Source organism: Mustela lutreola, chromosome X, assembly GCF_030435805.1.
Source record: "Mustela lutreola isolate mMusLut2 chromosome X, mMusLut2.pri, whole genome shotgun sequence".
In the NCBI taxonomy this organism is placed as follows: Eukaryota; Metazoa; Chordata; class Mammalia; order Carnivora; family Mustelidae; genus Mustela; species Mustela lutreola.
Window position 1 is genome coordinate 38,671,573 of NC_081308.1, and position 72,089 is coordinate 38,743,661.

The 72,089-nt window shown below is 43.2% G+C and overlaps 1 protein-coding gene across 2 annotated transcripts; it reads right to left on the reverse strand.

Moving 5' to 3' along the window:
* Positions 1 to 16,981: 16,981 nt before the first annotated feature.
* On the reverse strand, positions 16,982 to 42,680 carry NDP (norrin cystine knot growth factor NDP). 2 transcript variants are annotated; one of them, XM_059158317.1, is made up of 3 exons: positions 42,407 to 42,680; positions 27,503 to 27,887; positions 16,982 to 18,268 (listed from the first exon to the last, which is right to left on the reverse strand). In XM_059158317.1, the coding sequence occupies exons 2-3, from the start codon at positions 27,674 to 27,676 to the stop codon at positions 18,041 to 18,043; spliced, it is 402 nt and encodes a 133-aa protein (XP_059014300.1). In that variant the 5' UTR covers positions 27,677 to 27,887; positions 42,407 to 42,680; the 3' UTR covers positions 16,982 to 18,040. The 2 variants fall into 2 exon arrangements, with proteins under 2 accessions (XP_059014300.1, XP_059014301.1); XM_059158318.1 differs by lacking the exon at positions 42,407 to 42,680 and adding an exon at positions 28,526 to 28,587.
* Between the last annotated feature and the right edge of the window lie 29,409 nt (positions 42,681 to 72,089).

A 72,089-nucleotide genomic window follows, 5' to 3' on the forward strand; every position in this document is an offset into this window, starting at 1 on the left:
TTGGTTTAAGAAATCAGTCAACTGGCCAAAAATATTTGGTTATTTTAGGCCTTCTAGGCACAGGGGTACTCTATGTTTATTTGAACTTTTTCAAAGCAGGCACAAAAAATGACTAAGAATAAGTAATTTGCCCGCAGACATGATGAACTGATTTTCTCTCCTGGAACATAGGGCCAGGGAAGTCCTACTTGCTAAAATAAAAATAATGCATCTGCTCTTTGAGAGTTAAAAATCTTCATTTTTCTTACAACAGAGACAATCTTTCCTTGACACACAAAAAAACTACCCAACAGCCTTTATTTAGTTTTGGGGTAAATGCATTCTAATGACAATATCTCAATATTCATAGTTATCAAGAAAAACCAGAGTCTTACCAGTTTTAACAAAAGTTTTGTCAAAATTTAATATCCGAGGGTCTTTATTTGCAAATTCTCTGCTATCTCTTATGGCTGGGCCATCCAATTATTTAATCTGTCTACAATCGCGACCAGCACATGGCAGAGATGGATTGATAGATGTTAATAGATTGATAGGTGTGGAACTGTAGGTATAAACCTTGTGACAAATTGCTCTGTTTTTCGGTTCATATAAGTGGGCAGAGATATTATGAAAGTAAATCAATTTCCTCCTCCAAAACACCGTCAAAGCCTAAAGGTGAAAATATTGTGCTGGCTTCGTCTAACTTGTGAGCCTTCCTTCAGCTACACATAGTTCTCAAACTTTTCGAAGAAACCCTTACATGACTGTAACAGTTTTGCTATACCACAAGCTACTCCAAAATTAAGTTGCTTGAAACAATCATTATTTAGAGGCAGCTGGGTGGCTCAGTGGATTAAGTGTCTGCCTTCTGCTTGGGTCATGATCCCAGGGTCCTGGGATGGAGCCCCGCATTGGGCTTCCTGCTCAGTGGGGAGCCTGCTTCTCCCTCTGCCTCTCCGCCTGACTTAAGCTCGCTCACTCTCTCTCTCAAATAAATAAAAATCTTTATGGATTGGTATTTTGGGCCAGGATGGGGTGGGAAAGTTCTTTAGGACTAAAGAAGCCATCGAGAGTGCAGGAATGAATGAGCATGGTCACTTCCCAATAAAACCTGATTTGTAAAAATAGGCAAACTGTGGTTGCCAACCCCTGGTCTAGGGTCAGATGCTGGTTGGCTGTGGGCTGGCTAATCTAGAATGGGGTTAGCTGAAGTAGCAAGCACTTTTCAAGCTTCTTTTTGCATCCTGTTTTCTACCTTCCTATTAGGCAAAGCAAGTCACAAGTCCAACCCGAATTCAAGGTGTGCAAAAATAGACTACAGCTCTTGGTGGGAGGGGAAGAATTAGTGACATTTTAGCTCCCAGCCAACCGTAAGTCACTTACCTAAATGATCTTCCACATGTCTACTAAAGAATGGAGACACAGTAAGAGCTGCAAGAGCCAGACATCAGCGTTGGGCCCCTGGGTGCTCCCTCTACTGGAATTCACAAAATCTCTTAGAATGCTTCTTTCTAGGATAAAACGGTTGGATGGCCTTGGAGAGACTGCCACCTTATGCATCCTATGTGCAGGAAGGGGCCAATAGGGCAATCTGAGAATAAGAAAGTGCCCAATGAGCCCCAAACCATCGATTACTACCAATAACATTAGAGCCACTCCTTTGGAATTAACAATAGGGAGACACCTGTCCCCAGGAGCAACCCCATTATCAAAGTGCAGCCAGGCCAGCAGAAAGTTCAACTTACGGCTCGGATTGACCACCTGCCACCTTGCCAAGCACATTATGACTCTAAGGGTACCATAAGGTCTGCCTTCAGCTCAGGTCCTGATCCCAGAGTCCCAGGCTCAACTCTCACGTCGGGTTCCCTGTTCAGCGGGGAGTCTGCTTCTCCGTCTGACCTTCCCCATCTCAGGCTCACTCTCTCTCTCTTAAATAAACAAATAAAATCTTAAAAAGATAAGGTAGATCCTAGGAAGGTGTCACTCAGACCAGTTAGTGGCAGCATGAAAACATCTCAGATCAAATGCAGACAGTTTCATAGTTTGCTTGGAGGACAGAGACTCTCATTGACTGAGTGTCTATCATGCATAGGCCCACCTTACATTCCCTCATTTAGCCTTCCTAAAAAACCCTTTGGCAGATGTATTGTTATGCCCATGTTACAGATGGGAAAACTGAGGTTCTGAGCAATTCAGTAAATTGCCTGTGGTCACTCTGCTAGTACATGACAGAATGAGAATAGAAACGCAAAGCATGGTCTGACAATTCCAAATGCTTCCTTCAACACTGGGAAAAATCACATGGGCGTTTCTTCCATTATGTTGTCTCATCCCTTCAGAGCAAGAAGCATTCACTTTCCAAATGTTTGATACCCAAGCTTTCTTTCGCATTTGGCCTGATGAGCTTTCCCAATTACCCAGGGACTGTCAGAAACAACAGCCATTTGGGGTTTGAACCATGACCCATGGCACACTGTCTACTCTGTGCTCAGAATCTTGTCATCTCTTATTAAAATTGGGAGAGATCCTAGGAAATCAACTGTCTTGCCTGGCATTCACTTCAAGGCTGGGGAATCATGCTAACCTCTCTCAAATTGTTATTCTGATCCTTTTTCAAGGTCCCCTAAGTAGAGGGTCCCTATCTTTTCGCTGGAAGCCTCGTCAGGTGTTTTTTGCTCTTAAAAGAAGAGACTTTCCTTCTAATGGAGATCTAAAATGCCTGCAGTTTTAACTTAAATCTTTTACTGTCCTTCTGTCTTCTAAAAAAATCCTATTATATATTTCAAGATAGTAATTATCCCTTTGGCTCCTCTTGTCCTCCTCCCCTTCCTTAATGAGGCTTTTTGTTTTTGTTTTTGTTTTTGTTTTTGTTTTTGTTTTTTGCATTTTGGGGGAATGACAATCCTGATCATAATCGTATCTGTCTTCGTATGTATGTATGTATGTATTCCTCATCCTTGGACATTTCTTCTTTATAAGGACCAGACTGAAAACCATTATTCCACTTCTTAAGAGATGAGTCTTTGAAGCAATACAAAGCAAGACATTTGGAGTCAAATAGTCTAGATTTGAGCTTAGATATTATTAGCTACAAAATATTAGCTTATTTACCTCAGAGCCACTACTTTCTCTCCACTCTTGTATTTTATTTGCACTTTCTTTTTGGGAAGGAGGATGTAGGTTGAAACTTAGGAAGTTTTACGTTTTTCTTAGAGCCTAGTTATTGTGACAGGCACAATAATGTCCCCCACAAAGGTGCTCATGTCCTAATTCCTAGAACCTATGAATATACTTTGTTGTGTAGCAAAGGAGAATTAAGGTTGAATATGAAATTAGGATTGTTAATCAGCTGGCCTTAAGACTAGGAAATCATGCTGGATTATCGGTATGACCCCGATGTAATCACAAAGGTCCTTAAAAGTAGAAGAGGGAGACAGAAGAGTCAGAGTGAAAAGGATATTTGATAAAGGAAGCAAGATCAGAGTGATGTGATGCTTTAAACATGCAGGAAGGGGGCCAAGAGCCAACACCTGCTGTGTTCTCTAGCAGCTGGAAAGGCAAGAAAAATGAATTCTTCTCTAGCACCTTCTAAAGTAATGCAGACCTAAATTTACTAAGACCTAAATTTTAGCTTATTGAGACCCATTTCATACCACAGACCTTCAGAACTGTAAGATAACAAATTTATATCATTTAAGCATGGCATGTGTGATAATTTGTTATGGCAGCAATAGGAAACTCATATGGTTACCTATATACTAATGCCTCTGTAAACGTCCTTAGTTCATTCTTCTTCTATACTATTGACCATGAGCAATGTTGAAGTCAGTTTGCAAACACTTTCTGTCCCTCTTCTCTCCCCTAGGGTATAATTTTTAAGTAGCATTCTTTTGATCCCAATTTACATAAGGCAATGAGCAAATTTATTCTGCTTGGTACATACTCTGTTCTTTTTCATTTAATTTTTTTGAATATTGTATTTACATAGTCAGGCATAACCATTACAAACTACTTTCTCCCTCTTTTTTAAAGATGTATTTATTTAATTATTTGAGACAGAGCATGTATGAGCAGGGGCAGGGGCAGACGGAGAGAGAGAGAGAGAGAGAATCTCAAGCGGACTCCTCACGAAGTGTGGAACCCAATGTGGGGCTTGATGTCATGATCTCATGACCCATGAGATCATGAGCTGAGCGAGAATCAAGAGTCTGATGTCTAACTGACAAAGCCACCCAGGTACCCCTGCTTTCTCCCTTGTTACCACAATTTTAGTCTTAGATCATTTTCTTAATTGGTTTTCTGAAGCTTATTGTCTGGTAGATTTTTCAGAAAGGGCCCATGGGCATAATATTCCCTGAATCCTTGTAGATTCACAACAGTTTGCCTACAGACTCTATATTAAAAGGCCACCAAAAGACCCCCCCTTAACACCACCAAACTTCTCTGTCCTCATACAATCTTTGGTAGGGTGGGGAGGGAGGTAACGCTCCCCATCCCCTGGATCCTCTCCAATCTCCACTTCCTTTGTTCCTCAATCCTTGGTCCTGCCCCAGCATCCTAGGCTGAAACCACTCAGATATCTCCTTTGGTTTCCTCTTTTCAACCTCTTCCTTAAATATGGATGTTCCCAGGCTCTCCTTTTAAGTTTGCTCATTCTCATGGCTTCCACTCATCACTTCTGGGATGAAGACTACTATATACATGTCTGTGTCTGAGCTTCATCTTGCCCAGCCCAGTCCAGCACTTCTAAGGGCTCAGGACCCCATGCCCTGTAGAATGTGCAGGTCAACTCACAAACAGGTCACCCCGGCATGGCCCTCCACAACTAAATGTCTCTCCTCATCTGCAGGTCACATGTCCCTTCTCTCCCTACTCTTCTTCCTGTTGTGCTCATCTAACCTAAACCATAACCTTGAACATCAGATATGATCATCTCACTCCATTAGTGACAGTGAAGCCTTTGTTCAAAAGCCCCCTTCCCTGTGAAGCTCCCCTATCCACCCTATCTCAAACTTCTCTTACACCCCAGCCATCATTCCCAATGTCCCAGTCCTTGCCTTACTTTTTCTTTTTTCTGTAATGCCACCTGTGGATGCACTGCCTAATTAACTTATTTATTAGGTGTCTTGTTTGTTGTCTGTCTCCTCGTCCGAATTAAAGCTCCTCAAGGGCAGGAACTTTTGTCTGGTTTGAGTAATTGACCATATAATTGTGGGTTCATTTCTGGGTTTTTTATCTGGTCCCATTGATCTATGTGGTTGTTTCTGTGCCCGTACCATACTGTTTTGATGACTACAGCTTTGTAAAATGACTTAAAATCTATAATTGTGATGCCTCCAGCTTTGCTTTTCTTTGTCTTAAATCTTAAAAAGTTCATCCTTATAAATGACACCAGTAATGTATGTTAATGGATCCTGAATCAGTGGAAGACATAACGTTACAAAGGACATCATTGGGACATTTGCTAAAATATGAATATGGAGCATATAATTTTACTCTGTTATGCAAAACAGTGTCCTTGTTCTTTGGAATCCCATGATGAAATATTTAGGAATATATATGCATATGATAATGCCATTTACTCTCAAAAAGTTCAGGAAAATATCAACATGTGTGAGTGAAAGAGAGAGAAATGAAATGTGGCAAAATAATAACAACCGAAGAATCTAGATGAACAGCCTCTGAGCAATCTTTCTACATTTCTTGGAATACTTCTGTAAGTTAGAATCTTTTTATTTTTATTTTTCAAAACTAAAAAAAGTTGTTGCTGCAATCTAATTGAAATCTATGTTCTAACAATTTCCATCTCTTTGGTTCTAATTCTGCTCCTTATATGATCTTTCTGGATAAATTGATTCCCCCCCTCCAAGTGTAATAGGATAATGGATACCATTAGAATAATGGTATCATGACTTTCCCAAGTTTTTTTTCACAAGATGCTATGGATGGGAACTTTACCTCCCTTCTGACTTTCATATCTCCCTGATCCCCAGCCTTCTTGTAGTCAAGGTGGGCGTGCACGTACACACACACACACACACACACACACGCACTCATGCACACACATACACACACACACCAGCACCATGTGTGTAAATACTAAGTGTGACGTCCTATTTTGGAAACCCCTATCAGCTCCCACAGGTATAGAACCACTCATGTGAATGGGCAAGGAGTTATCTTCTTCTCTGCATAGAAAACTTCAACCAGGGTGCCTGGGTGGCTCAGTTAGAGTCTTCCTTCAGCTGGGATCATGATCCCAGAGTCCCAGGATCAAGTCCTGAATTTGGCTTCCTGCTCAGTGGGGACTCTGCTTCTCCCTCTGACCCTTTCCCTTCTCATGCTTCCTCACGCTCTCTCTCTCAATCTTAAAGAAAAGAAAAGAAAAGAAAAGAGAACCTCAACCATGTCTAGGACTTCTCAGTGGGACTGTGACACAGCCTGTCACTGCTGCTCTGACAAAGAAAAACTGCACAGCAAAGCACTGTCCCTTTTGGTGGCACTATGAGACAAATAGAGCCTTTGGAATTCAGTTTGTGGAAAAGAGAACTAAGACATAAAAGCCTGCTATAAAAGGTTGCTCTGGGGTGATGTGTTTTTCCTCACCCCTCTTTTCAGAGCCAGGAAAAAAAAAATAAATGATGGTAGATTTCACCAGCCCTTTCTGGTGAAATATGAATGTATGAGGGTTTCCTGAAGAACTGTGTTGCACAAAATGAATGGCTCCGTCATCCAATCTAGGGACACAATTGGACCCTAGGAACTGAGATCGCCCTAAACCCTGGTGGGTGCACAAAGGCAGAGGACAAACCTAATTCCAAGGATTTGCACTCACATTTAAAGTGCTGACTGTTGGGGTGCCTAAGTGGCTCAGTCATTAAGCATCTGCCTTTGGCTCAGGTCAAGATCCGGGGGTCCTGGGATTGAGCCCCGCATTGAACCCCCTATCGGGCTCTCTGCTCAGCAGGGAAGCCTGTTTCTCCCTCTCCAACTCCCCCTGCTTGTGTTCTCTTTCTCGATATCTCTATCTCTGTGTCAAATAAATAAATAAAGCCTTGTAAAAAAATTAGTAACGTGCTGACTGTTGGTGCTTCCTGGATGGTGTGAGACCTGCCTAGAATAGTCTGGCACGGTCAGCATTGCCAAGACCTTGCTATGGCACTGAAAATCCCAGAAATGTGTATCAAGATACCTCCCAAACTATGTAGGGGGGAGTGTTTTCAGGGCCGGGCATAAGACGGTTGAAATACAGCTAGCCTCTTGAGCGGCCTTCCATTGCCTTGATTTCTGGGCCTCCAGCTCTTGGCAGGGCTGTGTTACAGTAGAACATTAGCACCATCTAAAGGCTACATACCAAATGTCTTGCTGGTGTGAATGGTCCTCACAATGCTGTTTGCTATTAGGACCTCATTCTTTGCAGGATTCATGCTGTGGAAAATTCTGTCTAACCTAGAATAAAGCCCCTGTCGCAGGCTCTGTGGGGGGTGATGATGACATTCCTGGAGAGTGCATGCCATCTGTTATGCTGGCTTGTTGGAAAGAGGGGACCATGTTTATCAGCAGCTGTGTTCGCTGACTTGCTTATGTGGGTATCTGTCATTCTTTAGCTCAGGGAAATTCACCCTGCCCCTGGGGCCTCAGCTGAACTTGGTGTTGAACAGGAGCACTGGGTGGGTGGGGAGGGTAGGCTTAGGGGGAGTGGATGGAGCCGCCATCCAGCAGCTGTTAGCCTTGGTGGGAGCCACGGGAGCTCTAGTCCCATCTTGCTGTTTGCTAGGTTTGTGACGGAAACTTCTCTGAGCCTCTCATGCATAAAACAAGGCCCTTCAACTACATCGTCTCTAGGGGTCTCTCCTGTTCTACCATCAGTATGGCCCTGGGTTCTGGGAAGGTGATGGAAGATTGGCCTGGTCCCATACCTCTACTTTGTGTCTTTGCAAGGAGCCAAATAAAACGATCCCGGCAAGTTTCTGTTACAGAGTTCTTAAGCCTAGCTGAGTTTCACCCAAATCCTTCGTATTCAAGGCCAAGGAAATTCTGACCTCAAGTTTCCTTGGCACGTTTACAGGGCCCCAGGGGTTAGCTGGAGTCCCTAGATTCCCTAGAAGCTCCCAAGGACCTTTTAGGAATAGGGGCGGGTCTTAAAAAGACTTGAGGGGCACGAGGTTTTTAGAATAGGTTGATCTTTGATCCTGACTCTCTATGTATCAGGCCAGAGGGTCAAACGTAGGTGGGTGTGGGGACAGAGGTGGGGATGGAACAGAAAGAAAAAGGAATCTCAGGCTTCATAGGCAGACATCTGTGCTCAGTTCACCTCACCCCTTGCTGATCGTGAGACTCAGGGCAAATCATTCAACCTCTCTGAGCTTTGATTTTTCCCTGCCTGCAAAATGCAGCTAATGACAAAGTTAGCGAGAGGATTCAATTAGATACAGCGCTCATCCCATCTAGCACAATACTCGAAGAGGAATCAATATTCCATGAGTGACGTCACTGACTTATTATTTGGAAATCACTCTCTGGTTTGAGACAACACCGTGAACAGACAGGCTCAGGCTTCTTGCCTATCGGTACAGGGCCCAGGGGTAGATGGTGCATCTCTGACCTAACAAATTTGTGCCAGGTTCCTCTGACACATAACTCAGCCTCTTGCTTTTGTATTTTAGAATGTCCCTCTCGGCTCAAGGGCTTCCTGAGTATCTGCCACGGGCTCTGCCTTTCCCCTGCTCGATCCTACTTCTGCTTCTGGCACAGGTGGCTTTGCTGTCAGAGTATTTGAAGTTTGCTTTTGATAGCCCTGCAACTAAGCAACTTAATTATGAATGAGCACTCCACCTAAAAGCCTGCATTGCTCTCTTGTTTCCTCAAATACCCTTGGCATCTATCCAGGGCCTCGACGCACAAAAGCAAAAGGGTGGCTGACCCATCCGCCCACCACTGAATGACCCCCGATCTCTTCCCATCCATCTGCGGCTCGCGGCCTTTGTTCGAAAGGAAGAGAGGCAAAGCGAGCTAGGAGGAAAAGAAAAGGAGACGTGTAATGCATTTTGCATGAAATTAACCAGACTTAACAAAATTTTTCATTCTCAAAATGAATGATGCATTATCAGCAATTCACTATGTTCTGAGATATTACTCAAAGCAATACTTTAATGAGCTTGCTCCGATTTTTAATCACTTATATAAAACGTCACCATGCACAACTCTTGCAGAGAAGGCAAAATGGAGAAACTCGATGAGCAAGAATATATAAGGTGTTTTTAGTCGTGCAAATACAACAGAGACAGATTTTTTAAAAAGCTCCTTTAGACGGATGGTTGCTACGCTCGTGGTGAGCACAGTATAACTAACATACAGACCTGTCAAATCACTGTGCCGTATGCCGGAAACTAACGTAACATTGTGTGTCGACTATACTTCAATTAAAAAAAAAAATCTCCTTTACTTTGAGAATAGGTAAGTGTTAGAGCAGGGGTGTGTGTACATGTTAGGGTGTGTGTGTGTGTGTGTGTGCGCGCGCGCGCACGCAAAGACACATGCACATATAGCTAGAATATTCATGGTAGGGGAACAGATTTTCATAATCCGATCTAAAAATCTGAGGACTTGAAAGCATAAGTGATTCCCACTGGATCACACAGCTGGTTTAGTGGGAAAGCCAGGAACGCATTCAGGTTTCTTGACTCCTAGGGTACTGCTGGGCAAAGCCACATTGACAATAAAGTCTCGGAAATGTCCGAGCAACTATTCCGTGCTAGCCTCGGAGCTGGATCACTCATAATTTGCAGATTCATCCTCTCTGCTTTTGTTCTTAGACTTGCCCACCGTATCTGCCATTTATCTCAGGGGTTTCAGTCGGTTCATCCATGAAAGCTCAAAAATTATATATAGTTTGAATTGTTAGACACTGTGAGTGTAAAAGAAACACCTGACTTCAAAGACTTGGTATAACAAAAAGAATGTAAAATATCTCAGTAATAGGTTTTCCTACTGACTACATGATGAAATAATAATATTCAGGATATATTGAATTAAGTAAAATATGTTGTCAAAATTGATTTTACCTGTATATGTATGTATGTATGTGTCTGTATATATACATATATATATTTAGGTAGCTACTATGAAATTTATAATGATTTATGTGGCTCACATTATATTTCTGTTAGGCAGCACTGACTTAGGTGATACAGAATTGAAATTTTCTAATTTTATTTTATTTTAAATATCTTACTTATTTATTTGAGAGAGAGAACATGAGTGGAGAGGAATAGGGGCAGAGGAAGAAGCAGACCTCCCACTGAGAAGGGAGCCTGATGTGAGGCTTGATCCCAGGACTGGATCCCAGGGCCCTGGGATCATGACCTGAGCCAAAGGCAGCTGCTTAACTGACTGAGCCACCCAGGCGCCCCTGTAATTTTCCAATTTTAATTTGATATCCTATCCTTTGTTCAAATGCAAGACTTGCTGCACAGGTGTCTGGCTCGGGTTGAAAGACTGTTGTTTGGGACAAACAGGATTTCATGTACGAGATAAATGATTTAGATGTACTAACCGATGCTAATTAATAGTTGTGCTGTTCTGGAAAAATAGAAATGAATATAAGGAATAGATGATTTAGATGTTTGAATTTGTATGATTTACTCTAATCTTCCTTTCCTTGGGGTGGAACAGGTAGAGCCTGACTTACTTGTGTTCCCAAATTTAAATTTAATAAATAATATGTCTTCAGAAGGTTCTTTCTGCAAGCCAGCACTCAGAAAGTACTTCAGACGGGGCTTGTCAACTCAAACCTGTACGAGGAATTGTTAAGGGGGGTGGGAAGTGGAGGGGAGAAGGGAGAGAGGACAGTGTTTCTTTTTTTTTTTCTTCTTAAGATTGTGTTTATTTGACAGAGAGCGTGAGAGAGCACAAGTAGGGGAAACAGTAGAGGGAGAAGGTGAGGGAGAGGGAGAAGCAGGCTCTCCCTGAGCAGGGAGCCTGATACAGGGCTCGATCCCAGGATCGTGGGATCACGCACTCAAAATCTGAGCCACTCAGGCGCCCCGAGGACAGTGTTTCTAAGAACAATTGAATAACTGGAGAATAAGAAGACTATAAACTTATTTCAGAATACATAAATTTCCCAGAAAAGGTATTGAGAAACTTGCACATTTCATTGCTTTGGTTGTTTCCAAGCACATAAGAGGGCAAATAAAACGATCTAATAGGTATCTTCTGCCAGTAGGATGAAAGCAATCTTAAGGCAGAAAAGCCATGCTAAAAATTAAGCAATAAAATAACAACCGGCTCTGATTTATTTCTATCAATGTAGTACCATAACCTTAAAAAATAATAAAACATTTTTATCATAGAACCATATAACAAGAAAGTTTAAGAATGCATAATTTTTGCTGGGGTAAAATGGAGGTAAGAATAATGTTTAGCTTACACCAAACCTTCGTTGAAGTTCCAGCTTGCTCGCACAACGAATGCATAGTGAGAAAGGTCGCCGATCTTTTTGAGTGCTACTAGGTGTCAGGTATAGTTCTAGGTTTCTCCACACCCCACATTAACTCATTTACTCCTCGTAATGGTATCATGAAGTTTAGACATACATACAGAGGTGGAATCCAAGGCACAAAAGGGCCACCTGACTTGCCTGAAATTCACATGGCTCATAATGAGCAGATCAGGAACGTGAACTCGGGCAGTCTGGCCCCAGAGTTCATGCTCTTGCCACGTGCAACAGTACGTGTGTTGAGCACTGTGAATTAGTCACTGAAAGTGGGCACACAGTCAAACAAAATCTTGGGCTGTTAGTTTCAATGACAACAGCAAAGAAGGCTTTCACGTCATTCATGAGAAGCTGTCGTGTGAGAAGAATCAAGAACATACAGCATTGGCCAATGTCATGAGCACAGGCTGAGAAGTCAGAATACACAGAATCAAAAACCTCTGTGAAATGAGAGCTGAACCACATGCCTTCCTGCTCCTTTTCAGACGGGTGTTGATGTTAGCAGGGTGCTTTCTCATGGCCTCTTCCCACAACAGGTACCTAAAAAGTCATGAATCGCAAACAGAGCTGTGGCATCAAATAAGGGAAAGCAAACGAGATTGTCCCGATGCAAAAAAGGAAATAATTGGATGTCAGGATTATGGAAAAACACACTGCTGGTGTAGACAAAAATAGAAGAGAACGCATTGTGAAGAATTTAGTTATTTAAAACCATAAGCAGGGCGTAGAATGTCAGCTCTTACAAGGAGAGAACTTACCTCTTTCAATTTATTTCCATAGCACATATGCATGTCCAGATAGTTGATATACATTTTGTGATGACGATAGCAATATTAGTTTTGGTGATGATTTGGAAGATAACAAAGAACTCTGGGATGCCAAAAAAAAACCACAAAAAACAGTCCAACTGATTGAAAACCATAGCACTTACTCCAACTATCTGTAAAATAAGAGTAATATTAACCTCAAGGTCGGTTGAGAAGATTAAATGAGATAAAGCAGAGAAAATGCTAATCACGTCTCTGCTTCATTATCAGCTGTTTTTCAAGGTTGACGATGATGGTGATGATGATGATGGTAGCGATGACATGAGTCAAACTGCCCCTAGGGAGCCCTGTCCAACTCTCAACAATTTTAAAATAGAACATTTGAGTTACCATGTACGTCTAACACTGGGACAGTGAAGGTATTCAAAAGATTACAGCCAAATGTGATCGGATTTTAAAGTCACAAGCACAGCTCTGGCCTCATGTAATTTAATTTGGAACGTGTTTATTTTCTCCAGATGTTTATATTAGAATAGTATATTCTCTGAAGCTGTACTGGGTCAAGGTCCTGGGCACTCTGTGTACATCCTGGAATCATAAATTCCTAACAAGAACTGACATGTTCTGACACGAAGTGGCTTGGAGCTCCTTTCCTTCTGTCCACACGCTTTAGAAAAAAAGAAAAAAGAAAAAGAGGGTGTTTGCAAATGGCAAAGACAGCACAGACTTTAAGGTCAAAAGTCAACTTCCGGTTTCTTATCTGGGAGATTTCTGTAATAATTAACTTACTCCATAAGGATATTCTGAGAACCAAATGGCAGACTCTCTGTGCAAATTGCCGTATAATACTAATGTTATAGCTCCAGTCACATTTCTCCTTACTTTTAAAATGGCCACGGGTGCCCTGGTGGCTCAGTTGGTTGAGCATCTACCTTCGGTTTAAGTCATGATCCCAGGATCCTGGGATCGAGCCCCATGTTGGGTTCCCTGCTCAGTGGGAAGTCTGTTTCTCCCTCTGGCCCTCCCCCTGCTTGTGCTCTCTGTCTGTCTCTCTCTCAAATAAATAAATAAAATATTTAAAATAAATAAACAAAATAAAATGGCGACCTTAAAGCCAAGCACACAAGATCGTCCGCTTGGTGGATTATCACTTACTATAGTTACTTCTCTCTGGCCTGGGTGCATATTAAAAGCAAGGCTATGGCTTTTTTTTTTTTTTAACCTCAGTTTCTGCAGCATTCAGCATTCTAGCTGATGCATAGCGGGTGCTGGCGTATGTGTTTAAATGATGCTTTCAGAGGAAGCACGAAAATTGATTTCAAACCTACGGATAATGGGCCAGGCGTGTCATGAGACTAGATAGCTTAAATGCACTTGTCTCCTTTTATAGGCCACTGAAAGATGTAAAAATTACTGCTGTGGGCTTGGTACCCAAGAGTTTGAAGTGCAGGTACTGATTAGGGATCAGTAGCCGTGGAAACAAGGGGTGGGGAAGCAAGCCTGGGCACAAAGACATGTAGAGCCAAGCGTCCCTCTATCAACCCAGTGGCTCGTCCTGGAGCCAGGATGGCCTGCTAGTGCTATCTTCCATCAGGCCAGGATAACCAGGCTCTTAGATACCCCCCCACCCCCATCAGTTCCTGGATCTAAGCCACACCTGGAAGAACATGCCCTTGGACAAGGTCACTCTGTAGCTGAGGCGGTTCCTGAAGGGATTGACAACTGGGCCAAAACATCCCTCCTTGTTGCATGTCCATATTCACTGCAGTCACCAAATTTAAAGGTACTGTCTACCACGTGAGAAGACAGTATTAATATTTGAAGACACAAAATGACTTTACTCCACGAGAAACTGGAAATTCCATTCATAATTGAATTAAAGAAAAGGCCAATCCCCTTACAGATTTATGGTAGAACATACAAAAACGCTTTGTTAACATAGTGAAGACTTAAAAGAAGACATTGATTTCTTGGCATGTGATGTCATTCTCTTAAGAAAAACCGTCCTTTGGCAAGTAGCTGCTGGGTTATCTGTTTGTGCACCAAAACGGGCATTTCTAAGCCAACTCTCCTCCCAGTGTGTAATGATATGGCCATGTGCAGAACCTCTCTTCCCAGATCTAAGCATCTCCAATGTTCTAGTTCCTGGAAGGAGTGACCATGTCTATCCACCACGATGTGGCCACGCCCTGGGGCCACGAAGAGGGGGGCAGCATCAGCAGGATATGGTTTGCCTTTCTGATGGAAGCCTTCCCAACTGCCTGACCTCCATGCGTTTGGTATTCCAAATTGGGCAGCTGTCTTGCTCAAGTGTGTATGTTTCAGCAGGACCTGAAGAAGTGACCAAAAGCACATCTGGACCTTAATTCCTCTGATGTCACAAGGAAGAAATGAATGTCCTCAAAGAGTTCCCCAGTCATAATGTGTACACAGCCCGCTCTACCTAATACAAAATAATATGTTAGATAGATTAGCAAGCACTTGAGATTAGAAGAAAATCAACCATTATTTCCTTGGGACCAAGGAGGGCTGATTGGTCCTTCATTCTATGCTTCTGGGAAAGTTTAGAAGCTTACGTGAATAAGACTTAAGACACTGGTCTGGGAATCTCAAGTCCATAATCCCCTCTATCTTCTGGTGCAGTGTTAACTATTATTAAATGCTTATAAATGATGAGGGTTAAATCAGTTTACAAGAGATTGCCCTCAGTTTACAAGAGATTCCCTGTATGAGTGTAGATTATCATACAGATTTTAAAGATGTAAGCTACTAAGAGAACATATTTTGATCTTCCTTTACTCATGCATAGCAAACGGGGAAGATGGGTGAGCATTCCTTAGGCATTCTGGAGTAGTGTTTTTAACTGATCAATGTTTTCATTTGGTTCTCTCTCAATCCTTAAGGGTAGACATTAAAATAAGGCTAAATATGTTTAATTTCTAAAAGACATAATACAAATTCCATAGTAACTCAATATCCAATAATGTCTAAATCCTCTTGGTTCCCAGGGCTATTTTGAGGTCTTTAGGGAAAATGTAATTCTTTTTCCTCTTTCTCAGTCTCGATATGCCCCATTAAACTTTATTCTGTCTCTCTCACTCTTTTCCAGTCCATTCACCATATTCAGCATCCAAGAGCCTGAAAAGACTGAGAATCTGTTCACAGGTGGGGGAAGGGAAGTGCCCATGGCTGTGGAGCAGGAAGCCCGGGTTCTGGTTCTAAATCCAAGACTAGGTGTGTGCGTTTGGGGAAATTCCTGGATTTCTGCCGGTCTCCAATTGCTCATCTGTTTAGGGAGAGAAGAGAATAGATGCCTCCTATTGCCACTGTTCTATGATTTTCTTTTTTTTTTTTAAGATTTTATTTATTTATTTGATAGAGAGAAATCACAAGTAGATGGAGAGGTGGACAGAGAGAGAGAGGGGAAGCAGGCTCCCTGCTGAGCAGAGAGCCCGATGCGGGACTCGACCCCAGGACCCTGAGATCATGACCTGAGCCGAAGGCAGCGGCTTAACCCACTGAGCCACCCAGGTGCTCCATGTTCTATGATTTTCTAGTCTTCCAAGCATATTCTGTTCATGGGGAAAGCCTTGACAATAGGCTATGCAATAGGATTCAATGGGAGTATTTTCTATGGCTTCCAGGGAATTTGGAAAATATGAGTCACATTAAGTACCCCCTCCAGTCCCAAATGGGTAGTAAGGAAATAAAGACCGGAGTTTGGGGTATAAGACTCTCAAAGCAAATTGAGTTTTCAAAGCCAGGAAGGGCTATTTTAAGGCTAGAAATATTATTTTAACTCTTTGATTAGTGACATGAAAGAATAGCTATAAATGTGACCAGCAGTTACTACTTTCATTATCGGTTAAGGATAACCATTTAACTGTAGGTATTAAATTTAATTCTTTTTTTATGACAAAATTTCTCTTGATGTAATGATCCAAATTGCCATTTCACATTTGCCTTCAAAATGGGGAGACCTCTAATTAGTGAACCAGCTGGATCCATCACCATGAAGGTTAAGATCAAGGTCAAGATTTAATAGCATTAGTTTTATTCTGTCCCAAAGTCACAAATACAAATTTAACCCTGCTGGCTTTCTAAAGAAACGTGTGAAAGCTATATCCTAGAGAGTGTACAAAACCATCATCTCTACGGAAAAGTAATTCGCAGGTTGACTATACGAGCAGTGGGGTGCACTGTCATCTCCGGTAAACCAAGACAGCATGGTGTCAAGGTTGCCATAGAAACTGAGTCGCCAACCCAGGGTAGCATTGTGGTGCCTAATGTGGGCATAGCATTATGCCAGCTCCATGATTATCCTCATAGTGCCCAGGGATATTATTGGACCTGGAACACTAGACTGTCAATGAATGGCACAGAAACCATCGTTGGTGAATTCTTTTTCCTCCTGGTCTTTCATTATTGGATACTTACTCTTTTCTGAGAAAAGTGAAGAGGTTGAAAAAGAGATGACCTCTATTTCATCCCATAGTGCCTAAGGAAGCCAGAATACAACAGATCTTACACTCATTTGATAAGCTACTTTCTGGAGCTAAAAATCAAATTTCCTGAGCCCCCATCACCCTTGTCTATTGATTTCAAAAAATGTCCTCCCCATGCATTCTAGAAAAACCCCATCTCCCTCTTTTTCTGGACACCTCCCCCAACATGCTCTATAGGGGATGCATTATAGTAGAATATTTAGTAGGAAAATGCAATGCTCACACAGCCACAATTTTGAAGATACTGTCTTTTTATTTCACAACATGGGAATAACTCAAATTTTGAGTCTCAAAGACCAAAATAGAGTCGAGCCAAATGTTCAGAAGATGAGCCAGGCCACCATTTTGGCAGCAAGCTTCACATGGACAAGTGGATGGTAGACAATGATGCCTGCAACATGGCTAAAGCTATAGCACACCCACAAATAGATTCATACTTGGTTGTCTAATTTGCATGCATGAGTATAGTGCGTTCTCCATGCCACTAGCACATATATGCCTTTTTCAAAGTCAGTGCAGGATCCTTATCTGTGCAGGTCTTTAAAAGTCCCTTACAAAATTTTACCATAATTTAACTGCAAGAGCCTTCAGGTGGCAACTTTTGTATGCCACTTTTACTTCTTGAAAGTCATTGCTGAATAATAATGACCGCTATCAGGAGTTCCAACATCACATATGAGAATCCATTTGTTAGTTAGTTTAATGTCAGTTAGCTGGCTGTGAGTGAGCCTGGCTACACGTCTCCAACCTGCTTGGTGCCTGGATTTTGCCATCGGTCACCTTTAGCAGCGATGGCAACCTTAGATCAAAGGACAGGATCAAAACTAAACCGAACCAACCCAGATGGTATCGCAGAAAGAGTTGGACTCTCCTGCTTTCCAGAATGAATGCTTCCCTAAGATACACCAAACTGTGACAGCTTGACCCACTCGGGCATGGGGAAGGGGGCAGGGGAGAGGGGGCGCCACTTTCCCACTAAGGCAGGAATTGTTGGAAACCCAAACAACTTTCAGCGCCAAGGGGGCAAATGCCTGAATCTGAAAAGGAACCAAAAGAAATTATACCAGGGAAAGGAGACAGGGATGGAAGACCAGTTCCCAGAGCATCTCTCTCTGTCAACAAGCACTGAAAGTCTTTATTACTAGAATATGTGGAATCCCGTGGGAATCGCTGTATCTTTTTTTTCTTTCTTTCTTTCCCTTAACTCTTTTCTTGCCAGTCCTTCCCTGGCCTGTTGAACTGGCTCGGTGAGGGAGAAGTGGTCCCATCCAGAAGCCACTCAGTAGGAGGTCTCAAGAGCTGCACTCCTCACAGTGACAGGAGAGGATATACCGGTAGGTGGCCGTGAGCCGCATGCCTCCCGAACAGCGCAGGCGCAGTGCCTTCAACTTGGAGGTCTGAGGCCGGCAGCAGTGACAGGAGGAGCGGAAAGGCTGCTTGAGGACAGTGCTGAAGGACACCAAGGGCTCAGAGCGTGACGCCTGGCTGCAGTGCCCCTCGCATCTGGCCAGAAGCACCATCTGGGGAGAGAAGAGACAAGGTTACCCTGTGGGGAGACCAAAACCTCAATCAGGTCCCACGGCACCCTAACACTCTTTGCTGACTTCCGGTGGTTTAGACCAGTGGTTCTCAACCCTGGTTGCACCTTAGAATGACCTGGTAAACTTAGTTTTAAAGCGTCGACACCCCGGGGGTGCCTGGGTGGCTCAGTGGATTGAGCCACACTCTTGGTTTTGGCTCAGGTCATGTTCACAGGGTTGCAGGATTGATCCTTGCCTCAGGGTCTATGTTCAGTGGGGAGGCTGCTTGAGATTCTCTCTTCTTCTCCCTCTGCCCCACCCCCTGCTCATTGTCTCTCTCTCTCTCTCACTCTCCCTTTCTCTCAAATATATAAATTAAAAAAATAATAAAGCTTGGGCTGAAGTAAGAGAGGCTGTGTTTTCTTTATAGTGGCTTTTAATGTGGCTATAGTGAACAGACTTCTTTAAGAATCGGATGCAAATTACCAAGGTTATCCCCAGAACAATGGACATAGGCAAACACTCAGTGTTTGCCTCCAGCTTTAGGGGGGTGGAGCAGAGGCTCATTTCTGTCTCCTATAAATACATCTGGGTTTCCTGGGAGTGGCAGTTATGGGTAGGGGAGGGGGGGCAGCTTGGTTATGAATTAAAAGGAGGCCATCAAAAAACATGAAATCTTGGGGCACCTGGGTGGCTCAGTCATTAAGTGTCTGCCTTCGGCTCAGGTCATGATCCCAGAGTCCTGAGATGAAACCCCATATTGGGCTCCCTGTTCAGTAGGGAGCCTGTTTCTCCCTCTCCCACTTCTCCTGCTTGTGTTTCCTCTCTCGTTCTCTCTCTCTCTTTCTCTCAATCAAATAAATAAATAAATAAATCTTTAAAAAAGAAAATACTTTTTAAAAAATGAAATCTTGCCATTTGCAACGATGTGGATGGAACTAGAGGGTATTACTCTAAGTGAAAGAAGACAGTCAAAGAAAGACAATTATCATACAATCTCACTGGTACCAGGAATTTGAGAAACAAGACAGAGGATCATAGGGGAAGGGAGGGGAAAATGAAACAAGATGAAACCAGACAGGGAGACAAACCATAAGAGACTCTTAATCTCAGGAAACTGAGGGTTGCTGGAGGGGAGGGGTGGGAGGGATGGGGTGGCTGGGTGATGGACCCTAGGGAGGGTATGTGCTATGGTGAGCGGTATGAATTGTGTAAGACTGATGAATCCCAGACCTATACCCGTGAAACAAATAACACATGATATGTTAATTAAAATAATAAGAATTAAAAGAAGGAAGTGGTCTACTCATCTTTCTTAAAGGAAGACAAGATGACTTCTGGTCATTATAGGTTATTAACGTCATTATCAAAGATGATGTTGGGATGAATCCAAAGATAGGATATGAGATACCAGGAGGAACCATCAAGGTTTGGTGAAGTTGGAGTAAGACCTACTGATTTATGTTCTCTGAAAGATCACAGAGGTAGAGAGAAAATGTCAACTAGGAACTGTTTTGAATTTGTCAAGTCTTCAGTGCTATCCTGCCCACTCTTTTGTGGACAGGCAAAACAGACATGATCTGAAATAGATCTCTCTTTTTGGGAGATTATGCCATAGATCAGTAGTACGTGGGCCAGTCCTCTGCGCCCACTCCATCCGTCTAATGAGAAGGAGCCCGAGGTCTTCCCCAGCCCCTTCTCGCTATACCTGCCGGTTTATGAGAAAAGCTCCCTCACAGCTCACTTCAAAGTACTGTTAAATGTGCCATCTCTAATGTGGGTCATCTCTTCCACAGATTAAGCAATATTCAGAGGTCACCTCTCCAAATGAAATCTTTAGAGATCCAGCTTCAGTCCGGATGAATATAGTGAACCTGTGTCAACACACTTAATTCCAAGAGGCACAGACATGGTGGTGTATCTCACCGGAATGACACACACGCAAGTGACCCGGATGTAGACCTGGAATGACCTGGCAGTTGGCACAGCCCTTAAAGTGACTGAATCAGCGACGCTGGGCCATTTGTAGAAGGAGTGATTTCACTAAGCGTTTTCAGGGTCTCAATCTCCACCTTCAGCTCATTCACTGAAGACTCTGGGGCTACCTCCAATGGGTTCCTCTATCTCAGGAGCTGGACTTTGGGGCAAAGAGAATGCACAGACATGTATATACAATAAACACATTCAGGGCACCTAGGTGGCTCAGTTGGTTAAGCCTCTGCTTTCAGCTCAGGTCATGATCTCAGGGTCCTGGGATCAAGTCCAGCATTGGGCTCTCTGCTCGGCCTGGAGCCTGCTTCCTCCTCTCTGCCTGCCTCTCTGCCTACTTGTCATCTCTCTCTGTCAAATAAATAAATAAACTCTAAAAAAACCCCACACAAACAAACCACATTCAGTGGCTGCCTGATGCCTTTGGACTCAAGTCCCAAATCCTGAATTGGTATTAAGATCCTCCATGACTTGGATTTCCAGTCTTACTTATAATTGTTCTCATTTTTGTCACCCACTCCCTTGCAACTGTTCTAGTTCTCATTACTCCCTATTCTAATCAAGCTCAATCACTTAGAAGTTATGGAACTTCCCGGAATTTCCCTGCCTCTTACCTTTGCTCATGTCTTTCCCCCTCTCAGGAATGCCCTTTCCTCCTAGCTCTGCTTAATTCCAACTATCCTCCATTGTCAAGTTCTTCTCCTCTAAGAAGAGACTGTGAGACAATTGTAGGACCTGTGGCATTCTCAACACACATGCAAATCTCCTCTCTGGGAGATTTCCAGGCTACAGATCCCGTCTCAAACCTGGAAGTGACATATAAATCTAGCTCTGATTTGTAAATGTGTGTTGGAGGGCTACAGCGGGGAGTTTGGGAGGGAAGATCTAGAAATGAGTGCCGTTAAGGAATGGAAGGGATAAATATCTGCTTTCCAGACTCGCTCTTGATATTCCATCCTTTAGCCCCTGTTTTACTCCCTCACCTGTTTTACAGATTTAATGAACATCTTCTCACCTCTTCCAGACCAAAGATTCTCAAACTCTAACATGCATGTAAATCTGTTGGGGAACTTGTTAAAATACAGATCATGTGTGGGTAGTTCTGGGTGATGCCAGAGCTGCATTTGTCACAAGACTCTGGTTGATGTCAGTACCGCTAACGCCCGCACATTGATTAGTAAGGCCTGTTCTGTTCAAGTCTGAGAGGCTCTACTCTAGGTTGATCACTAGGTAGGGATCATTTAGCAAATAATAATGGCAGCTGATATTTATTGAGTGCTTTCAACATTTAATCTCATTTAATCCTCATAACAATCTGATGCTAAAGGTCCTCTTTTAATCTGTACTATTATTACAGAAGAGGAAGCTGAGGTTTTAGAGAGTTGAACTAACCTGCTTAAACTCAAGTATCTGGTACAAGGCAAGGCTGGAATCAAACCCAGTTCTGCCTAAAGTCAAGCCCCGGGCCTGAATCCTTAGTATATCCTGCTTCCTGGTATGAAAATGTTTTCCTGAAGCATGAGCCAACTCACACCCTTCTTCAATCTACTTTGACTTACCTCTGGGAACCCTAAACATACCATAACCATAGAAATCTGACCTTTTCCTTATGAACTCCTTGGAATACATACATCATCACTACCTTGAAGCTTCTGCAGAGCTCAGTCTTGAAAGAGCCCTCCTGAATGATAACTCCTCCACTGTCAAGACCTACCCCAGGTGCCTCCCCCAGTGATCTGGACACTCCCAGAAACTCCTTGGATGGTACCACACAGTGTCTAACTCCTTAACCAAGTCATCAAACATTAGTTCACCTGCCAAAACCCAGTCTGTGGTCAACGTACGTTCCTCACGCTTGGGTGACCTGGTGGGGCCTTACTAACATGGGAAGGCTTCTCTGCATTTGGCCTTGTACTTAACTGCTCATAATGGACTTCTCACAGCTCAGGTGGGTGACAGATACCTGTTATCTGCTTTGGGTCCAGTTTAATTTTGCTCTCTTAGGTTTCCCCAAGCAAGTGGCCCGATGCCAAGAAGTTAGGCAACTTCTCCAGAAATCCCTTGGTATTCCCCCCACCTTAGAGTCACTGGCCTCCAGTGGGCTATGAAAGTCAGTTCCTCCTAGTACAGAGCCGCGGGGTTCAGAAAGATTGCTCAGGGATGGGCTCCTTCATGTTCTAATCTTTTTCCATGTGCAGAAGCTAAGAAAAATGAGAGGACCTTGGGTGATCATAAAAGAATGGTAATGATGTTGATATAGAACACGTATTGGGACATTTACTAGGCTCCAGGCTCTGTGCCAAGCCCATCATATGCAACCTGATTCTTAACAGCTATGTCAAAAGGTAAACTTTCCCCATTCACAGATGAAGACATGAAAAGGCAGAGGATGAGTCACCAGCCTGAGGTCCCTTCACCATCCAAAGGCGGGCCAAGATTCTGACCCGAGACAGCTTGATTCCTGAGCCCTCAGTCTTAACCATGACTGTCAGCCTCGATCCTCCTAAGTTGCCCAAGCTGGTCATGAGCAAGTTCCGGCTACTGTGAAGGTTAGAGCCAGCTGTGAGTCCTGGATGTTGACCAAAGATTAAACCTGGTGACCGCAGGCCGCTGCTCCCCCTGGTGACCTACCATACTTCTTAGGCAGTTATGTCTTCTGCTGCAATACACAGCTATCTTCTGAGTGAGAGAAAACCCAAACACAGATGGTTTTCATCACTCCTTGCTGAAAGATTCTTACCACTGCCAAAGCCACTTTCTTCCTCCGTCATGGGGGACTCCTACAAATTCCTGGCACAGGCCATGAATGACTAGCTGTCTCCGTGGGTATCAGAATAAAGACCCGGAACAAAGACTTGCGCACAGAACATCCTATCCTAGAATGGGAGTTTGGCCATTTTACTTCATTTAAAAGAGCAACGGTCTTTTGCCTTTTTCTCGGCAGTGAACACTATGTACCCCTTATCCCTCTGGCAGCACCCATTCCTTCCTTCCCCAGCACTCTCAATAAATGACCATTTAGCCCATCTCCAGGGCACCCGGGTCAACCCCCAAAAGGTCTGTGCCAGGCTCAGGGCATCAGCAAAATTGCACCAGAGGAATGAAGCAGCAAGGGGACAGATGGACTCTGGTCCGTCGGTCTGGTCACAACTCAAACCGACACAAAGCTTTTGTACATAGAACATTTCCGCTCCCTTTCTCTCCCATTTACTTACAGTCATTATGAGGGCAAAGACTTGGTCTTTTCCCCCCTATTTTTGCCAGCCACAGGGCCTGCACCTAGTAGGCATTCCATATAAATTCGTTCCTTAAAGGAAAAAGTGATCTCTCCCCAGTAGTTAATTGTGTTAGAAGTTCAATGTTCCTGACTCTTCTACCATACTATGAGCTTTGTCAGCAGCCCTAGGAGAGGCTCGGGCATCTTAGCACCTGCCACTTCAAATCCTCTGGGAAGTTCTCCAGGCTTTATCCCGTAAACTGTCCTCCGCCTTGGCCCTTTGGAGTTCAGATGACCCCAAACCCTGGTTCCATGTCCCTGCGGGACCACCATCTCCCTCCCCCGTTCCTTGCCCAACTCAGACTTCACAGGCCTGCCTTATTAGCTCCCTTTCCCAGCCCCTATCCCTGAAAGTCCTCCCTGGCTTACATCCAGAACTTGTCTCCTCCCCCTCTTCCTGCTTCCTCCATTCACCTGGGAAGGGAGGTCAAGGCAGCAAGCTCTGTTTCTCTTCTGCTGTTCTCTGCCTGCTCTTAACACCCAGCAGGATGGCTTACTTTTACTTTGCCCTTCAGCACGCGCCCCCCACGGCTGCCAGATCTCTGTTTAACAAGAACCGTGATGAGGTTCATTTTCCTAATCCTTTCAGGATCTACGGGATCCCAACCGTCATTGAGGTCTCCGTGGTGACTGAAATAGAAAGTGAGTCTGAGCACCTGTCCTGTTTACAGCTTCATCATCAAGATGATAATGTCACTCATTAATGTCTATTATATGACAGACGCCATGCTGAACACCTTACAGATATCATCACCAATACCCATAACCCCACCTTTAGATACACAGCATTCACCCCATTTTACAGAGGAATAAATGGAGGCACCAAAGACTGGTTTCACTTCTCCTGAAGTCACCCTTTGGGCACATCGTTTAGCTGCAGTGTGAAACCAGGTCTCTCTCACTTCGAAGTCTGAGATGCCTCAGTTGCCTTAAAGGTTCTCCAGACAGCTTGTTTTCATGAACCACTGGACTTTTGCCTGTTTGCTATACAACCTTTACTCACTCAGAACTTCAGGGAAGATTGTCAATGAACCTGCCACTCTGGGGATCTCTTGTACCCAGTCCTGGGAGGTGTCACTGCTGAAAACCATCGGGTGCAGCCTAATCTCCAGTCACATGACCTCCTTGGTGTACCGCTGTGGCCAATCGTTTCCGCCTGACTCCATCTCATCCCTCTCCCGAATTGCTAAGCCATGGGTGAAAGGCCCCTGGAACTCAAGGCTAGGGAGAGCAGACAGTCTCATGGGAGGCTCCCACAGAACAGTCACAAAAATTCCTATTTTCTAGAAACATTGTTGAGTAAAAATCATTATTTCCAGTGGATCCAAAGTTGAGGCTGGGCTTCCTAATAGTGGCTTCTGCACTCTACTGCATTCTGCTGGCATTTCTCCAAAATGAAGATCCAAGTAGTTGAAAGAGAAATGACTTGAGGCAAAGGTTGCCACTCCTGGACTAAATGAGCAATCATACTGAATACTGTTTTAGCATTCAGTTTTCCCCACCGGTAAAATGGGGCTGCTAATGCCTTCCAAGACAGGTTTGTCGGCAATGATTAGATCCTATATTATGAGATGCCTGACACATATTAGGCGTTCCCTCCCCTGAGCCTGGGTCACACTCTCCCGGACACCTGTCTTCCCAAGGCCAGACACTGGGTAAATGTAAGTCGGGAAACGTTAACCACAGACAGACAAATGTTAGGCATGTGTCTAGCAAACAACGACCTTTGAACATCATGTGGAGGGAAACTTTTTGCAGAGAGGAAAGATCGACCCTGGTCTCCTCATTGTAAAATCCCTTGTTGGCTGTCTCCTAGGCACGGACTAAATGTTTTATCTCAAGTCTGTAAAGAACAATTTCGTTAATGAGACCCATTAGAAAGAAGACCAGCCCGAGTCTGTGAGAGTCAAGAATTATAGATTATTTAAAAATGAAAAACAGTTTTTGTTCTTGGATACATAGAGAAAATCGAATCCAGAAAAGGTCTGGGTAGTTGAAATTCTGCCAGGCATCTTAAGGCCAAGAAAGAAAGGTTTATAATTATAAGCACCATTTACATAAAACTATTGCTATATTTGAGATCACTTGGGCTGTTTAAAAACAGATTGTTCCCATGAAATTATAAACGTTTCTGCTACTATCACAATTTTGTGCCATTTACCATGGCATTCTGGAAGGAACATACATGAGCAAAGGTAGACTAAAGTCTGTTTCTAGGAGTCGCGCTCATGCACCCTGAGTTTGCTGGGCTCGAGTTAACGACGTCTCTTCTCTGACCTGCCCTTAACTGGTGCGATCACTGCTAAGATGTTCTTCCAACATTTCACCAAATCTCTCTGGATTGTGTTTAGTTTTTAGAGATGTTCCCATTTCCTTATTCCTTCCTATCATCACCCTGCCATTTTCCTTAAAATAATTTTAATAACCCCTGCTTTTGTTAAAGAATCATGATTACGGAGAACAGCTCAACAGAGGGAGAAATCATACACAGAGTAAAAACCACCAAATACTAGTGCTATCTGTAGGGGGAGGGGAGGAGAAGCTAATAATTGCTCAAGCCCACAATATCTGAGCAATCACAGTTGTAAAAACATGTCCCGTCTTTTTCCCCCCTTCCCTTTCCTTTAGTGTTTTGTTTTGTTTTTTGTATTTTTTTGTTTTGCCTAAGAAGGGATTGCAGTCTTACAAAAATTTAAGTTTATCTCTTTACTCCTTTTTTTAGTTCCACAAGTACAAATAAGAGCCAGAAAGTTTTAAAATGGAAAGTCCCTGTTTTTTCCCACAGTCCTAGATCTTATTAATATAATGGTTAAAATGATTTAACTCAAATTCGGATTCCCCCAAACTAAAAACAAGCCATTATCACTGAGTTGTAATCAAAGAAGTGATGGAAATTTTCAAGGCAGACAGAAGTCATCATGTTTGTAAATGGAGGGTAGAGACATTAACTTATATGGTCTTAATTCTAGTGGCTGATATTACAAAAACTTCTTAATTATACCGGTAATTTAAAAAATACTTGCCGTCTGAGAATGCTTAAGTGGCTTTGGTCTCAGAACTAGAGTGAAAAATTTCTGAGGTTAGGCTAAACACATTCTTATTTACCAAATGTGGGCAAATTTCATTCATGTGACTGTTTGGGGGCAGTGACAGTCGTGAGATTCTCATTTTGAGTCTATCCTTCTGATACTATGGGCCTTCCTTCTGGGTGGTCCAGGTGGCCGGCCACTCTCAGCCTTTGAAGCATGGTATTCCTTCTCACGCCTTGTCCCAACACTGAGACATCCCTCGCATAGGTTGCCTGCCCAAAAAACATACAACCTACTCCAAACAAGAGCGATTTGGATAATCCCTGTAAAAATGGGAAATGATCCACTTGCCATGTATCTTTTGAAATCATTTTAACGTAAGCATGGCAGGTGGATAAAGGCTTGGACCACAAGGTCAGCGAGCAGCTATTCCATCAGGATTCTCTTTAAAGAGCCCCCCCCCTCACCCCAACAAGTACATTTTACTACTCAGTCGTATTTCTGGCATCTGCTTCCTCTTTACTGCTGGTGGATGTAGCAGGAGTCACGAGAACCTGTAGACACCACTTTTCTATCTCGATAAAGAACACTACTGCTGCTAAATTTCACAGCCAAGGAAGAAACACACCTGCCTCATCTTGTGTAGAGCAACAGTTGCATGATGAGAACCTTCCAGCCTTTCCTATTGACTTTGAGTAGCCTGAAAAGAGAGAAGCTGTCTGGGATTATGTACGTGGTCAGTCAGGCAGCTTTACTGACAAAGGTTCAAAGCCTGCTGGGAGACCCTGAGAGCAAGATTCTCCCTCAAGCCCCACAGGGCCAGCCGGAGAGCTCAGGTCTGGACGACGGTCATAGCTCTCCATCCCTTGACAAAGGAACGTGGGCTTCTCTCCTGTCTCTGTGAAGTAGCGCTAATGTTCGCAGACATCAGGATCTTACCTTTGAGCTACACTTGTACAATGGGTGACTGATAGAATCGACATAGTGATGCCTCATGCAGCGTAGAGGGTCCGAGTCCATCATGAAGGAGCTGTCCGTTTTGCTGTCCGTATCTCCCATTAGCGCCAGCAGGGAGAGCATAGAAAAGGATGCAGCTAGTACATGATTTCTCATTGTTGTAAGGAAAAACTTCGGAGAAGGGACAGCAGAGGGAGGCAGAGGACTAGGAATGGGAAATGCCTTCGCCTCCTAGGATCCAGTCCTTTTCGAGCAAAGGGCAGGATCCGGCTGAAGCTTTCTGGTTGTCATTGTCCTTTGTAGGCGCCCCCGAGTCTTGTCTTACTCTTTCCACTTGCAATCCATCATCGCGAGATCTGCTGCACAGCTGGAATGAAAACAGAAATTATTTTCCCCGGGGAACATTTACCCAGAAAAACGAATGGAGCCCAGGGGGTATGGAGTAGAATTTTTCCTCGTCATTTTGAATGACAGCGGTTGGTTTCTCGAGCGCCTTAGCATAGGCCATCGCCCATTCTAACCCGCTCCCTCCCCCAGAGCTTATTTGTAACCATTCGGAGGTGGACACCGTGGTTTAGTGGAAGCACATGTTGACTTTAATTGCCAGAGTCCATGTTTCGAGGAGCAAGAAGAGTTGGAACTCATGGTAAAGATTAGACATGTGGTTCTGCACAACTGAATTGGGTGGTCTCATCTTTATCCCTGGCAGTGGGGGAGGATCTATTCAGTTTCTCAATGATCTCTGGTGTCAACATCAGCTCACAGGGCCAGAAAACAGACAGGTCAGCACTAATGAACACAAGCCACATCCCACGGGAAAGAAGTATATTTTCCATTTCCAAGTCCATTACCCACCCACCCACCTAGTTTTCCACTAGGGCTCATCCTGCTCGAGGCTCATCCTGTTTTTGGTGTAAGCCCCGCGCCCCCCAGCATCAGTGGCAAATGGCATCTGAAATACACATTATGCTAACTGGCCTCCAGTGTGATTAAAGCAACACGTACGTATTCGCCAAAGAGTCACACATTCCGGCAGAGCCTTGTAGCCTGAGCACGCGGCCTAATCTGAAAAAGGAAGTGGTGGTTAGAGCAAAGACTTACCAGTAAAATGGGATCAGGGCCTATCAGTTTCCTGGAAATCTGCTTTGTTCTTTTAACCATATGCATCTTGGACAAAGCAGAGAGCGCTGTGTATCACCTCACCAACCCTCTTAAGCCTGGCCAACGTGGGTGCTTTTTATCACACCAGAAGACAAAGTGTCACAAATATTTTCAAACATTTAGGACAACTGGGGAGACCTGTCATTGCATCCCAAACAAAAGGAAGATAATAAATAAAGCTTCAGAAAAAACTTTTGAAAGTATTTCAGGTGAGAGTTTATTTGTTCTGTTCATTGTACAACATTTTTTTTTTAACTTCCTACTCATGGACGGTCCAAATAAACAGGGCAAAGTATTAATAAGATCAAGATTAGAAGTTCAAGTCCAGGAGTGCCTGGGTGGCTCAGTCAATTAAGCGTCTAACTTCAGCTAAGGTCCTGATCTCAGGGTCCTGGGATAAAGCTCCGAGTCCGGCTCCCTGCTCTGCTGGGAGCCTGGTTCTCCCTCTCCCTCTGCAGATCCCCCTACTTGTGCTCCTGCACACTCTCTCTCTCAAATAAATAAATTCTTTTAAAAAATTAAAAATAGGGGTGGCTGAGTGGCTCAGTTGGTTAAGCATCTGCCTTCCACTCAGGTCATGATCCCAGGGTCCTGGGTTGAAGCCCTGAGTCAGGCTCCCTGCTCGGCGGGGAGTCGGCTTCTCCCTCTCCCTCTACATACCCTGCCCCTCTCAAACAAATATAATCTTCAAAAGAAGAAGGAGGAGGAGGAGGAGAAGTTCAAGTCCATATAAGTCAATTAGTTTGGTTCCAATAGAATGGCCCCAGACCCACTTAACCTTAGTTAGCTTTCTTGCGAGTGTGGGGCAGGGGATCCTAGACTGAAAATGGAGTGTGGCAAAGGGCTGTATCAGACAAGAGCATCCCTGGCAATGGCAAAATCTCAGCTCATATGTGTCAGAGAAATCCTATAAATTGCAGGACCAGCAGGGACCAGTAAAGAGGAAACCCACTTGGGCTTTAAGCCCTGCCCTTGAGTAACTGGGAGACCTTGCACACGGCATTTAAACAAGTGTGGCCCCAGTTTCCTCATCTATAGAAGAAGAGAATTGGAAAAGATGGAGTCTGTAGTGCCCTCTTGCCCTAAAATGACACTGCCTGGTACTTAGGGATCCAGTCACCACCATCTCCATAGGCAGAAGATAATCCTGAAGTTAAGAGCGTATTTTCATACAACTCTGCGCCACTTTCCCTCGTGAACATGCTAATTGCAACATCTCATTGAAATTGATCAAACATGAGCTAAAGCTCCAAACTGGCAAGAGATGCCAAAGAGTATTTTTTGTTTTCTCTTCAGCTGCACATCACACTGAAACTCACCAAGATTTCAACTCAAAGAGCCAGAGCTTTCTTGGATTCAATGTTCAGAGGCTGCCGTATTACTGACCATTTCCTGAGTTTCAATATGACTATGTTATCCCAAGTGGTTATCTGACTCTTTGAAGCCTTAATTAGTCTCAGAAAAGGAATTTATTAGATTTCTTCTTTCACCACTCCAGTCTATCGATATTTCCCCCAGGAGTCAATGGCAAAGGGATGAAGGGAAAAGTAGACATTCCAGTCCTGGCCCTCCCTCTCCCCTTCAGAGCCATGGCCAGGAGGTCTGGTTAAATGAAAGAAGCAAATGAAAAGAAAACATACAGCTTGATGGCAAAAATAAGCAACAACAATCAATAACAAGACCCTATATACGTGAATGTTTAGACCCAGATAGTCCACCTGTGAGAATTATCCTACATGTGTGATCACAGTAGCATGTGGTTAATCGGTTTGACATTGGTCATCACAGCATAAAATTGGAAACCGCACAAAATACCCATCTCTATTACACAACACTCATACCCTGGAATACTATGCAACTATATAAAGAAGGGTGCAGAAACTCTACTGATGTGTGTTATACCAGGAAGGGTAAGAACATATATTTGTGTTCATTGATATTTACACAGATAAGCTCTGGAAGGATATTCGAGAAGCTATACAATTAGTTATGGACAAGTATGAGAGAAAGACTTTCATTGTATACATACATTTGAATTCATAAATTTCTGAATTTGTGAATGTATTACCTATCTAAAACTTCTTTTAAAAAATATGTACTTTCTGGGATGCCTAGGTGGCTCAATCGGTTAAGCATTGGCTTTCGGCTCAGGTCATGATCCTGGGGTCCTCGGATCAAGTCTCGTGTCAGGCTCCTTGCTCAGCGGGGAGCCTGCTTCTCCCTCTGCCTGCTGCTCCCTGCCCCCGGCCCCCATTTGTGCATTGTGTGCTCTCTCTCTCTCTCTCTCTGAAAAAAAATAAATAGAATCTTTAAAAAAAATTATACTTTCTCTTTCCAAACTTGGCTTAAAAATACTAATTAAATTAATGGATGTTGAACGTTGGTGCCAGTTTGAGTATTTTAGTAATATTATATTTTTATTTCTTACAAATTTTGGAAGACATGCTAGTTACTCTTTTCTCAGTCTTCCTAGTAGATCATTTAATTCTTAAGCAGTACTGCCACCTAGTAGCGACATCTTGAATTGCAAGCACAGTTGAATTTTTTTTTTTCTTGAAAGGTGAATAAAACTTTTGCAGACAAGTATTGTGAAGCGAATAATGATAGACAGTTAATGTCACACAAAATATAACTTTATTATCTGATTTTCTCTTTAAAGATTATAAGCTGAACCCAGAAGTAGTAATAAAGATAAAGTAGAAAAACATGACAGAGAAAATGCTGCTTGACTGCTAATAAGAAATACACTTTTCAGGTCAACACGCTCACAAAGCATGGTACTTTTTGTTCAGTTTTTATATTAAACTCTGAAATAAGAATTCAAGCAATGATGTAAACAGACCATAGAACTCACTGAACTCTCAAAACATAAAGGTAAAATTCTTGCCACTTAACTTTGGGATTTTCACCCAAAGTGTTCACATCATATGAAGAAATAAGCATAATGCTTGAAAACCGAGTGGCGTGAAGTCAGATTCATCTGAACTTGGTGTTGGTGGGGTGTGCCCGGATGAGAAGTGCACAGTGCTGAGGGCAACACTCACAAAGAGGAGAATCAAAATGAAGGAAATTTCCATCACTTGAGATTCAATTTATGACAGACTAGGGGTATCGTCTTGTCTTGTCAGAGCTTCGGTCATGTTCCTCAAAATTAAATTAATTCCCATTTGCTTTCTTTTTTTTTTTTTTTAAAGCCATGGATCATAAAAACCAAGCACTGCCCATCAAGACTTAGAACCTCGGCCCAGCCAGTGATGGTCTGACTGAGAAAGCAACTCACTTGCTGAACTTGGGAGCTCTGGGGCTGCTCCGTGCTCTGGGTACAGCCTCTGAGACATGGACTTGGCGGATGTACAGAGCCCACATTCTCATAGCTCCGATGTGGAGCCTCTGCCGGCAGGAGAGGCACGTAGGCTGGCGTGCCCGACTTTGGAGCTACCCTCCAAACGATACCAGTGGAAAAGAACAACTGGTGCCCAGATTTCCCCACCTGTCATCCTCAGGGAAATAATATAGCAGAGCTCACAGCGGGCCCAGCCTCCTGGGTGAGAGATGGTGTTGTGTCCACAGAGCAGCTCACTCTTGGGCTGACCTTCTGCCTGGCAGAGGGTAAAGTGCTGGTTTCACGCAAGTTATTCCAGCAACAGGCTAAGACCAGGGGCATGTGCCAAGAATGGCCTTATTCTTGCCCCGCTTGCCAGGCAAGGGAGGGTGGAGCTTCGGTATCCGGATTCCCACCCTGGGCTGTTTTCAGTATTAATACATGCACGTAATGCCTCCCATGGCTTCTTTCTACAGATATTTATTGAACACATATTCCATAAGCATTTACTAAGTGTCTCCTTTTGCTCTAGCAGATAACAGGTAAGGGTCAGGGGGGAAAAAATAGGTCCTGTTCTAGTGCCTTCTTCCAGCTCACCGCATCTACAAGCAAAGAGTCTTGGCCTGTTGTTTCCTGGGTGACTTTTTTTGGACCCAAGGATAAACTCCCTCACCACCTAATTCATATCCAGCATGCAATGAATCATTTCTAAGAAGATCAATTTCAGCAGATAAAATATCATGACTTTGGAATGGTGTCAGCGTCACAGACAAGAGTGATTTGATATTTACTCTCATTTCAGACAATCATATCAGGCATGAGTCAGGTAGAGAGGGTAGAACCAAGAGCCCCTCTCCAAGGAATCACCAAAAATAAAAATCAAAGTTTTAAGTGTGGAAGAAAGCTCGCCACTAGATAACGCTTCACACGAGGCTTAGAAAAGAAAGAATTCTAGGTCTAATCAGAGAGTGTGAAGTTGCTAAGTAGCCCCTTCTCAGGAACTCAAAGAATTCCTATTGGATCTAGTCAGCTAGATGCCTTGGAGAATAAGTCAGATGCCTCTTCCCAAGGCACTTAATTTATAAACTGTAAACAGCATGTTGGATTTTATGAAGCATCCCATGTGCTCAACGAATTGTTTTTGATATTATTCTTCTCTGGCTGCACATCAGTGGCAGCCCAGTACCTAAGCCTGGTCTGACCTGGAGGCAGCAATACCAAGGCTGGGCAGCCACAAGGTCACTGGAGAGACTATGGCTCCTGCTCCTGTCAGCTCACAGTGTCCATTCTCCAATCAGAGGTGGCCATGCCTGCCCCGCAGTGCCACCTAAGCAGGGAGAGAGGGTGACATCTTTGCAATTCAACAGCAGTCCTCCAGTCTACAGGGCTCTGTGCTCCCCCAGCCTGCATTACTAGCCAAGCATGGTCAGACTCAGCAGTGGTGGAGATGGAGGAAGAAAAGCGATGGGGATTGGGGGTGGGGGTGGGGGGAAGGAAGCAAGAGGGCAGGAGAAATACAGCCAGGAGAGAAGCACTAAATTACAACCCCAAAGTAAATAAGGGTACAAAAAAGAAGAACTGCGAAGAGAAGTAATTTCTGAGAATGGGCCAATGTCAATGGCTCCTCCTGTGTGTGTGTCCTTGGATTAAATAGTTTTACTGTCTTGGGAGGGACCGGTGTGGGAGGACTTGACCTTGAGACTTGACTGAAACTTCAAATCTTGATTTTCGGGACATCCAGAAGAACCTCTCATTGTTATTCAACCTCTCCCTTACCTACAGCTTTGACCTCTTCTTCCCCAAACCCATGTCCAACCCATGCTAAGTGTCACGTGTTCCAGTGTTTTGCACTCATTGGTCAGAAATATTAGATAATTATTATATTGCATTCGGAAACCTGAAGAACATTTTACTGTTGCCTGCTCTACTGGAAGGACGGCTGATCTGAGCCTCAAGCTCTGAGTCCTACCCTTCCCATCATTGGCTATGCCATCTTAAGCAAGTCCCTTGCCTTCTCTGGGACTCTTTTTTCCCATCTACAAAATGAACAGATTGGTCCAGATGCTTGTGTGGTTCTCCCCATTCCTGACACTCTCTAGCTCTATCCTACCTTCTCAAAGGGCGGCGCCTGCTTTGGGGCTTCATTTTCCCTGAAGCAATACTACAGAAAGGGTTCCTTTCTTCCTCAGGAAGTTAATGACTGCAGAAAAGTCCAAACAAATCATCATGTGGTGCCTGAAGCAAAACCGAAGGTCAAGCCATAGCAATCTGCCCTTTTGATGAAGCCATATTGGTGGCCTGAAATAAAAAGAGCCCTTAATAACCAATTGACTCAGTGCCTGAATGTACCAAATATAGTTATAAATTAAGAATATGCTGTTGAGGGGCGCCTGGGTGGCTCAGTTGGTTAAGCCTCTGCCTTCAGCTCAGGTCATGATCCGGGTCCTGGGATCAAGTCCCGAGTCCGGCTCTCAGCTCAGCAGGGAGCCTGCTTCCTCCTCTCTCTCTGCCTGCCTCTCTGCCTATTTGTGATCTCTCTCTCTCTGTCAAATGAATAAATAAGATCTTAAAAAAAAAAAAAAAGAATATGCTGTTGATAATAAGGAGTGGCTGGCGAAGATATTTACACAGTCCCTGTGACTCTTAGAACTGTCTTAAAACATATAGTGTTTCTTTCCAGTCTTCACCACTTGGGGAGAGGACAAAAGCTAATAGTGAGCAGTCATGGTAGAATTAGACACCTTTCTTTTGATGATAGTGATATAAGTGGAATTTAGCCCTCCTGAATCTTCCCTGTGAGTGACCTTAATTCTAAACCGAGTTTGAGCCACAGATCCTCATCCCCTAGCGGGGCCATCGGTAACACTCTGGTTCAGGATAGAAGAGGAAGATTGGTTAGAAGAGTTGTCTCCTCTGCAGGTGCAGAATAGATAAGGTCCCAGTGGTCAAGAGCAAGGCACTCGCTTACAAACTTACAACCTTACAGATGTTTCTGTAAAACATCTACAGAACCTTTGTGCTAAGGGAGGTACATTCCAGAAGCCCTAGGTGGGGACTTGGGTCTATCAGAGTTGCCTCTTGGTTATGGTTATGGCTCTTGGATCTAGTGCTGGGCTTCTATGGGGTTCTATAATCTCTAAGGAAAGACTCACTCATGGTTGTTCCTCATGGAACAGAGTTCCAAAGAGTTCCTCATGGTTGACCAACTGACTTTTAGAGTACAAAACCTTGCATAAATTGGAAGTGATGAAGTCTGATTACCCATGTGCCGAAAAGCATGAGTCGGTTCAAGTCTTTTCCTCTGGGGCTTTGGATTATTTCTGTAAGCCTACCATTCCACTATGAGCTGTGACTGATATGGTGATGAGCTGTCAGAAAATGCTTAGCGGTGGTCTTTCTGCAGTGCCACAAATCAAGGACAACCCTTTCCATTTTTCCATCAACAGGGAATGAAAACAGGGTGATGGGAAGCCATAGGGGAAGTAACGGAGAAGAAGGAAGAAGGATGTGCTTATGTTCAAAATCTGCCACTGCCCTTCCAGTGCATTCAAATGGCCCCATTTCAGAAAGGGAAGGTTCCCTTCATTTTACGCAGTCTTTCCCGAGAAGGCGGTCTCACATCACAGATGAGACATACTTCTACCACTTTCCTTTGGAAAGGAAGCAGGGGAGTTTTGAGATACCCACTCAGCCCAGACACTCAGTCCGCCCTCCCACCCCTGCCAAAGCAAGAATGCATTCTCTCCCTGTGGAAAAGGAAAGGTAGCCAGGTGTTCTGGAGACCCTGTTGCTGAAGCCACTTGATATTTTCTCTGCCCCTGGACTGCTGGCTCTGCTATGGCCTTAGGAGAAGAGAGGTGACTAGTGTCAGTTCAGGGAACAGGCTTCCTCTCACCCTGGGGCCAAATGAGTATGTTGGCTTTCCTTCAAAGTGTCCAGCAAAGTGTTTCCAAAGCTGCATTTGAATATCCTCAGCCGCAGCAGCATTTTGGAATGGTGGGTAGTGATCTCACCTAACAGCTGTAGGGCCCTTAGTTAGAAATGGGGCATAAACAATGGGACCGACTCAGCCTCTATTCAATTCATCTTTTCTGCCCAACTGTGGAAGTTGAATACTGAATTCAAACCCATTGCAATCCAGAAGACTTGGGGATTCAGACTTCTGTCAAAGGGGCGCTGCTAAAATAAAATCATGTAGAAATACGTTTTTCTGTATTGCTCATAATTCTGAATGTATTGGGCTGTTGGTCTCCTGTCTGCATTTCTGCTTCGCTTAAACTCCGCACACCACGGCTACATCGTTGGGTTGCTGGTTCTCCTCTCACCATTCCATTCTGCTGCCCTTAGACTTCAAACCTCAAAACAATAATTTAAATCCTGAAAAGGACGAATTTCCCATCCTCTGGAGGAAAAAATCACAGAAATGCATCAAATCCTGAACCATCACCTTGTGTTTAAAAAAGAAATTGGACTTTGATTCTTCACGTCCATTTTAGGCATGTAGATGCCTACATTTTACTTGGAGCAGAGGACAGGGGGATGCTTTTTTCCTGGAGGAGTTGACCTCCTTTTCTAATGCCAAGTAAAGACGGCAACTTCAGGGTTCAAATCCTCCTCCCTGGGAGAGAGCAGGTGAAATGAAGGGAAGCTTCCCTTCCTAAAAGTGGGCTATTTGAAAATTTGTGACAGCAGATTTAGAACCTCAAAAATAGTCCTTCCTTCTTCTCTTTTGTCATTTCTCCCGTGACCTATTTGTATTCCCTGTTGATGGCAGAATGGAAGGGGACTCCCTGTTTAGAGCTATTGTTGGTTTGGGACACTGCAGAAAGGTTATCCCTGAGCATTTTTTGACAGCTCATCAACTTTCTTGAATGTATTAATCTGTTGCCCTTTCATTTTTTAGAGGATATTGCAACCGGTTGGACCACAAATTAAAAGGAGAAGCTGGGATTGAGCCAGGCCTTGGAAGAGAGAAAATGGTCTGAAAAATTCTTAGCTTTTGGTAGAAACAAAGAAAAAAAAAAAGAAAAAAGAAACATACATCAGTGGCAAATCTAATAGAACCAAGTTTAAAGCTACTAGTCAACGTTCAAGTGCAGATCTTGACATGAGGGTGAAAAGGACCTCCAACTGGATGAATTCCTGAGTATAAGCACTGGGGCTATATTGTGGACTGAAGTTGCCCATTCTTTGAATTTTCTGAGTCAGCATTGTCTCCAACAAAAAAGCACTTGTTCTAGACCATGAACCCCATCCAGGGTGTTAACGTTCTGACCATTGAGAATGGGTCTAGGGGGGTGTGACTTCTCAGCCTTGTAGGCTCAGCCGTCAGACTCTGGGACCCTCTGATGGAGAGGACAGTAAGCAAGACTGTCCCAAGCAAACTCTCGCCAGACACGCGGGAAGAAAGCTTTGCAGATGTGAGGACAGCTGGCGGCACACAGAATACCATCGGCCCAGTCTCCCTCAACAACTCGAATCTGTGGGTGTCTGAATGTGCAGCACGCAAACCTGCACCGCCGAGCCGGTGCCCCCTTTTCCTACCAGCCTCTCCCCGCCCCCCGCCCCCCGCACACACACACACACACACACACACGGGGGTCGCGGAAGGATTCCCCATCCTTTGCGGCCGCAGTGCTCAGACACACAAGTTCATGGTTGCTGATCCGACGGGTGAGGAGTGGGTGCTACCGGCTGGAACCTTGCCACTGGCAGGGGCAGACAGGAAAATAGGAATGCTCTTAATGTCCTCCCAAAGAAAACCTTTGACGGACAAAAGAGTGGTTGTATTTTTACCCTCTCTCTTCATGCTGCCAGGCGTCTTTAAATAGATCCTCTAGCCTAGGGACTTGTATGGAATAATTCATATTAAAACCCAAGAAGTGGCAGAGGGGAGTTGGTTCTTTTCTTCTCTTTCTTTCCTTTCTCCACTCCCCCCCACCGCCCGCCCCCGCCCTTGTCAAGTGAACAGGAAAAGACTCATTTTAATTCAGCTGTGTTAAATTTCTCCTTCTGGGTCTTTTAATGAACTTTAGCTAATTCGGAAAAGACGACGAAAACCCCCAGGAGAAGAAAAGGGATAGGAAGCGGCATTGTAGATGGCTCTTTGATACCTTTTGGTCCCAAGGACATGAGCGGCATCTTTTAATGATGCCGCACAGAGCGGGTGACCCCAGGCTCTTAAATGGGAAGGTCTGACGGAGAAGTCCCGTGCCTTCCATTAGCAACTCCTAAACCAATGGGCTGTTCTGCTGTTGAGAGAAAGAAAAAAAGGGAAGAAAAAGTCTTCCCCAGTTTTCTAGTCCCACTCATTTGTACTTGGGCTCTGGCTAGGATCCGTTTTCTCCCGTCTCCCTGTCTCCCCAAATGGGTTTTCAAAAGACCTTCAGGCCCCAGTTAGCCAAATTCAAAACCCTGCCTGTCCTTCTCTTTCCTTGGGAAGGGAAGGATGTGGGAAGGATGGAGAAAGGGGGCGGAGCAGGGCCTGAAGATCCGGGGAGCTTTGCAGCAAGCCACTTGTCTCTCCCCTGAAACAGAGAATAACCACATTTCTCTTAATGTAGGCCGAAGGGCATCCAGGCGTTCCCAGAGCTCTGCTACCCCCAGCCCTGCGCCAGAGATGCGCGGGTCACTGTGATGGTATGCTCTTGTCCCTGCCAACCCGGGTCACCCCAGCCCTGCCCTGAAGGGCAGCCGAGCCATGTGGCTGCTCCTCTCTGTGAGTGGGTTCAGGCTCAGGGCTCCAGAAAGCCCCCCGATCCTCTCAGCCCCAGCAGAGCTGCTGCCAAGAATGACATCCTGAGATTACTATGAAGATGGGGAGACCTCACGGGCCACTCTCCCCGGATGGAGCGGGACCCAGGCTGTCTGGAAAACAGGCAAAGCAAAGAGCAAGCGAGCAAGCTCATAATGGAAGGAGCTCAGGCGCGGGGGGGGGGGGGGGGGGAGTGGGAGTGGTGGAAAGCCAAAGAAAATAAAAGCCACATGCCACCCAGGAAGATTCCAGGGCGGGCGGGAAGGAGGTGGCGGAGTAAGGACTTGCCGGGAGCGAGTACCCAGACATGGCACTGCCAGTCTCACTGGATTCTTTTCTGAATTAGATTATGCGAAAGAAAGCGGGGAAATATATAGCCGGCCAGCTGTTCAAAGGCTTACAACCTTGCTTTTATTGTCCGGGTAAGTTGGTGAGGTGGGGCATCAGAGGAATTCCAAACATACCATCCCAGACAAATTTTAATATGTTCCCCAGTGTCATACACGAAGAGGAAATGACAGCTGATCACAGCCAAGGCAGGCCACAGCGATCTGGGCCCTGGAGCTCACCCACCCTCCCTTGGCCCAGCTACCAGCCCGCCCTAGTACTTCTATCTGTCCACCTGCCTCCCCATCCCTTCTGCCCTTACTGGCCCTGCTGGGTTTGGGGAGTGGTGGGGGCTGGACAAAGTAGCAGGAGCTGACGTGCATGGGAAGAGGTGAGGTCGGCCTTCAAGGCCGCTGGCCAAGAAGCCGAGGCTGGCTAGGGTGAGTCAGGCACCCCAGGGAGTCAGAGGCATTTTAATCCAACCACGGGGGATTATCTGCTGATAAGGGCTGAATCAAGGACTCTGGTGATGCTGTCTTCAGGCCTCCCCCCTCTCACCGCCCCCAGTAACCTACCCAAGCCAGAAAACACAAGACTGCGTTATTTGAAAGCAACCCTGTGTATGGCTCTGATGGGGACCTGGGTTTTAGGGAACGACTTCCGGCATCTTCTTCCCAAGGGCCCCTTGAATTCAGGCCAGACTCAGAGGTCACTGGTTTGGATCCTGGGGACGGTTCAAGTAAGTGGTGGGAGCCAGTGATAGCATCTTGCTCTGTGCATGTTTCTAATTCAGTGATTCATCCAGTGGCCCTGATGTCAGTTGCTGAGTGTAGGTGACTCACAGCCATCCCTGATAGAGATAGCACGTGGTCCTTTCCCAAGTGTGCTCAAGGGAGCAGAGAAAGGATAAACTGCCCTTTTTCCAGGCTTCCTCTACCCAGGAGGGAAAGATCCGGACTATGCTAGCTGTGAGTGATGTGTACCCAAGATTCGGTGATAAAGGCCTCAGGGGAACCCCTTCATCACAAATGGAAAGAAAACCCACTGATAAGCGACAGTCATTGCAAATAAATCGGGGTCTCAGCAGATACTTGAAATGGGCCTTTGTAACAAGGCAGTCATTGACCCGTTTAGCCATTGGCAAAGTTCATGTCAGTCCCCAAATCTGACTGGAAATAGCATACAGACTGAAAACTGGGCCTTGGGACAATGCCTCAGTCACCTTCGCATCCAGCAGGACTAGCATCATTTCTTAAAAGGATGATGGCATGAATAATTCACCAGTAAGAATAATCACACTTGAATTGTGAGTCCTTCAAGTACAGTAGAAATTGCTGGCCACCATCGGTGGCTAGGATGCTGAGAAATTCACATTTTTCAAGGGCCCAGGAAAATAAATGAGTTGGAAATTGTTAAATGTATTGAAAAATGATTTATTTTCCCCTTGACAGCGTCATTGGAACTCGAATTAAGATTGAAAACTCCACAGGCATATTTCCATCTGGGGGATGTCAGCTGTTTGGTACACAGTGGGTCAAGAAGACCTCCACCAAGTTCCCCCTTTACCTGAACCAAATATATCTTAAAGCAAATGATGCAAAACTTGGCGTTCTGGGTTCAGACACTCTCGTAAAATGATCTGAGTAACAGTACCAGAATATTGCTTTGACTCAGCCCACTGCTTTGTTAACAGTAGAAGTTTTTAAAGAAAAAAAAAAGTCATTGCATAGCAATAGAATCCATAGTATCTTTTCGGGCTTTCTCAAATCGTGAATATCCCAGGGCTGTAAATTAACTCGTTCAAAAGCTGGGTTTTCACTCAACAATGCCCGTTAGGCTAGTTATTAAAGGAGATCAGGAAGGTTCCCCCGTAAGCCACGTTCCCGCTCCACAGTGAAATCTGGTCAAGAAGACCCTCAAGTTTAATTTCGGAAGCCAGACCGTTGAGAAGAAAATGGGCAGATATTTGCATTTGGTCTAAAGGCACCCTTGAGAAGCATTCTGCAGCTCCCCAACCCCCCATTCGGTTGACACCCACAGCCCAGACTGCATTTTAGACATCTCTACGTTTTCAAACGCACCGGGGATTTAATATCCTGTGTAGGAGCAATTTGCCGATGCCAGGTCCTTGTCATTAAAATACACTATTATTAGAAATGAGACATTTCGCAGCATCCATATCTGTTATCAATGACAATTACAAAGGACAGAAAGTGGGACTCCCGCCTTGCCAAAGTGCTTCCTTTCCTGCACCTGAATCTCGGTGGAGAAGGGAGTCAACTCTTCCATGCAGGTTTATCTGGGTTTCTGAATTACAATGAGCCTCAGTTACAGGGCGTTCTGAGTCATTAACATTCTGTACACAAACTTCCCGTCCCCCAAGAAAGAGTTTTGCCCAGGCCTCCTACAGCCCAATTGTTAAAGAGAGAACTTGCATTCAGGAGCTTGAAAGAACCCCCACCTCCCCCACCCTGCCCGAATATTCCTCAGGTGTTCGTAGGAGTCATTCCTGCAGGTCCCCATCTCTGCGCCGGTGGGAGCATCCTTTCTCGGTCACCGTTTGGACAGTGTGGCAGTAAGGCCAAGGCAAACAGCATGCATTTCCTCGGACTTTTTGCCCAATCAAAATCCTATAGTAAACCCATCCTCCTCTCTCCCCAGTGCTCCTGCCTGCGTCTATGGAAGTGAAGTCCTTGCACATTGGAAGGAGAGTGCAAAGGAACAGGATTCCTGCAAAGCATGATACAGAAAGCTAGAAATAAATGTTGCCTATTGTTTGAAGTCATTCTAAGCACTCCGGCGGAGCCCTGGCAGGAGATCAGCAGCATACAGAAGTAGTAATAAAAGTAAACAGTGCGCTTTTAAACTCTCAGGCTTGCCCGCGTTCATAGTGCCCCCATTGTAACAGGGATGGGGGCAGTGGGGAAGAAACTGGGGCTTCGGGGGAATCCATGTCGTCCAATGCTGCTTCCCAGTCTCTTTTCACCGGGTCAAATAGAAGAACCATTACAAAGTTATATTGAACTACGCAGAGAGTTTGAAAATGAAATCCCTTTCGGTCAAACCCAAAGGGATTTTCCAGCCTCTCCGTGAGGCTCCCCTGCTCTGTCACAGACTTCAAAGACCCGTTCGTTTAAAAAAAAAAAAAGAAAGAAAGAAAGAAACCCACAAAGCTAGCACGCTACCGATTAATGCAAATTCAATTAATGCAAATTTAAGTGGTATTTAAAGGTTGTCTCTTTGTCTGAGAGGAGGATGAAATGCTCGGTTTGGAAAGAAGTAATTTCCTAGGCAAGCCGTCAGCGCTTGTTTTCCTGCTTACCTTTGGGGGGAAACGCAGGGCTCCTTTCTTCTCAGACTTTTCTGAGAGCTAGAAAGAGGTCCTGTTACTTCCAAATGCTTTTGTTCTTCTGTCCCTCTGTCACATGGCTTGCCTTTTATATTTGCAACACACAAAAGTTAGGACTGTTGTTTAAGCGACACAGGGAGAGAGAGAGAGAGGGAGAGGGAGAGGGAGAGAGAGAGAGAGAATGTCAAATGGAAAAGTGCCATTGCAGTCATATATCAATCAGGCGTGCGGCCGCAGCAGCGCTCTAGCAAATGGGAATGCCAGGGAAATGTGAGGCGCTCCTTATCGGGGACTCAGCCACTGCCCACCGCTCGGCTCCCTTCCATGGAGCATCTTACGATGGGAACAGCATAGAGGAGCAAGGGCAAGGGCAAGGAAGTTCTCTTTCTTTCTTTCTTTCTTTCTTGGGAAATAACAGGAGGCTAAATGAATATTCTGGGTTTAATTCTTTGGCAAGCATGCCATCGAGATGGGCAGTCCGCGGTGAAGACGCATAGTTTGGGAAATGCAGAGACAGTGGCATTCTGTTTCACGATTCCGCAGCTGCCTGAGATGAAGCTGAAATTTTAAGGAAGGGGGAGAAAGATGGGGGTCAGAACAGCTTCGCAAGTGTATACCGCTGAGGCAAGTGCAAAACGCTGCCCTGTTTTATCACGACCTGTGTGGGTGGCGAGAGCTTTTTTTCTGTGTTGTTCATCCATTATGTGATTTTTAGCGGCACGTACGCGATGAAATCTACAAGGGCACTTTACTAGGTGCTGTCATTTGCATCATTATTAGAATAAAACTCTCCCTAGGATTTAGAAACAATGGAAAAGTGACAATGGGAAAGTGTAGTCCTTGACTCCTTGGAATAGACAAGGGTGAACCTAACAGGTAAGGCCAAACCACCTCCAAATGGCTGGTTTTGCAGAAAAGTGGCAAAGGTCACTGGGGAAGGGGGGGCGGTGGTGGGGGTTAAGTACTCCTGCTAGCCAGTAATGCCCTTAAGAGCTGTGAAAATACAAAGGGAAATAATTCCTTCAAGAGCTGAAAATTGAGGCAGAAAACCATCGAACAATTTTGATGGACGACACAAAGAACCACTGAACCATTTATAACTTAGTTTCTGTCAGACGGACCCAACCCCAGAATAATTTTTTTTTTATTAACACTGCTGAAGAATTAAACTGAGAATATTTTTTAAAAAGGCATTTCAGGGTAGAGTAAATATAATCCTAAAACCGAAGAAGAAATTTCTCTCGAGAGCTCCATATAATTGCTAATGCCGGAACTGTCATGTTCAACTGTAGCAAATCATTTGTTAGTCATTAATAAATTGATTATCACATCGTTACTTTGCCACAGAACTTTTTATTCCAAACAGCCACTGGTGTTTACAAGAGGGGTTTTCCGGTTTTCAGTCTGACCTCCACCTTTTCAGCGAAACCCTGCCTACCTGGGAGCTGCCAGTTACAAACGGAGTCCACCTACAAGGATAAAGGATAAAGGACAAGTTCAAAGCCTCGCAAGAAAACCTGGCACGAGGCCGATGGTGATATTGGCTGAATGTCTTAAGAGCAGAAGATCAAACAGCAAATGGAAATTGGGCCTTAAAATGGAAATAATCTGAAAGGGGAAATGACTTGGAGCTGACTAAGAGCCATGGAAACAGTCATGAACACATTTTCTGGCTCAATCCTGTGGGTCAGATTGGGAGGCAGTATAAACTCTTCGGCCACCAACATTTTCAAATATCAGAGCCTGATGCCCATCCACCTTTTTATCTCCCTTAATAAATCATTTGTGCCTTTCCCGGCATATGTTCCCCCATTCCCCCCTATGATCTTTTGCCTTAGGTTCTCAGAGCCGTTTTGTCTGTTCCGAAGTAATGTAAAGAGGTACGGTTCTTCCTGGTTGCAATTTTTCAGCCTTCTACCATCTGCCCTTCCGCGAGAACCCCGCAGAAAGTGTAAGGATGGCAAACACATTGACTGCTTGGCCACAGAAGACAGGCTTCCTCCCAGATGGAGCCCCACTGCTTCCCCCAGCCGTTTTTCTTTCAGGGGTGGCAAAGAATACCATCTGCTGTCCCTTTCCTGAGGAAGCCTTTGCCTCCACCCATCGGGCTCCAGAAGACCCGTTTCTGAGCCTTCCAGTAGGTATCTGGCAACAGCAACCCTTTTCATCACATCATCATGCTTTGCAGAAAGGTCACTGTGTAGAGAAGGGGGTGTCTATCAGCTGGAAGGGATCCCTTCTGAGCCTTTCATTTCGGGTATTGCTTTTGGGTTGTCTCTCTCTCTTTCTTCGTAGCTCTAGGGACAATTTAGGGGAGTCTCCTAGCAGCCAAACACCCGTGAAGGGATGAGGAAACCCAAGACAGGTCCTGCTTCCTTCCTATAGAAACTGAGGGGAGCAGGTATGCCCTTTCTCCTCTTTGGGCAGCTGGAGAGCCAGGTGCGACCCGGCTTGGCTCACCAAATGTGCCATCCAGGAACAGTGGCCAAGGTGTGCAGGCATTCAAGGTTCATTCTCTCTGGTCGCACTGGAATGGAGAGCCCAGAGGATGCGACAGCCAACATCAGCGGCCACAGAGCCCAGCCATGTGATCGATGATGGTTGTCCTGGGGACATAGGGTCTGAGAAGGCATCCTCAGCAATCTGCTTTTTGGGGCTACATCTGTATTCACCGTTTTATAAGCCTGGATCTTCAGCTTTCCTGGTGATTCTGTGAACTGCCCCCCATCACCATACCCACCAAGATCCTGCCAATAAATTCCTTTCTGCTTTCATGATCTAGAGACACTTTTTGAGCCTGGCAATGAGGAGTCCTGATTTGAACATTACATTTTCCAAATTTAGGCGCACCAACATCCTTGGCATATAAATGGCCTTTACTTCTTCCTACTTCCTTTTTCTAAATAAGCAAATGTTTTCAGATTCATTGTCGGTCTGCTATAGTCTCTGTTGTAAAATTTCAAAGGTAGGAAATTCCTATGTGGGCAGCTAACAAGTCCCATAGTTCTTATGTCAATATCAATACTTATCAAGGTACCCGCTGAAAACCCATAAAATGTGATATCATATCTGCATGGATAAAGGTAGGGGTGTGTGTGTGTGTGTGTGTGTGTGTGTGTTTAAAATCCCACATCCCAGCATAATCTGCTAGGCATGGTTTATAACTATCTATGAGAATAGTAGTAATTTTACCATCTTCATGAATATGATAGATAGCATTCATTCAAAAATACCTATCAATAATAATAACTATTTAATGGGTGTGTACTCTCCCCTGGGCTCTGAGCCAAATATTCTGTATGCATTCTCTCTTTTGGAGAGATACACAATATCTCTCTTAAACACAGTATTTATCTGTCAGGTAAATACTATTATTCTTTCTCATAAATGATGAAATTGAAGCTCTGGGAGGTTAGGCGACTTCCCTGTGGTTGGCACAGCAAAAGCAAATAGCAGATACAAGCTCTGGCTTTCCTGTCCTCAAAGGGCGATGGCTTAACCACCAGGCCATGCTGCCCCCATTTAACAGAAATTCACCAAACTGAGTTTTTATAGTTATGACCTGCTATTTGTGAGAGGTACAAATCAAAGCAATAAATGGATTTGGGGGGCACCTGGATGGCTCAGTGGGTTAAAGCCTCTGCCTTCGGATCAGGTCATAATTTCAGGGTCCTGGGATTGAGTCCCGCATTGCACTCCCTGCTTAGCGGGGAGCCTGCTTCCTCCCTGCTCTCTCTCTGCCTGCTTCTCTGCTTATTTGTGATCTCTGTCTGTCAAATAAATAAATAAATAAAATCTTAAAAAACAAAAATGGATTTGGTTTTTTGGGCATTTAGGATACTACTAGGAAAAGAGAAATGTTTGCTTATGAAAACACTGCCAGGTAGAATGGGACCCTGGCTGCCAAAAAAAGCAATAGGTACAGTAAGATTGGTTCTGGTACGTCCAGGAGTAGTGCACTGGGTCTGGGCTTTGAAGGCACCAAGTGGGAACCAGAGGACGGATGAATGTGGGTTTGTAGAGGAGCACATAGTCAGAAGCTTGGTTGGGCCTAATCCCATGGGGAGACAGGGTGAACAGAGGAGAAGGCAGGCTCAGACCTGGGCAAGACGAGGTCCTGACGGAGAGACTAGAATGGAAAGGCAGCCCAGGACAAAAGAAGAGTTATGTGTACCGAAGGAAAGGACAGAGACAGAGGCTCCAAGGTACATAGAAAATGGGCGCTTTCATCCATCCATATGTCCACCCAACAAGTATTGTTTGAGTGTCTTCTACCTTCCAGATGTTCTCAACCCGGCGATTCCAGGACTAGATACAACAGAAACGTTTCTATGGTGATGGTGGAGGAGTATGTCAGTTAAGACACTTTCAAGGCAAATAACCAAAAAGCCTTGAGTCTCAGTAGCTTATTTTTATTTATTTATTTTAAGATTTCGCTTATTTAGAGAGAGAGAGAGAGACAGAGCACGAGCAGGAGAGGCAGAGGGAGAGACAGAATCTCAAGCAGATGTCAGGCTGAGTGTGAAGCCTGATCTCACGACCCAGAGACCACATCCTGACTGCACCACCCCAGATACCCCCCAGAACTTTAGCTTTTATTTTTATTTATTTATTTTAAGATTGAGTCTCAGTAGCTTAAAACATAAGGAAAGTTATGGTCCTTCATCAAGAAGCAGGTAGGTCTAGGGTGGGTACAATGGCCGCAGTATCGTCAAAACCTCGAGTTCCCTCCACCTTCCATCAGGCTCAGCACTGTTGGTGTCTGTGCTCCCGCAGGTTAATTTGTGAACACAAGACAGCCAGTGGAGCTCTAGAAATCACCTCTAAATTCAGGACAGGAATCAAGAGGAAAGGAAAAACGAGCTTGCTCTTTGCCTGCTTCTTTAGTCAGAAAGAAAATCTTTCCAGAAACCTCAGGGGATACCCTTGCATCCCACTGACCAGAATGTAGCCACATTGTTCCCCCCTCCCCACAACAGTGATCTCTTCAAAGGGAAGCACAGTGGCTGTGACTGGCCTGGTGCCATAATGGTCCACGCCCCGAGCTGGGAGCATGGCCCATGGGACATAGTCAGATTCTTCGCGATAACAGAGGATGAACAATGGTTGCGTAGACAACTGATAACATCAGCCACATTGAGACACACCAGGTGACTTCAGAGGGTGACATATGCTAAGAGGAAAACAGAACAGTAATGAGATAAAGGTCAACTGAATTAGCCCAGGGAGAGGGCTGAGTGAATAGGGTGACCAGACTTGGTCTTTCAGTGCAGGGAGGGGGTGATATTTGAAATTAAATGCTGAGAGTAAACTTAGTAAGCAGAAATGCCAAGGTGGCTGGAAAGAGAGAGAGGGGCAAGTGCTAAGAGATGTCTCAGAGATGAGAGGGGGAGTTGTATATATCACATAAAGTTTTATTGGCCAGTATAGAGAGTTTCAGTTTTGTTATTGGTTGAATTGTGTCCCCTTCAAAAACGGTATGTCAGAAGTCCTAAACTCGAGTACCTCAGCGTGTAGCCTTATTAAGAAATAGGCTCTTCAGGGCACCAGAGTGGCTCAGTCGGTTAAGTGTCTGCCTTCAGCTCAGGTCATTGCCCTGGAGTCCTGGGATTGAGCCCCACATCAGGACTCCCTGCTCAGTGGAGAGCCTTCTTCTCCTGTTCACTCTGCCCTCCTCCCGCTCATACTCTCTATCTCTCAATTAAATAAAGTCTTTAAAAAAAAGCTCTTCTTGGTTTCTCAAAAAATTACAATTAGAACTACTGTATGATCCAACAATTCCACTCCTGGGTTCATATCTAAAGGAAATGAAAAGAAGATATTGAAAAAGTATATGTACACCCTGTTCATTGTAGCAATTATTCATGATAGCCAAGATATGGAAACAACCTAAGTGTCTGTCAACAGATAAATGGATAAAGAAGATCTCTCTCTCTCTCTCTCTCTCTCACACACACACACACACACTCACACACTCAGGAATATTATTTGGCCCTGAAAAAGAAGTCGATCCTACCATTTGCAATAATTTGGATGGACTGGGAAGGCATTATACTAAGTGGAATAAGTCAGACTGAAAAAGCCAAATACCATATAATTTCCCTTAAAATGTGGAATTTAAAAAGACTGAAGGCTTAGAAACAGAAAGTAGAGGCAGTTACCAAGACTGGAGGTGGGGGAAATGAGATGTTGGTCAAAAGGTACAAAGTTTCATTTAGAAGATGAATAATTATGTGACCTGTTGGAGATGTTAGCTAAGGCTATGGAGGTGATCTTTCTGCAATACATGTACACCTTGCATTTATACAATGTTATATGTAAACCTCTCAACAAAGCTGGAGAAGAAAAAGAAGAGAAGGAATAAAAATAAATTGACTAAAATAAATTCAAGTTTCCCTTACAATATCAAAGGTACAATTCTTTAAATAATTAACTGATCAGCTAGACTTCATTAAAATGAAAACTTCTGCTCTGTGAAAGATAGGTTTAAGAGAATAAAAAGAAAAGCCACAGACTGGGAGAAAACATTTGCAAAAGACTCATCAGATAAAGGACTTGTATCCAAAATATACAGAGAAGCCTTCACTCAAATATAAGACAACAAACAACCTGATTAAAAAATGGGGAGAAGCCCTGAACAGACACCTCACCCAAGAAGACATACAGATGGTGAATGAGTGTCTGAAGAGATGCTCCACATCGTATATCATTGGGGAAATGCAAATTAAAATGACAGTGAGCTACCACTACATGCCTATTAGAATGGCCAAAATCCAGAACACTGACAACACCAAATACCAGCGAGGATGTGGAGCAACAGGAACGCTCATTCATTGTGGATAGAAATGCAAAAACTGTATAGCCACTTTGGAAGACAATTTGGCAGTTTCTTGCAAAACTGAACACACTCTAACCATATGATCCAGCAGTAGCATTCCTTGGTATTTACCCAAAAGAGTGGAAAACTATGTCCACACAAAACCTGCACATGGATATTTATAGCAGCTTAATTCATAATTGCCAAAACTTGGAAACAACCAAGATGTTTTCAGTAGGTGAACAGATAAACAAACCGTCATATATCCAGACAGTGGAATCCTAGTCAGTGCTCAAAGGAAATGAGCTCACAAGCTATAATGCGCATTACTTTATGATTTTATATGCAATTTATATGCAAATTTTATGTCTATAAATTATTTCTATATAAATACATATAAAACTTAATTTTATATGTAAATTTATATGCCTGCTATCAAGCGATCAAGCATATCAGTGCATATTACTTTACGATTTCACATGTCAATAACGCCTCAATAAAGCTTGTACTTCTAAAAATGCATATTACTAAGTGAAAGAAGCCAATCTGAAAGGTTACATATTGTATGATTCCAACTATATGGCATTCTGGAAAAGGCAAAGCTACAGAGACGGTAGAATGATCAGTGTTTGCCAGGGGTTGGTGTGGGTAAGGCACTGAATAGGCTGAACACAGAATTTTTTAGACAGTGAAAATAGTCTGTTTGGTACTGTAATGATGGATAGATGTCGTTATACATCTGTCCAAACCCATAGAATGCCCAGCACCAAGAGTCAGCCTTTTTGAAAACTGTAGGTTCATCAATTATAACAAATGTACCACTCTGGTGTGAAAAGGGTGATATGGAGGAAGGCTGTGCCTGTATGGGGGGGGAAGGGGAAATATAGGAACTCTCGTACTTTCCATTCAATCCTTCTGTGAATTTAAATCTACTCTAAAACATAAAGTCTATTTAAAAAAATAACAACAACACAGTACAACCCCTCCTAATCCTCCCCCCCCCAAAATAGTATCCAATGAAGCAGACAACCTCAGGGTGAAAAAAGCCTCCCCAGGCAATTCTAAAGCACAGTTAGAATTAGGGACCAGTCCTCAGCCACTTTAAAAATACCCAATCAATTCAGTAAACATAAATTCACAACATAAATTCAAGCTCAAGAACCACTGGGTACGTTTACTAATTTTAGTGAATAATCGCTTTTGGCATCTCTTTCACCATTTTATGAGCATCTTCAAAGCGTTGAGACGATATCTTTTTCCTACAACATACTGTACAGCTCATCAAAGGCATAAATCAGGACAATGTTCGGTTTATAAAAAGATGGAAAAAGAAAAAGATTCTGAGCCCTAAATTTAAGCACCTTTTGAACTTTATAAAACACTTTAAGGGCAACATTGTGAATGCAATAAGAAGACTAAGATTTTTATCTAGTCCTTTTTAAATACATTCTTCTATCTGTGAGTTACTCCATAAAGATAATGAAAAATTATTTTCTACACAAAATTAGCAATGCAAAGATTTAAAGCAGTCCGAAGAACATTTAAAAAAAAAAGACATATTTAGAGAGGAAACAAATCCCCTAAAAAAATGTGTCATCTTGCTTCATTACGGTTCTAAGATTAGCTCTTGCTTATTTAGGTGAGAAAGAGCTAAAATCATCACTTAGTACTAGGCGCTGCAGTTTGGTGTGAAGGGCTCCATGCTAGAGGTAAGGACCTCGATTGCCATTTTATTTTAGAGATCTTATTCCTCACTCCACAGGAGCCCTCAATAAGTATCTGACACAAATGAGCAACACTTTCTTACAAGTTTTCTTCCCGCAGTCCTCATCGTGCTCTAGGATCCACTCCTACCCTGGCGCCCTTTTCCTTCATGGCCACAATGCTCTTCACTGACATCTACCTGAATGACCTTCGTTCCTGGTTCCCATGTTACCTCGAGGTCGCTTTCTGTTCTTGGCCTAGTTTCTGAACTCCAGAGTAAGAATTGCCACCTAGTCCCAAGAAATCCCCACTTAAATATCCCCTTGCCCTCCCTGGGGTACCAAGCACAACGGATTGTCCGCGAAGGCCCCACCATTATTGGCATCCTTAACTCAGCTGCACCACAGATGTCCCAGCCTGGAGAATCTCATTAGCTCAGCAGTTTGGGGAAAGTCATTAACTTCTTACAACCTCAGTTACTTCATCTGTTTTATGGGTCAAGAAAACCAATTTAAGAGGCTTGGCGTGAAGGTTACTTGAGACATTGAACTGACACGATTTCAAAGATTATCGCTGCGTGTCGTTGCCCTGCCAGAGAACACCTAAGAAAGTAGTGAACTAAGACCCAGCAATAAACAGGCCCAAGGTCTTTGACTCCATATTACAATGCCTATAAAACCACTGGCAGGCTAGGAAGTAATAACTTTCTCTACAGAATGAAACGGAACTGCTTCGGTCATATTTGAACTTCTTTTGTTCTTGCTATAAAGTAAGAGAGTCTGCTGTCAAATCTTATTTTCTCAAATTCTCAGATTTCACGGTATTAAGGAACAGTCGCTTCCTTTAGTAGCAAATGCGACATTCATTTAGAAATATATTTTTAATTAACTTTGCTTGTCTCACTGATGAAGTAGAAAGTACATTCACTAGTAGCTCAACAAATTCACATTAGGTCAGTTTCAATCTCACTTAAGGTCACATTCTCACAGAAAGAATTACTGTAAGAGTTTGTACTGACAGCTTCTAATTAATGTATACTTTTAGAAGGATGAATAATCATCGACTGGATATTCAAAGAAAGATTATATTTCTTGATCTCCCCCCCCACACACAAAATGATACCACTCATCATATTTGACACTTCTTTATTTTTCCCAAAAGAATTTTTTCATATACTGAACAGTTTCCCTGAATTTATGAGTTTTTCAATTAAAAGTTAATTTTAAAAAATACACTTGGCGATTTGAGTGAAGAAAAAATAACTGGTATAGAGGTGGTCCATAGATGTTCCATGTGACGACTAAAGGCAACTTCATTTTATCAATTTATTCATTCAATCTGTCTTTTTCATATACCTCTAAAGTGCAGAAGACCCTGCCTTTCTTACTGAATCAGTGAATACTTCTAGTTTTTAGAAATGTCTTCTGATTTTCCTAGATCTCTGAGAAAGGATTTTCAGACCTCTTTTTCAGCCCACTCAATCATTTAGTCAACAGATCATTTATGAGCAGGGTCATGCCCTGTTTTAAGCCTTGGAGACAGAGTAGCCAACAAGACCAACAAGGTCCCAGCTCCCTTGGAGCTGGAATCCCATTAGGGAGATGGACAACAGGCTCAGAAACAAATATACTATATACTTTCAGGTGCAGGTAAGTGCAACGATGAAAATCAAACCAGAACAATAATAAAGTGATCCAGGGTGAGGGGACTACTATTTTAGACTAGGCATCCAGGAAATGCACTCAGGAAGAAGAGGTATTTGAACAGAGATATGGGTGAAGTTAAGAGAGAGTCATGTTGGGAGAGGATCATTCCAGGCAGAGCGAACAGAGCAAGAGTAGAGGAGAGTGAGGCCAGGGCTGAATCATGTAGAGCCTTGTAGCTGTGATAAGGCATTCAAGCCTATTCTAAATGTGATGGGAAGCCACTGGGGCGATTTGAACTACAAGGTGACATGGTCCACTTCAGGTTTCTAGAAGATGACCCTGGGTCTTTTGTGGAAATAAACAGTCTGGTTAGGAGGCCAATTCAAGGAGACATGGTTAAATGCTGACTACATGTTGAAAGTCGAGTTCTTGCAGAACTTGCTGAAGGATGGAATTTATGGTTCCGGTGAGGAAGAGGAATTGGCAAGGACGCTCGGGTTTTTGCTGTGAACAGCTGAGCGACTGGCTGAGGTTCTCATTTAATTGGAACAGGGGAGATTGGAGACTGAGTACAGCGGGTGAGGGGGTCACAAGCAGGAACTGGGGTTGAGACATAATAGAAGGTCCATTGTGCAATAAGAAAAAATGTCTCCCTGCACATAGACTAGACCTGTGAGGACATCAGTCATTGTAAGAAAACTCGTGGAGACAGGATCAGGGCAGACACGTGAGTTCATCGTTGTCCTTTCCACGCTGGGGTAGCTTCACCCCAGATGCTGCAGTAGGAGAGGGTCATGACTATTGGGATGTGGGGCTTTTAAGCTGAATGGTTAAGGAAGAACCAGGCTCTCCTTGGACATGACGAGGGACCAGGGTGTGAGAGCAATATGATACAGTAGAACTGTGCTCCATTCTTATCCTTCAGTCCATCCTCTCAGGTGACCAGGGAGCAATATATAAGAGCAAGGAGATAGAGCAGAATCTCGCTCCATCCCTATCCTGCCAGCTCCTCTTCTAGTGTTAGGGAACCAAGCGAAGGATCCCAACTCTGTGTTGTAGCTGTAGGACAAAGAAAGCTAGCAGCAGGGTTTGTCACCCTAGTGCTCTTGATTAAAGAAGGACCAGCTCCGAATTGGGCATGTTTGGAGGGCTGAGGTCCAAGTCTCATGGTCCACCAGGATTGATGGTCTTAAGCACTAGCCTTGGCCAGTTTCTATGGAGATTTGCAAGAGGCCAATTTCCTCTCTACGGGGGATAATTCAAGGACAAATTAATACCTACCTCCTCATTTAAAAAAAAAAAAAAACTTGGATTAAGTTGGTAGTGGTGGCATGGTGAAATGTGCTTGGATTCTGGGAAGAGTCTGAATGTGGATTTCCTAAACAAAAACAAAACCCAAACCAAAAAAGCCTTGCTAATGGTTGATCTTATGAGTTGAGGGGGAAAAGAGGTATCCAGAGTTTTCTGTCTTGAACAACCAGTGTAATCATGTTGTCACTAACTGAAATAAGGAAGGTTAAAGAAGTGTGCAGGGAGGGGGGAGGTGGAATCAAGGAGGTTCTGATCTGGAAATGACCGATAGATGCCCAAGTAGAAAGGTAGACAGCACCTGGGGTTTAGGGTAGAGATCTGGGTAGGAGATACAAATCTTGGAGTCATCAGCAAGTAAATGCCTTTTAAAGTCATGAGACCAGATCATCTAAGGAGCAAATATAGAAGAGAAAAGGACCACAGATGGAACCCTGCCTGGGCTCTGTCAATATTTAGAAGGCTGGAGCGGGCCTACTGCCCACTTCTAACGCCCACTAGACTCTTGATTGTCTTTACCCAGAAAAGAAGGAATGTTCGAGCACAAGGTAATCTCAAAACATGAGATTTACAAAAAATGTGATTTACTGCATAAAGCAGGCCTGAGATACACCATTATATTTCAAGGCAATGGGGGAATATTTACAAGCACAGATACAAAACATGATGAACATACAGATATGAAACCACAGCTTTTTCTGCTCCTCCAAGGAGAATTACCTGGCAGCTCAACAGAAAACTGACAAAATTCATACTTGGCCTACTCTTTCAGAAATTTCAATTAGAATCATGTGATTACGTCAGTCTTTTTGAGGAAGATTTGTTTTCCTTTTGAATACAACATTGTATCCTATCTATTTACTTATTTTTAGATTTTACTCATTTGTCAGATATATATATATATAGAGAGAGAAGACAAGAGAAGATACGCTCCCCCTGAAAGCAGGGGGAGCAGCAGGCAGAGGGAGAAGCAGGCCCCCCGCAGAGCAAGGAGCCCAGCGCAGGGCTCAATCCCAGGACCATGAAATCATGACCTGACCTGAAGGCAGACGCTTAACGGACTGAGCCACCCACTCATCCCTATCTTATTTTCTAGAACTATGTTTTGCTCTTCTCCAGTAAAACTAGAGAACTATTAAATTATTAGACATTCCTTTCATGCGATATGTCCATTTTCTCTTTCACCACTAGGTCCTTCAGGTAAATGTTTTAGTTACAGGGCAATGACCTTTCTTTCTTTTTCTTTCTTTCTCTCTTTCTTTCTTTCTTTCTTTCTTTCTTTCCTTCTTTCTTTTAAATTTTATTTATTTATTTGAGAGAGAGAGAGTGAGAGAGCACTAGATGGTGGAGGGTCAGAGGGAAAAGCAGACTCCCTCCTGAGCAAGGATCCTGATGGGAGGCTCAATCCCAGGACCCCGGGATCATGACCTGAGCTGAAGGCAGACACTTAAAGACTGATCCACCAGGAGCCCCCAATGATGTTTCATCTACAGTTATTCTACTACAGATCATGCTTATATTCTTTAATACTCTAAGGAGAAATCAAGGAAATTTGAAAATGCCATCACCCTTCCCTCCACTTTTGGATTTACAGCCAGGACCTGGTGTGGCCTAAGCTAAATGAAGCAGACATTAAGTCATGATTCATAACTTAATCAGGAACCGAGAGTCTTGGTTGGTAGGAGTGGGGCAACAAATCAAAACATCCAAGAGTATGAAATAGGGAACTATTCTAGTCTCTCTTTGTTTTAGTTCATTTCCTCCCCCTCTCAAACAAAAAGATCTGTTTTGTTTTATTTTTATAAAAAAATTATAATGCAGTATTTTGGATTCTAAAGTCAGGTACAATCTATATGTGAGACTAGCCAAGACATTTTTGGGAAAATAAACCATAAATAAGGAAGTTGTGTGGCAAAAACATCTATTTCTCACTCCAAATCCATGTAGTCTTTTTACATTTCTCAGCTTCTTAGCTGTTGATGGGATGAAGCGACTGGTTCTGGCCAAGGAGCAGAAAAGGTGCCACTTCCAGATCAAGCCATTTAAGATTCTGGGCACAAACTCTTCATTGCTTTCTTCCTATCCTTTGGTGACCTGAAGGCCATGCATTACGATTGCAGAATCACACATGGAAGTAGCTACTGTCACTGAATCCCTGCATGGAAGACAACCAACCTACAGTGGTGTATGTGAAATAAGTTTTTCTTTATTAAACCATAGAGATTTGTGGTTTTGTGTTTCTACATAGTATATATGGATATACTGATACAAAAAAGAAACTCTTCCATAGATACTACCAAAAAGATCAAGGAAATATAAAAAAGTGTTCATAGACCCATGTCTACTCAAAAGTTTCATATATGACAGTGATATCTGAAATCAGGGAGGAACTGCGGATTACTGATGCATGTCTAAGTTAACAAATTAGCCCCTAATGCAGTGTTCCAAAACAATAACAATCACTTACTGGCTCTCATACATTCCAGTGGGTCAGGAATTCATACAGAATATCATGGAAACAGCTTATCTTTGCACCCTGCACAATGTCTAGAACCTCAACTGGGGCAGCTCCAAGGCTGAGGGCTGAAATTTTCTGAAGACTCATCCACTCACATGTCTGAGGCTGATGCTGCCCATTGGCTGGGGCCCTAGGTAGGACTATGAGCTCTGATACCCACATTTGGCCTCTCCGCATTGCCTGGACATCCTCACAACATGGTGGCTAGGTTTTAAGGGTAAATGTAGCAAGAAAAAGAGCTGTATTGTCTGTTGTAACCTAGCCTCAAAAGTCATACAGCATCGCTTCTGCCATATTCTATTGGTCAAAGCAGTTACAAAGGTTCACACAGATTTAAGAAAGGGAATGCAGATGTCATCTTTCAAATGGAGAAGTGTCAATGTCATATTGTAAGAAGGACATGAAGGATTCTTCATTGAATTCTTTATGTCCTTCTTACAATATGACATTGAGATATATTCTTTGAAAAATACAATCTGCCCCAGTGATAATGGGTAATGTGTTTGTTAAGGATCCAATACCATTTTTGTCCTTCTACTATACACCCTCCTGCTATAGAGATGAGAATAACAAATATTTTCTTACATACAGATATGGTTTGAAAAGGTTACTAAAACTCTAGCTAATTACTGCATGAGAGAAGAAATTCAGCAGCTAACCCTTTCTAAAATTAAAGATGTTTTGATAGAACTTCTGCAAATCACAAGCTAGTATATAGGTTAAATTTCCATATACATTATTTTATTTTTTTTTTAGTTATCTCAAACTTCTGGAAATAATTTGGGTCATTTACTGAGATATTTTTAGTGTTCAAAGCCTTGAAAATTCTAGGCCAGAGATATTTTTGTTGTATTATGTGAAGTAGAGCTTTAGGCTTTCATTTCCTATGTATCTATGTACTACAATAAATGAAAAACTATTTTCAAGCAGAATCTTGGCCTTGCCCATGGTTTTCCCGTGTCTCACCTTAAAGCAGAGGTAATATGGTTCCCTATTCAGTCACATACCCTTATTAAGTGGTTCCTAGCTTTCTGCAAAAGCGTATCAACCCTAGTCCCCAGTGATTGTCTGCAGAAGTATTCCAACATAGAAAGGCTGTCTGTCAGAACTCATAAGAGTGTAATCTCAAACCCTCTGTTGCTCTATTTTTCATTTAATGTTTGTCTGAAATTAAAAAAAAAATGTCTAGGGAAGATTATCTGAGCATTATAGAGTCCTTCCTGTAGCCAGCACTGCCACTGCTCTGCCCAGAGGTCCTAGGATCCCTTCTACCAGCGTGTGCCCCTCCCCCAACTTCTGCAACTCTTTGGGGGAAGACCAACCTACAGGCACTGGGGCCACTTTGACCTCAGGCATGACAGCAGGAAGTATCAGGGAGTTTACATCATCCCCACCCACAGCCCTTGATCCCTCTTTAGCCAATGACTGATGGGTGCAGGTGAAGCCCAGTTCCTTTGCCCTAAGTCAGGACAGATTCTGAGTTGCAATTTCTCCTCCAGAGCTCCCCTGTGGGATTAGGTGGAGGCTGGGACATCACTTGAACTCACATTCTCCTCAGCTTCTTCCCCTCTTCCATCTTGTCCCCCCACCCCCTTGGCAGCTTCTCCTGGGAACACTTTTTAAACAAATCACATTTTGAGTGCACAAATTTGAGTCCTCAAGTTATGGTCTGCTTCTGGAGAACAAGATCTATGTGTTATCCATCTCCTTAGACATTCTGCTATCTTTCTGTGAATTAGGGTTGCTCACTAGAGAGTGGGATACATGGTGTAGATCTAATGAATCAGAATCTACATGCCGATGTAGGAGATCTGTCTCTACAGGAACATTCCAGATGCACTTTTCTGAGAAAGAGTTTTATGAGGTGGTTCAAGAAGAAGGAAGACATTGGAGTAGACCAGAAATAGAAAGAGAATAGACGAGAGTAGACCAGAAATAGACAGTGGAAGAAATCTCAAACCTTGTCAAAAATGAATTATTGAGTTATTTTCATTTTTCTAATATTCCAATGCTATTTAAATACTTCCAAAGTAGAGAAAGTGATGGAAAGCGTCCAACTCATTTTATGAAGCTAGCAAAACCACGGTATTAAAACCCGATAAAGATTAAACACTCCAAGAGAAAGCTTATTAAATCATCCAGTGAATATGTAAAAATAAGTATCTTAAACTTTGGGTTCATTACCTGAGTCCAGCATGAAAAGAACAGAATACATCATTGGGATGCCTGCGTGTCTCAGTCTTTAAAGCATCTGCCTTAGGCTCATGTCATGATCCCAGGGTCCTGCTCCTTGCTCAGCAGGAGCCTGCTTCTCCCTCTCTCTCTCTGCCCCTCCCCCGCTTGTGTTCCTTCTCTCACTGTCTCTCTGTCAAATAAATAAATAAAATCTTTTAAAAAATTAGTAAAAAACAATGAGAAAGAATTTATACTAGCAATGCAAGTGTTAATTAATATTTAAAAATCTACTCACACAATTTATCACATCAATGGAGAAAAGTCAAAATTTCAATAGATATCCCAAATTAATTAATCAATGATAAAATTAAATATCCATTAATTACAAATACGTGTAGTAAACTGGGACCAGAAGGAAACTTTGCCAACCGGTAAATAAATATTTTGCAAGCAACAAGTTACATCATTCTGATAGGCTTTTCAGCTGAAGAGAGGAATAACAGAAGGATACTTAACATCATCATTATTCTTTTCTTTTCCACTCACTGTAAGTTCCAAACAACATAATAAAATAAGAAAAGAAATAGGAGGTATAGATATTGGAAAGAGAACAGAACTAATGACATTTTCAAATATTTTCTTGAAACTTCAAGAAAATCATCCATGAAAATGTTATAACTATTAGGAAGTGATGGATAGCAACGTAAATATACAAGTATCAATCACTTTTCACATATTAAAAAATAAATATTTCGTCACAAAATGAACAAAAATATGATGTATTCACAAATGATCTTGGCAAGAAATGTGCAATATGGTGTAAAGAAAACAAACAAAAAACCACTTAAAAGAAGAGTTTACAATGCAGAAAGACACCGTATTTCTGGATAGGAAAATCTGTTATTATTAAAGTGTTAATTCTTCCCAGTTTGCTTTTTAAATGTGATACATTTCTAATCTAATCCAACACCAACTTAACATTCTTGCAACTTGACAAAATGCTTTTCAAGTTTATCCAGAAGAATAAACATGCAGGAATAACCAAGAAAATTTTTAAAAAGAAAAATGAGAAGAGACTTGAAACAAAATGTCGAAATATATTATAAAGCCACAATAATTTGAACAATGTGGTATGAACGCAGGACCAGCCAAACAATTCAAGGTAACAAAAATAGACGGTCCAGAACAAACACATTTTTAAGAATTTAGCATATTATGATGGCTGTTTCATTTAAAAACCATGTTTATTATATAACTTGACAAAATATTTGTGGGACAATTCATTTGAACTGCATTATATTCCAGAATAAATTTCAGCTGGGCTGAAAATGTAAATTTTTTTTAAAAGATTTCATTTATTTATTTGCCAGAGAGAGAGAGAGAAAGCACAAGCAGAGGGAGAAGCTATCTCCCCGCAGAGCAGGGAGGCCCAGATGGGACTCGATCCCAAGAGTCTGAGATCATGACCCAAGCCAAATGCAGATGCTCAACCGACTGAGCCACCCAGGTGCCCCTAAAAATGTACATTTTTAAGAAAAAAAAATGAACATCCCAGAAGACAATATCAGTACACATTTATGTAATTTTAGGGTACCATAGGCTTTTCTAATAACACTGAAAGCAGCATCAGACAAAAAAATACTGGTCTATTTGACTGTATGAAAACATTAATACATAAAAGAAACAGCACTATATATTAAAAATTCAAGCCTATTGTGCTCCTCTGTTGGAAGAAGACAGACAGAATTGGGAAAACATCATTGTTACATACGAGGTAAAAAAAGAAATATACACAAGAAAGAGCTTTCACCAATCAAGAAAAAGTAAAGTTAAAATTGGCAAAGGCCATGAAAGTGTAATTTACCAAATTGCAGAGCGCACTGCTTTATTTTTAGGAAAAGTTTAGCTTCTCTAAGAACAAAGTGCAAATCAAAATAACAATGAGTGTATCAAACTGACAAAAATTAAATAAAATTATGACACACAAAGTTTTGATAAGTGTGCCAGTAGCTGGTACTCTCAAATACAGCTGGCCGGAGTGTAAATTTGTAAATTGTAGAACATTCTACATAGAAAAGATATATATCTTCCACATTTTGACCATCGGGCTTCTAGGAATTTGTCCTTAAGGAAATAATTATAAATTTTGCAATGATTTATCTACAAGTATGTCCACAGCACCATTTCTTATAGTATCCAATTTTGGAAACCAACCCACTGTTCTATAATAAAGGATTGGCTCAGTAAATAAATGCTTTTATCTAATGAAATACATAGAAGCTATTCAACATATTTTTAAAGAATGTTTAATGACTTGGGACAATGTGCATGATATATAGTTTAATTAAAAACAGACTGAAAAATAATATGCAGTATGAACCTCTTGTTAAAAATTATATTCGTGCATAATATAAGACAGGAAAAATACATACCAGAATGTTAACAGTGCTTTTCCCCCAGATGCTGGGATTTTAGATGATTTTTAACATCTTTTTTTCTGCTTACCTGTTCCACATTGTCTTCAATGAACATGCCCTCTTCTATAATCAGAATTTATAAATACGTTAAAATTAACTTTAAAAAAGTAAAAAAAGAGAAACACTCCATCTGTGTTTTCCATTATGGAAAATATGTTAGCAGTATGTGTTTGTCAGGCTAGGAGTGCCTACTTCAGGGCATACCCAGGAGAAATACTTGTCCAGTCTTGACATGAACAAACAATGACAGTTGCTCTTGTCCTGAGCACTTGACCTGTTTTTATCTGATCGGTCCTAGGAACCATGTAAATCAGAAAGCTTGGAGACAACCTATGCTCACCTCTGTAAACAAGGCTGTGAATCTATGTCACATGGAGTGTTCCACTTAAGAACCCGTCATGTCCATTTTGTGTATTCTGAGAAGTTAGCTTAAGTCCTTCCAGGAAAGACACAGAATTTGTATAAAGTAGTAAGTATACCCACCCTCTAAGAGCTCTGAAGCAATAAGAGAATTTCCTAGCATGAAAGAACCAAAGAGCACAGCAAAGGAGAATCAGCACTAGATTCACAAAAGAATTCACTCTTGGGGCGCCTGGATGGCTCAGTGGGTTAAGCATCTGCCTTCAGCTCAGGTCATGATCCTGGCGTCCTGGGATCAAGCCCCACATCAGGGTCTCTGCTCATCAGACTCTTGGGTGGGCAGACATTTAACTTGGTCCTACTGGTGTCCACTGAGTGGGAGCAAGATGTTACTCTTATCACTGAACCCCCAAAACGCTTATTCAATGAACAGCAAAGTTCGCCAGATATTTACTTCAAAACCGATGATATTTAAGGTTCCAACACATATCAAACTGATCATTCAGTAAGTACATTCAAGATAGATCGGGCCCTTTAAAGCTAACAACTTTTTTAACTCATCATTCTAAGCGGATTTCTGTATTCGCTTTATGTACCGTACAATGACAAAACTAAAACGGCTTCAAGACAGTCATTCCAGTTAAGACAAAGCTCAATTTTTAAAAAAAAATAAATGAAAACCATCTTTTTTTTTTTTAAAGTAAGTTGAACAGAAAGGAATTCTTCAAAATGAAAAAAAAAGAGAGATCCAAGAATATTGAGTATGCTCTGCAATTTAAAATTTAATATTGCAGCTTGATTCTCCACTAACTTTTTTGTGCATTTCTAACGTAGACGTATGGCTTTGAGAGCCCATCTAGAATACTAACAAATAAATAATGGTTGAGCACAGCTGACAGCATGCCCAGTTGTACGCGTAGATTAAAGTAAGGCTGATTTTGAACGTACTACCTTGCCAGTCTGTAATAGGATGCTAATATTATTACTCCTTTCTTTTCATTTGCATGCTTCCGAACAGCCAAACAGCACCCCCACCTCCCCGCCATGTGTCGTTACTGGTACAGAGCCCCAAGGACCAGTACCCATGGAAGGTGGAAGTGTTCTCTGGCAGTGTACTGGGTCAGTGAACATTTTCCAACATGAATCCAATGTGTCTTACTTTTCTTTGTCCACTCTTACAGTCTCCATTGTACTGTATGTTGTGCTCCATGGAGAAACCAATAACTTTGATATATCGGGGAATGTTATTGGATGCTTTCCCAACAGCAACATGTGGGAACTTTCCAACTAACACAATAGCCTTCTCTCAATAGTTATTTGTTTTTACTTCCTTATAGCTTTTCATATAGTTGGCCGTTTTCTCCTTGAAATCCTCCCTGTCCTCAGTTGCAATGATCCTTTTACATCTAGGAACGTGCCCCCCACCATGGCCACACCTTGTGTATCCCCATCTCTGTGGTTCACTGTGGAATCTACTAGATGTTTCATTCCACCGATTTATGTGTTACAAACAAATCAATGGCCCTGTCCTCTTTGAAAACTCCCGAGACCATCCCATATTGATTTGACCTGCCCCTGGCTGCACACTATTTATATCATGTTCGTCAATAACCAAATACAGCTCTAGGACATCACTTGTGATGTAGCCTTATGTTTGAGCTAATTTTTTAGACTCTTCTTAGAAAGAAACACATCCTCCTCAGAGAGAGAGAGAGGGAAGTCAGCTATTCGAGATGTGACCTGATGGGCCTCCCCATTCCTGTCAAGGGCATCATCAACTAAGGGAAGAAAGAATTGTTAGAGCAGACTCAACGGGAGAAGGGTACTACTCAGTTTTGGGTTTTGAATTTAAGAACAGGCTTTTGAAGCCTGTGGCAAAGCCAGTAGTTTGAGAGCAAAGGATGGAGTTCCAAGAGTATTGTCTTTTCCAGTTTTAAAAGCCAAGAAGACTCAGGAATCACTGACGGAGTGTAGGTTTGGCTTGGTGAAGAAAAAACAGTGACCCAAGCTGGGCATAGGCAAAAAGAGTCAGAGCAAGGGAGGGGGTTTTGCGGGGAGCGAGTGATGAGACTAGAAACCTCTGCTCCCTTTCTGGTTGGGGTAAACCATTATAAGCAAGCTCCCCATGACTTTGTCTGTGTAATGAGGACAGATAAGTAACTGTGGCTCTTAAGGGTTGGGAATGGCCAGGCAGAAGGACCTAAGGGACACTTGGGAAGGCGCCATGCTCTTCAGCATGGCTGCTCCAAAGAGCAGTCCCAGGTTTTCCCAAGCATAGGTGTGACCAGGAGAACAACAATGGGACTTGGGTATCCTGAGTTTGGATGAGGAGGATGCAAGTGACTGGCAAGGATCATGGACCAGAGACCAGATGGAAATATCCCGGCAGGTGCCAGCAAGTACAGATGTCAATGGGCGGTGGCCTGGGGGAGCAGAGCCACTCTAGCTCCTCTATTGAAGCTAAAAACCCCAAATCTTGCCTCATACCCAGCCTCTGAGAACTTGGCCACCATCCCAGAGACAAGGCAAAAAAAGGAAGCTTTGGAATGACCAAGAACGTCCTGGAATGACTAAATGTATGTGGGGAAAAAAAATTATGTTTATCTTACCAAGCAGAGTGGAAGCTAGAGGTAACCAGTCATACAGAAGAGTTTTGAAAACTATAGTAGAAAATCAATACAAGTTACGTGTTTTGAGTACTTAGGCCCAAGCCTAAGGATGTTTATCCTCTACTCTTTATTATCTCCAACTAAAGACAGGTATCTGTTTTTTGTTTGTTTGTTTGTTTTTGCATTTTTGGTTTCCCTCCAAAGCATCTAGAAGACCTGGGAGGGTCTGACAAATAATCATTGAATGACTGAATGATCAAGTCCTTACTTTGAAACTCTAACTTAGCAGCTATCTTAAGATTGAAACAACAATGGCCTAAAGTTTAACATTTCGCCCAAAGATTGAGAGGACTGTATTTAAAAATTAGATGCTCCCCCCTTCTTCCTACAACTCATCCATTCTTCTGCTCAAGAAATAAACTTCTCGTTTAGGGGAGGTGAGGAGACGTAATGTGTGCTCAGTAATGCCTCCTCCTTCTGCAGACACCATAATGCCTGTCTTGGAGGGACGAGAGGACCCAAGTCCAAAGAGTTATCTGAAAATATCTTTGCAGTTCGTCCTCACAGTCATGAAACAATAGGTGATGATGAAGATGAGTAGAGGGGGGGAAAGCTCATGTAGACACAATTTGAGGATAGAGGACAATAGCATTAAAAGTAGAACTATAGAACAATTCTGTAGAGATATGCTGTGTATATCTGCTCATGTAAAATACCTGAGTTACAAAAACAAGGTTTTAAAGACCCATTACAGTCGTCCAATTAAAAAACCAACACACAATTATAACAAATGTACCACTCTAGTGCAAGATGTTGATAGTGGGAAAGGGGCAGGGGGGTATTGGAAACTCTGTGACTTCTTTTTTTTTTTTTTTAAGATTTTATTCATTTGGGAGAGACACAAAAAGAAGGAGGGAGAGAGCAAGAGAGCGCGTGCATGAGTTGGGGGGGAGGGTAGAGGGAGAGGGAGAAGCAGGCTCCCCCCTGAGCAGGGAGCCTGATGCGGGCAGGTCTTGATCCCAGGACTCTGGGATCATAACTGGAGTCAAAGGCAGACGCTTAACTGATTGAGCCACCCAGACACCCCTAGAACTCTCCGTAACTTCTGTTCAATTTTGTTGTTAACCTAAAACTGCTAAAAAAAAAAAAAAAAAAAAAATGAAGTATCTTAGAAAAAAAAAAAAAGGTCACCATACTAAATCTGTAGAGACAGAGAATTCGGTTTGCCTGAGGCTTAGGGGAGGCTGGACTAGGGACCAGAATTAGGACTTAATGAATAGGGAGGTTTCTTTTTGGGATGATGAAAAGGTTTGGAACTAGACAGAAGTGGTGTTTGCTCAACAACGTACATGTACGAAATGCCACATAAAGTGGTTTATTTTATGTTATGTGAATTTCACCTCAATTTCTTAAAAAACCACCATTAGAATAGATGAGCTTTCTCAACATTACTTCACCTGGAATTATAGTTTTCCTACATGGTTCTCAAAAAAGGACTTCCACCATCCAATTTGTTTTGAAGCAGCACACACCTGTCCTCTGCTTGGACACCACTACTCTGCATTAGTGTCTTACAGACACTGAGTGGTCCCGCAGTAAATCTCTCTATGTCTGTTTGCACAAGGGCTCTCATCCCCAGCTCTCTGCATCATATTTGAAAACATACCATAACACACATTTTGGAAAATACTCCACTCGATCTCTCTAAGACAAGACAACTGCCACCCATTCTTGTTCCCATGGTTCTAGGAAAAAGGTTTTCATACAGCAACCTTTCTCGATGTTTGTTGAAAACAACGTATCCTTCATGTGGAAATAATAGGAGAGTTTTCACTAAGGTTCAAAACAATGATAGGTGGCCTTGATAGACCCCATTCTAAGTGAATGATGAGATGTTAGAGTAATAAAGACATACACTGCTCTTAATCACTACGTGGTTTGTAGGAAGGAGTGCCCTACTAGGAAAACTTATTATCCTGGCATGCAGAGATCAGCTAGCCATAGAGTTTGAGATTTTATTCATTTACACAAATTGCATTTTATGTATACTTCAGAAAATATGACACAATATGAAGGTATACCTTAAATAGCTGACTTTTTAATAACAGATATAAAAATGTCCAATACAAAGGCAATTCAATAAAATGAAATGGCTCAAGGTTATTTCTTCATTACAAGTAAATGCATCCTCATGAATCTTCACTCTGAAGCCATTTCTTAGATTCCCAAAGTGTTGATTTCATAATTACCACCGATAAGAATATCTGTGGAATGAAATTGTCTGTCTTCTGAATGAAGTCAATTATTCTCCGTCAGGGGTGGGATATAGTTTTGGGGTGGGGCAGGGTGGGGAGGGAGTCCACCACCTTCTCCCAGAGAGATGGATTAGAATCACCCAAATAAATGCTTACACGAAAAGGAATTGTCAGGCACCTGGATGGCTCAGTTGGTTAAGCGAGTGTCTTCGGCTCAGGGCATGATCTGGGAGTCTCGGGGTCAAGTCCCACATCTGCTCGGTGGGTGGAGGGGGGATGTCTGCTTCTCCCTCTGATCCTCTCTCCCTCTCATGTGTTCTCTCCCTCAAATAAATAAATAAAATCTTTTAAAAAAATTACTTAAAAAAAGAAAATGGATTGTCAGTATTATAATCACAGATCTGACTTTAGTCCAAATAATTAACTCACCTTGAAGACGTCATCACAATTAAGAGGGTGTGGGAGTTTTCAATTCCTCAAATGGAGACATGCATTAAGAAAGGTAGGGAACCCTGAAACTTCGCCGGAGAGCGTTTTTAATAAATCTTGCCTTGCGCCCACTTTAAAAAAAAAAAAAAAAAAAAAAGAAAGGTAGGGAACCATAAAGGTGCACGTTGTTTAGAGACAGATGAAACACAGACAGGCTATTACTTCACCACCCACACCACACATTCGCTTCCCCAAGTCCCATGCCCCAAATGTCCCATAGGTCTGGACTTCCTCGATCCAAGGATGAGTGGGTGGGCAGTGCATTCCAGGAAGTGACATCCCAGGAACCCAAACTCTGACTCAGGCTGTCCCTAGAAGCCCATCTGGCTGTGTAGTCCCAGAATTCCTGGCTTTGACATCTGGAATCACCTGTCTTACGCTTCTGACTTTCCTCAAAGTCATAGTGCCAGGACCCAGTAGGTTACTGCTGCCTAGACACGCTGCATTGTAAGAACATCTCTGGGGCATCTGCCGGCTTCAAAATGCCATCACACTCAATTGTGTATGCATGTGCACACGCAGGCCTTGCATTGGCTGGCCCTGCACCCCTGGCTGCTGCCGATTGGACCGGGGCCACCTAAATGGCCCACCTAGACTCCTTTCTTTCTCCAGGGAATTTAAAATTGAGGCTCAGAGGTACTGGTCAGGGTACAGGGACCTTAGCTGGCAAGCTGGGAAAAGACTGGGCTGGGAATATCATTGTTTGACCATGGATCCCTGAGAAGGCAGAGAACGTGATCCTGAAGACAGAGGGAGAAGAGGAGAGTCAAGCAGATACTCAGACTAAAGCAGGTTTGAGAGAGTCAGTGGCCCCAGGGGAAAAGAGAAGCCCTGCCATGCTTCTGATATTTTTTCAGGTCCTGGATCAAGACCACGCTGTGTTCTTCCTTCATTTTCTGTTTTCTGACATACCTCTGTGTTGTAAGAAATCCCCCTTGTGCATTTTTGTTCCCAACCTCAGAGAGCTCTTGTAATTTTCTGTTACCTGCAATCAAAAGATCTGTCACTAAAAATTTAAAAATTTTAGATTTTTAGCTCACATTTCACCATTTATCTGGATAAATGTTTGAATAATGCTTGAATAAGACAGGTCCTCAGATGCCACAGAGAGTGTCAACTATGTCCCCACAGGCACTTACACAAAGCAAAAAAGAGCATCTGGTCCTGGATGCTACTTTTAGAGAACACTCATGGGTCACATGGGTTCCTTTGTTTATGTATAGAGCAAGATGAGATGCTTTACCACGGTCAGCCTGGATGGGACTCCTCTGACTGGTTCTAGTCATCCATTGATGTTTCTTGCTTAACCCAGTGATCATCATGATGATGTTAAATGGTGATTTTTCTGACATTCCTTTTAATTCTATTTGTGACCTTCTATTGGAAGAAAGAGTATTGTCTTCTCCTATATTTATGTATGTTTATTACCATGATGTGAAATAATGAAAGATACATGCATTGGTCTCTGCCCCTGGTTCCTGGCATAGGGCTTCTAAAATCCTTATAATTTGCTAAGTGATAAGAGTACTAGAGGCATCTTTCGTTTTAATATTTGGTCTAGACTCATCCTTCACATAGGGTTCCTGAAACCCTGGTAAATTCCTAAGCAGTAAGAGTACTAGGAGTATCTTTCATTCCACAGTTTGGTCTTTGACCCTGGTTCCTGACACACCACTCTGAAATCCATTGTAGTTTCCTAGGCGATAGGGAGTGTCTTTTGTTCTAGTAAGGTGGTTCTTGGTGGCTCCTGGATAGTTTCAGGATGGAGGCTGGTCACCAGAAAGATCAAGCCACAGTTAGAAACTTAGAACTTTTAGCCCCGCCCTGCATCATTTGGGAAGGGGAGAGGGGCTGGAGATGGAGTTAATAATCCATCATGTCTATGTGATGAAGCCTCCATAAAAATCCCAAAAGTACAGACTTTGGAATGCTTCTGGGTTGTTGAACACTTCCATGCACTGGAAGGGGCACACCTCAACTCTACTGGGACAGAAACTCCTAAGCTCAGGACCCTTCCGGACCTCACTCTCTGTATCTCTCCATTTGCCTGTTCACTGTATCCTCTAAAATATCCTTTGTAATACATTGGCACTAGTAATCAAATAGTTTTCACAAATTGTGTGAGCCACTCCGGCAAAGAATAAAATCTCCAGAGGGGGTTGTGGGATGCTCTGATTTGCAGCTAAGCTGGACAGACATTGGGAGTAACCTGAGACTTACTACATGTGGTTGACATCTGAAGTGGGGGCCAATCTTATGGAACTGAGCCCTTAACCTATGGGATCTAGGCTAACTCTGGTGAGGGTCACAATTGAACTGGATTTTAGGGCACTCAGCTGGTGTCGGAGAATGGGTCAGGAATAGTCAAGGTGAGAATAAAGGAAGACAGAGTTTTTCCTAGACCCATGGAAATATGGATTCTTATTTTACTTAGGGGGTAATAACTCTTTATTATCATTGTTTATTTTATTTTATTTTATTTTAAAGATTTTATTTATTTATTTGGCAGAGAGAGAGATCACAAATAGGCAGAGAGACAGACAGAAAGAGAGATGAGGAGAAGCAGGCTCCCTGCTGAGCAGAGAGCCCAACTCGGGACTCGATCCCAGGCCCCTGGGATCATGACCTGAGCCGAAGGTAGAGGCCTAACCCACTGAGCCACCCAGGTGCCCCTATCATTGTTTATTTTAAACTCAAATGGTCTCAGATGAGCCAGTGGTGGCTCCTGTGTCATGTCCCCATAGCTCTCTAAGCACTTTTTTACTGGTTAGCCTCATAAGATATTCCAGACTTATCTTGTACTTTCTCTGCCCCTGCCCTGGGATCACCTATTTCTCCAAGAAGCCCAGATTTCTGTTTTGGAGATAGAAACAAAATTTAGGTGCCAGGCATATTCAATTGCTATTAGGGTGTCTCTAGGGTTGCTTCTAGGCCCTCTCCTTGGATAAAGGCAGCAAACAGATGAAGGCATCTACATACAAACATACATATATGTACACAAAACAGAATTTCTGGAGGGTGGACAATACACAGAAGAAGAAAAAGAGAGAGGCTGAGGTAAACACGATAATGGTCTCCCAAAGACGTCCATGTCCTAATCCCCAGAAATTGCAAATATCTTGGGTCGCATGGCAAAGGGGAATTAAGGTTACAAGTGGAATTAAGTTTGCTAATCTGCTGGCCTTAAGATGGGGAGATGATCCTGAATGAGCCAGGTCGGCCAAGCAACATCACAGGGATCCTTCAGAGCACAAGAGAGACGGAGAAGACAGCTGGCTAGCATAAGACAGTTAGCCAACATCGCTGCCTCTGAAGATGGAGGTCCTGCCAACCAGAGAAAGCAGGTGGCCACTAGTGCTGGAAAGGCAAAGAAATGGATTCTCCTCTAGAACCTTCAGAGGAGAATGGATCTCTGCCAGCATCTCCGTTTTAGCCCGGTAAGACCCGTGTTCGACTTCTAATCTTCATACCAGTCAGGTAATAAATGTATGTGGCTTCAAGTCACTCAGTTTGCAGTAATTTGTTACATTACCATAGAAAACAAATAGCAACAGCAACTCTTTTGTCGAGCAAAAGCTTAAGAAAAGCCTAAGTTACCTCAAGTCAAAGCAGAGAGAATCAATCAATTAATTAATCGGATTTTGATTAATCAATTTGATTTTGAAAGTTATTAATTAGTTAATTAATTAATTTTGCCTGAAAGAACCTCAACCCAACTCATCTGGAGAAATATTAAGTATTATTTCAGGTCTGGACACTGAGACCCTCAATAATAGTGGATCCAACCAGAGACAATATTATTTCTGTGAAACCCCAGTACATAGAGGGCTCTTTTTGAGAATCTAGCAGGGATCCAGGCTCTTTCTGTCTTGAGGAGTGCACACACTCCCTGAGCACCTCCTGGGTCCCAAGTCTTCGATGCTATCCTCTTGACTTTACCAGTTTGAGGATGCTGCCCTCTTTGTGGGGTCCAAGACAGCTTGCCAGCACATCCTCGTTTCAGCCAGTGGACAGGAGGAAAAGGGACGGGTATAGCTCTTCCCTTTTTAAAAGTACCCACTCAGGGTGCCTTGGTGGCTCAGTGGGTTAAGCCTCTGCCTTTGGCTCAAGTCATGATCTCAGGGTCCTGGGATCAAGCTCCACATCGGGCTCTCTGCTCAGCGGGGAGTCTGCTTCCCCCTCTCTCTCTCTGTCTGCCTCTCTACCTATGTGATCTCTCTCTCTGTCAAATAAATAAATAAAATCTTTTTTTAAAAAAAGTACCCACTCATGGGATGCCTGGGGACTCAGTCAGTTAAGCGGCTGCCTTAGGCTCAGGTCATGATCCCAGGGTCCTGGGATTGAGTCCCATGTCAGGTTCCTTGCTCAGCAGGAAGAGCCTGCTTCTCCCTCTCCCTCTACCCGCCACTCCCCCTGCATGTGATCTCTCTCTGACAAATAAATAAAATCTTTTTTTTAAAAAAAGTGACCACTCATCACTCCATTTTACATGCCATTGGCTAGAAATTAGCCACATGGCCACACCTCCAAGCAAGTGAAGCTAGGGAGCCTTGTGCCATCCTGAAAGTTCTATTCCAACTGAAGAAGAAAACAGATACAGAAGACAAGTAGCCAGGTCTTCTGCATGGGTAACTGATACTCCTTAGTTATGCTGTTTCCTGTTCTTTTTTATGCTCATAAAAGTACATTGTTTTAAGTGTGTGGTTCTTCAGGAAGTGAGCATTAGGCTCAGGGCTATTTCTTTCTTTCCTTCTTTTTTTTTTTTTTAAAGATTTTTATTGATTTATTAGAAAGAGAGAGAACAGAAACAGGGGGAGAAACAGAGGGAGAGAGAGAGAGAAGCAGACTCCTTGCTAAGCAGAGAGCCCAACGCAGGGCTCAATCCCAGGACCCTGGGATCATGACCTGAACTGAAGGCAGATGCTTAACCAACTGAGCCACCCAGCTCAGGGCTATTTCTATCTTATATGTTGATGCTTAGCCAAAGGAGTGAGTTGGTAGCACACAAGAATCATTGGACCTGTGGGTTTCCATATTTATTTAGCTATCCTCTGGTCATCTGAGGTCACTACTGAATAGGGTCCTCGAGCCTCCAGGCCATGCTCTGTATCCCAGGCTCCTCCTGAAATGCTTCTCCCAGTCTTCTAACATCACAACCACCTTCTCCTGTGTGTCTTCAACCCTTGGTCTATCTCCCTCACTTCTCTCTTGCCGGCAACAGCCTCTCTGAAATGTGCCTGAACCAGACACATCTTTCATCCTCACTTTTGTCACTCCTGTAATCTTTTCCTATTTGTT

What these genes read in the sequence shown, in the direction of transcription:
- NDP (XM_059158317.1), bottom strand. Translation starts at nt 27,676, where the DNA reads ATGAGAAATCATGTACTAGCTGCATCCTTTTCTATGCTCTCCCTGCTG. An exon ending in TGTACAAGTGTAGCTCAAAG is followed by an intron (nt 18,269 to 27,502) that starts GTAAGATCCTGA and finishes TTCTCTCCCCAG; the next exon opens with ATGGTGCTTCTGGCCAGATG.